At 39.2% G+C, this 72089-nt stretch overlaps 1 protein-coding gene and 1 long non-coding RNA gene across 2 annotated transcripts; one reads left to right on the top strand and one right to left on the bottom strand.

The window, feature by feature from the left end:
• Positions 1-18341: 18341 nt before the first annotated feature.
• On the bottom strand, positions 18342-20187 carry LOC125374847. Its single transcript, XM_048386520.1, has 3 exons — positions 19570-20187; positions 19014-19084; positions 18342-18662 (listed from the first exon to the last, which is right to left on the bottom strand). Exons 1-3 carry the CDS (start codon positions 20135-20137, stop codon positions 18342-18344), a joined length of 960 nt encoding a protein of 319 aa, XP_048242477.1. The 5' UTR covers positions 20138-20187.
• A 37427-nt stretch (positions 20188-57614) lies between these two features.
• On the top strand, positions 57615-70047 carry LOC125374799. Its single transcript, XR_007218776.1, has 3 exons — positions 57615-57707; positions 57792-57857; positions 69925-70047. It is a non-coding gene; the product is annotated as an uncharacterized LOC125374799 (long non-coding RNA).
• Positions 70048-72089: the final 2042 nt, after the last annotated feature.

Below are 72089 nucleotides of genomic sequence, written 5' to 3'. Positions count from 1 at the left end.
CCAGCTATGGTGGCAGACATAAACTTCTCCAAAGTCAAGAAGGTGCACTTGGCACCACCTCTGGCCCAGAGACAACCAGTTAAATTTGCAGATAGTTCTAGTCTTTTAGTAAAGTTGAGAAAAAGTGTACCCTCCGCAGCCATATTTACTATTACTAACCCTGTTATTACCGACTGGTCCCAAGAAGAACATGCCCAACTTCCTTCTCCACTATCACTTTTATTTGATGAGAAATATAAACATTTGACTGAGGCAGAGTTGAAATGTAAATGTGAGAATAATTTTTCTGATGAGTTAAAAATAACACAGCAGGAAGCTACAGTGTTGGAGAAAGAAACCATCTGTCAGAGTGGATCAGCTACCTGGTTTGAGTACAGAATAGGACGTTTAGGGAGTATTTATCATTGTCAGTGTAAACCCAGTCAGGTTTCGTTATAGAAAAAGATTATGCAATATGACCAAACTACTGACTCTGACAGTAATAAACATGACCAAGCTAGAGTGTATGCTCCCTGTGAGTGGGGTTTGGACCACGAAAATGACGCTCTTGATCAATATAAAACTATTATGATGTCTGGTCATACCAACCTTGTCTTACAGAAATCCGGTTTTGTCATCAACCCAGATTTCCCCCACTTAGGTGCTACACCTGACTCATATGTGACATGTGACTGTTGTGGTAAGGGTCTTGTTGAGGTTAAGTGTCTCTTTAAATACAGAGACCAGCATCCTTGTGAAATTTGTGATAATCAGTTCTATCTAAAACCTCATGTAAAATATGATCCTGTTTGTATAAACTCGCTTCAAACTAGCCACAATTATTATCATCAGGTGCAAGGCCAGTTACATGTCTGTGATATGAATTATTGTGACTTTGTTGTCTGGTCCAGAAAGGGTATCCATATTGAACGTGTCATAAAAGACACTACATTTTGGAACTCACTGAAAGTGAAATTAGATTTCTACTTTTTGAGAATTGTTTTACCTGAACTACTGACTAGAGCACATGACCATAAGATGAACCATGCTCACCCCGTATCCAGAGAAAGACATTGCTGCATACACAAGACCAAATAGCGTCCATTCCAATTTGGAATGAACGTTGGAATGCTTTGGAAAGATCGCTCATTCCAAACTTTCCAAAGCTTGGAAGGATCGATCTTTCCAGAGAACCCAAAATTGGAATGGCAACATTTCCAAACATATTTCCAACACAGGAAATGTTTGGAATGGCTTGGAATGGTTTGGAATGGTTTGGAATTGTTTGGAATTGTTTGGAAATATGGTTAGAAGGAACAAGTTTAGGGGTTGCTTATATAGTAATTTTGAAATTTTGAGATTTGGAAAGAATGCCAAGAGTGGGTGGGGGACGAACTAAGGGAGCTGTGTGTGTTGGGTGGTTGTTAGATAAGGTAGTTTTGGTTTTATTATTTTATTTGGGGTTTAAATGCGACTAATTAGTCCTGTTTTAATTAGGTATAAACCTAAGGCTTTAATTTTTCTCATTTATTTTGTGGATTTAGGATTGATTCTAGTGTAAGTCCGGTTTTAAGATTTAGGGTGGTCTGTAGTGTTGTTCGGTGTGTTTGGTAGTGTGTGCAGTGAATGAGTACGTGTTCTGGTGTTTTTTGTTGTTTGCAATGTGGGCAGTTGCCTGTTGTGTGTAGATTAGCTATTTTACGGTGATTATTTAGTTTGGTGTGGCCTGTTTGTAGTTTAGTAATTATTCTGTCGATTGTTTTGGATGGGTGTAGTATTTTTGGTTTATTTAGGTTTTTTTTTAGTACTTTCCTGATTTGGCTATTTAAGTTTTGGTATATATTTTGCCATTTTTTGTTTAGTGAGACTTTTGATTTCTGATTTGGAGCTGGGTAAGTTGAAGCTTATTTCTGGGAGTTTAAGGGATAATTTTGCTGCTTTATCTGCCTTTTCATTTCCAAAGATTCCTACGTGGGCGGGGGTCCAAATGAACTCTATCTGTTTACCTGCCCTAGTTAAGTTGTTTGAGCTATTGAGTATTTGATTTATTAGTTTGGGGTGGTTTTTAGTGTTTTTATTTTTGAGGGCTTGTAGTCCACTGAGGGAGTCGGTTAGGATGAGGATTTTTTGTTGTTTTTTAGATTGCTGATTGTGTAGTGCTGAGACAACTTGGTTCGTTCGTTCGTTCGGGGATTTAACGTGCGCTTTCCGCATGTAATAAATTACATTTAGCGTATCTCGCACACGGGGAAGCACTTATACTAAATAGGAAAAAAAAAGCGTAAATAAGAAGTGCGATCCAAAAAAATGTAAATTAAGTAAACCTAAAAATTTAATCTAGGGGGGTGGGTTTCGCTTGGTGGGGTGGGGGTTGTAGAAGAATAATAATAATGTGGAAAAGTTGGGCTTGGGTTGGTGGGGGGGAGGGGGTCAAGCGTGGGAAGGCACGGCGTCGGCTGGCGAGCTGGTGTGGCGAAGGAAGTTACTGCTTCTTCCCAGCCAGGAGTCTCCTGGCAAGGTCGAGCTCTGCTGGAGGAAGAGCTCGGAACAGTGCGGTGGTGAGGCGGCCGGCGGCGTTGGTGATGAAGAGCGGGCTGACTGGAACATCACAGTCGACCAGGAACTCCGAGAGATCCACAGCTACCCTGGGGAGAGTCAGGGGAGAAGATACTTTTCCGCTTTCTCTTTTTCCTACTGGCGTGCGAAAGGGCTCCTCCCCTCTGGATTCGAGAGGAGCGAGTTCCAGTGCAGCTGTCGGGGGGAAGGCTCTCCTGGATCTCCATGGGGGTGATTGGTGGAGCCTTCTTCACTGTAGGCGGCCTGGCCTTCTGTACCGGGCGTGGTGCAGCAGGGGTAGGGGCCGGAGTCTTCTTCTCCTTAGGCTTGGTCTTGGCCAGAGCCTTGACCAGAGGCCTTTTCCTTTGGCCTAGGTCAAAGGAGATGGAGAGGGTGGATGAGTTGGACTTGTACGAAGTCCGGAAGGAGTAGTCCCCAACCCTGTAAGCCAACAAGGGCTCCAGGATGGCAACTAGCTCCCTAGGTAGCGATAGAGCGATATGTCTCATGGTAGAGCGTGGGTTGCGAGCTAGGAAGGACACGTCTGCACGGGGCGAGTGTCCAAGCCTTACTTACTTACTTACTTACTTACTTACTTACTTACTTACTTACTTACTTAATTGCGTGGGTTGCGAGCTAGGAAGGACACGTCTGCACGGGGCGAGTGTCCAAGCCTTACTTACTTACTTACTTACTTACTTACTTACTTACTTACTTACTTACTTACTTACTTTTAATGTGTTTCCGAAAGGGGCGAAAGTGGTCTGTGCAAACCAAGAGGGGGGTTTTAGGGGTTGCTTATATAGAATTTGGGAATTTTGAGATTTGGAATAGATGCCGATGGGATTGGGGAGGAGAACTAAGGGAGCTGGGTATGGTGGATGTTTGTTAGTTTATGTGATTTTGATTTGGTAGGTTATTGTGTTTTTAGATGCGTTTTATTAGTTCCGTTTTTATTAAGAATACGCCTAAGGCCTTGAAGTTTACTAGTTTATTTTGTGGGTTTAGTATTGCTTCTAGAGTTAGAGCCTTGTTTAGATTGAGGGTGGTTTGTAATGCGGTTCGATGTGTTAGGTAGTGTGTGCAGTGGATGAATGCGTGTTCTGGGGTTTCTGGTTGTTTGCAGTGTGGGCAGTTACCTGTAGTGTGTTTTTAAAATTTTTTAGGTGGTTATTTAGGTTGGTGTGTCCTGTTTGGAGTTTAGTGATTACTCTGTCGATTTTTTTGGATGGATGGAGAATTTTTGGTTTGGTTAGTGGTTTGCTGAGCACTTTTTTGATTTGGCTATTTGAGTTTAGATATAGGTTATGCCATTTTTTGTGATTTTTTGCTTGTTTACACTTTTAATTTCTGATTTTGAGATGGGTAAGTTTAAGCTTATTTCTGGGATTTTGAGGGATAATTTAGCTGCTTTATCGGCGTTTTCATTACCGTATATTCCTACGTGGGCGGGTATCCACAAGAAGGTTATTTGTTTGCCTGCCTTTGTTAGGTCGTTGGAGCTTTTAAGTATTTGATTTATTAATTTAGGTCGGTTTTTGGTATTTTTGTTTTGGAGGGCTTGCAGTCCACTTAGGGAGTCGGTAAGTATTAGGATTTTTTTGGATTCTTGATTTATGGAGGGCTGAGGCCATGCCCATTAGTTCTGCCGTGAATATTGATTGGTTGTTTGGGAGTCGGACGGATTGTGTGGTTTTAGTCGGTTGTGTGGTATGGACTCCGAAACCTGTGTGTTTGGAGGTCGGATCTGAGGATCTGTCCGTGTAAATGTGACACCAGTTTGGCCAATTTTCGTGTATGTATGCTAGTGTGGTAGTTTTAGCTATGTTTGGGTCGGTTTGTTTATTTATTTGGCTAGCTAGTGTTGTGTCTATTTTGGGTATTTTAAGTTTAGGGGTGAAGATATTTGATTGTTTGCAGTTTTGTTTAAGATTTTTAATTTGGTGTTCATTTAGGTAGTTTGTTATTCTTTGTGATATTGGGGTAAGTAAGGGGTGTTTTACGAGCTAGAGCTTGGTTTTTGGGGCTGATGTTTTGGTTGAGACAACTAATAGGTCTCAAGATTAAATATTCGGCTGGATGGCAGCTGCCATTTAATTACAAAACAGACAGTCGTCTAGACGGCTCACATGTAAGTGCGCCGACATGTGCCTAAGATCATAAAATGGACAATCTTTGATAACATCTAATTTATTGTTGTCTCACGCCAGAGCTGTGAATAATTCTGTTCATTAAACAATTGGAATTCAGGAAGTTATCAATAATTGTTTTACTTAACATAAGATAAGATAAGTTGTTTACAACATAATATTATGATGTCAGGACGTACTACAGTCAAAACCATATATTTTAAAAGCAATTTAATGACAGACTATAATTTCCAAGTCCTGATTAGCAAATCAATGAGGTATCAGTTTCACCACATGTGCACAGACCGCCTATACTTATATATATATTTTTCATAACTATTCTCCAGTTAAAGTCCTATCCTCTTATCAAAAAATCTGTGAGAGTGATCATCATCAACGAAACTCATTTTCGTCAAAGAATACAGAACAAATGAAGAATCAGATGCATACATTTATTGCCATGCTTCATTCATCACGAAGTAGATTTACATACATTTGTGAATAGCACTTAAACTGTGATCATGAATTTTACCATTGTCCATATTATATTATAAATATTAACCATAATATGGATTTCCGAATATATAAACGACTCCAACGTTGATATTTCAGACAAAAACAAAGTCAGCTGTCTTTTAACGTTCAGGGGAAAAGGGTTTGCTTTCACAATTGAACATTTGTTTTCAACAAAGGACAATCAAATCAAGCCAAAAACACGAAAAATACATATATGGTTAGCGACCGTCATTATACAGCGAGGGGGGGGGGGGGGGGGGGGGGGGGGAATTCGTCTGCTCTAACTGCCTTCACAAAAACATTCCAGCCCTTAATTACCGAGGCAGCTGTGACGTAGTAGCATTACATTCGCTGCGTTTGCAGCATATAAGATGTGTAATCTGTGGAATGACTAAAGTAATATTACGGCTGAAATCTTACTTGCATGGTTGTTTTAATAGAAAACTTACGTTTTAAAAACACAATTGTTCTTATATAATGTTGTTAGGTTTGGTTTATAAATACAAGAGAAGATTTTTTATACATATAAAACTGGTCGAAAATACAGCTGAACAATAGAAAAATAAAAATAGGAGTTGTGAATAGTGACAAAGTTTAATTACATCACCGTGTCAATAATTATTGATTGATTCCGTCAAACAACTGTCAAACCATTTATTGCCATGTACGTACATGTACACAGGAAGTCGGCGCTGTCTGAGGCTCCAGGTAAATAAACATCGTGGTTTTATGACGGGAGATCAGACGAACCGTGAACCAGGGGCATGCGACGTAATAACACCTAAAGGTGGTAGAACCAGGGTATTGTCTCTTGGACTGGCTAATTGACCGTACGTATAATTCGTAAATATATTCGTTTTGACACCCGTGTTTCACGATATGATCTACGATATGACTATTCTCATTTGTTTTCTCCAATACATACTTGTCTAAGAAGTTTAACCCCAGAAGACCAATTTATATATGTTATGCAGAATGATAGTCTAGCTATTCCCCTAGCCGCAGTTACTACTGCTATGTATAAAAGAAGAAAATTTCAACTTGCATTGTAAGTAGTGCACTTCTGATCCACAAGTATCTCACTATACGATACTAGCATAATCTCTTTATATAAAACTGAGCTATTTTTGATCTCTCGTGTCTCAAAGGCCAACCAGCCGGGTGGTATATTATATATTTTGTCTTGTTCTTTGAATGTATGTATTTTTATACTGCGTGACACGCAAATAAAATATTATCTTATCTTATCTTCATGCGCATCCCGGCTCCTAAGCAGAATACAGACAAATGAGGCCCCGTGATCAGCGGAGCGTGAACAACATGGATGCCGCCTTTCGGCTGCGATCTCGGAACTAAATCCAATTGCAAGCGGAGACAAGATTACTTCCCTTACCCAAACATGATCGTTGCTCAGAAATGTTCAAATCTATCTTCAGTAAATCATGAAATTAATGCGAGCATAACATTTATGCGAAAAATGCGATCGTCAGTCCCACTGATTATTTTAATATGTTTCATTTCATCATGATAAAAAAGTTAGTCACTTATAAGGTTACCACGTTGAAAATGGAAACGATCGTTAACAAAAACAACAAAATGTATTCTCTCATCACTCAGCCTAACAGTGATATAACTGCAAATTAAACAATCAAGTACGCTAAAGTATTACACATGATGGGTGGAGGACCAGGGGCACTTTTAGTTTGACAGGTGTCATCAACTGGTCAAGTAACATCACGGTTTGTATATTTACGTTGATTGGACAGTCTAGACTGGCGCCAACTAATCATCACTGGACAAAATATCATCCATTCCAAACAATCCAAAACTTGGAAATACCACCATTCCAATTGGAAATATGACCATTCCAAAAGTTGTCAAGGTCATATTTCAAAGCTTGGATTTGTTTGGATATGTTTGGATATGTTTGGATACAACATGTCATAATCATATCTGTTAAACGTTGTACAACTTTTGACCTTATGTGAGATTAGTAATGACATGAAAGTAAATAATTAAGAGTATTTTGGCGCTATTTACCACGAAAAGACCAAATTATGAACAAATTTAACTAATAGAAATTCTGTCATTTAAAGTGGCTACTCTTTATATGTAATTTCTTATCTTCCTTGTCTATAATCATATGACATTGACTATGAACTTTGAACAATTAAAAAAATATTTTGTTTTCCCATACCGACTTACGGTTGTCGTAGAACAAAGACCGTTTCGAGAATAGAGGGAGTCATTATTATAATTTGAACTTATAAACATATGTACATAATAGTACTAGGTATAAATGAATTTTGATAAGTGTTCGTACAAGAATATGAACTTCGAATTATCTCGGAATTATGCGCAACACATAGGGCTGGAAATTTTATAATTGGTCTGGAACTATCTGACGGTAATTCAAAACAGGGAACAAGATTTCGTCAAATGAATCATTGAGCCAGGAATGCAACGATTTAAATGCTGACAAAATGAATAAACATATCTGGAACAGAGTAGACTGTTCATGCGGACAATTATATGCTACGTCTATTGCCAATGAGGTTTATCACCCCATGTTATAGAATTTGTTTCATATAAAAGATAGAAGCCAAATAAATTAGTTGTTATGAATTAGCTTTACCTCTGTGACATATCACGCAACTGAATATCAAATAACCAATAAACCAGTAATAAACCTATACATGGACCATGTATGCAGTGAGTTCTTTATACAGAGAAAAGTGAAATTCAACCGTTGGCAATAGTTGACCATTTCAAAGCGTAAACAACGACCATAAGAGCTTTATTGTGATTTGCACAGTATTTGTTATGGTTGATTAGTACAACTTTCGGTGAAATTATAATCCCTGAAGCCTAACATGACCCCAAAATGATTGATGTACACAAACAGTTAATGTACATATGAGGGAAATTCATTTCTCTTTAATTTTGTACTTGACCACTGAATAAGCAATTATTATACAGTCATTCATATCAGCAACGAAAGACTTTTACCAATGTTGAACGCAGAGGGTAATGTGTTTTTATTGCGTATTCCAATGGGACTATGATCAACATTCAAGGCCATTGTCTCTCGACAAATCATCAGTAGCTTGTAGCGCACACAATAACTTAGTCTTCACCTGTATGTACCTTGTTTGTGAGTGTGATTGAAATGTGTTGTGGGTGGTTCACCACTTAAAGTGAGATCAAGGCGATGTTAAAAACGTATGCTATCCCATGTTCTACGTTTGAAATATCAACAAAATAACAGAGATTATCCGTACTATATAGACCCGTGAAGATCAGGTGTGAAGATTAAGGTGTCTTGCAACATCGCGTTGACTCGATCCTGCTTCAAGAATTCCAATTGCTCGAAGACGCTCATTTTCGGACAGGCGTGGCATTTCGCAATGTTGTTGTTTTTCTGAGTGGTTGACAGCACGATGCTAAACAATGCATATGGAATCCCGTTCACGCACATGTTTTCATACCCATTCTTGGGTAGTGAAATGCATGGGGCTTGCATAAAAGTCAACTTTTGCATGGAATGCATACTTTTCTGTAGCAGTTGCGATTTTGTGACTTGATTCCATACATGTACTACAATATTGAAAACCAAACTTTACTTGTTTGAAAAATACAGTGATATATTGGTGTGACAGGAACTTTTGTTGTTGAGTATACTATTCACAACAATTATATTTTTTAATCGGGACCGCCTCCGTGGTCTAGTGGTAGAGCGTTCGCCCGGAGAGCGGACGGTTCGGGGATTCCCAGCCGCGTCAAATCAAACTACGTTAAAAGATGATCCTTGTTGTTACCCTGTCTGGCGCTCGGCATTATGGGTCTAAAACAAGGACTGGTCGGCTTGGAGTATATTGTGTCTGAGTGGGGTATTCATGTTAAACTGCGGCATGGTATCTCAGTGGGATAGCACTATAAAGCGACATCAGTCCGGACTAGTACAAGCAGCCACACACACACACGTGCAAGCACGTCGCAATATATGTGCAATAATATTGGACGTGCAAGCAAACCCTATTTCACCTCACCTTTTAAAGTGTCTACTTAATAGTCGTTTAACGTCCATAAAATTACCATCAAACAATTCACTTCATTGACAAGGATACGCAACTTGGTCGTTATGTGATGTCTGCAGCAAAACATTATTGAATTCCTTGTGAGGCTCCAAACGTTTCTAATCGCTGCCGTGGTCTTTTGGCAGAGCTTCCGCCCGGAGAGCGGATGGGACGGGGTTCGATCCCCGGACGCGTCATACCAAAATACGTTATTATAAGATAGTACTTGTTGCTACCCTGCCTTACTCTTTGGGGCTAAAACAAAGACAGGTCGTCTCAGAGTCAGTATACTGTGTCTGAGTTGCGTATTGATGTTCAACTGTGGCATGGTATATAGGTGGGTTAGCATTATAAAATATAAGGACTTGTACGAACAGCCACACACACAAACACGCGATAATTTAACGCGACATTTAACCCTATTTCACATCACCTCACCTCAAAAAAGTTCTGTCAACACTCATATGTCCTTCCAAACAGAATGCATCAGTTGTTTTACTAAGAGTCAGATTAGTCCATTTCCACATACAAGCTGATGTAACCGGAAACAAACCTTCAGCTACACAACCAAGTCTCGCAACAACCACCACCACCACCCTACCTCTCCCCCAACCCTCCCTCCGGCTACACAACCAAGTCTCGCAACAACCACCACCACCCTTCCTCTCCCCCTCTACCCACAACCCTCCCTCTAGCTACATAACCAAGTCTCGCAACAACCACCACCACCCTACCTCTCCCCTGTTGTTAAACATTGAATCTTCCGCACATAACTCTTGACACACACGAGGTTGATGACTAACAGATCCCGAATACATCCCCACCCCTCCTTGGGAGAAAGGGGAGGTGTGATCCCTGACCTCCAAGTTTCAATGTGCCATGTCCGGAGGTCGAGTGATTATTCACAACTCTTACTGCACAGTACTTCTCTCGACACAAGGAAGGAGATTTAACAGTGTTGAAATTAAATCAGCAGATCAGATGAAACATGTCACGAATGAATAGCCTTGCTTGTGGCTAAACAATTTGTAAGTTAAACATTTTCGGAAACTTTGATATGTAAACAGCAAATATAATTCAGTTTAATGTCATCTTAAGATGTTAGTTTAATCCTGCTTATCTTGTGGATACCATAAAAATAAATCAAAGTTTATTTTGAGCTGGCATGAATATCATAAAATACTTACTAGTAAGTCTATCCTCATAATTTTCTCTATTCCACCATGCGTCTGGTCCCATACAAAATATTTTTCATGAATACTGTAAATCGAGAAAATTAATGCAATGATGAGTCAATGATATACAACAACTATACTTACTTATACTAAATTTGATACCTTATTATTTAAAGAAAATACCTGTGAAGATCCGGGTTGGAATACGTTCCAAGCAACCCATGCTTGTCATAATCGGCGACTAACGGGATCGGGTGGTCAGACTCACTGACTTGATACATATCCCAATCGATGCTCATGGTGTCAATCACTGCATTGTGTGGTCCAGACTCGATTATTTACAGACCACCGTTATATAGCCGGAATATTGCTGAGTGTGGCGTTCAACAACAATCAAACAAAAAATATTATTCAACACCCTCCGACATTTAAACTACACATAGTATAATCAGAGAATAGAATAGACTATATTTTATGGTCTCTGGTGTAATATAATGATTCGAATGCCTGTAACGGGCATTGTTTAAGAAGGAAATATTAGCGGATTTGTCCTCTTGATCAGATATGCGCTTCAGTAGTGGTTTTGTATATCTCCAGGTTGGTGTTTACAGTGTAGCTCTAATTATTTGTTGATAATTCGACAAGCAAAATAAAACAAAACTATTCTACCATGGCGAAAGGTGAGGTGAGGGTTAACGTGGCCTTCAAGATTATTGCTCTTATATGGCGACCTGCATGCCGCACGTGCATGTGTGTGTGTGGCTGCTTGTATAGTCCGGAGATTTTAGAGTGCCAGTCCATGATACCATGCCACATCATGAATACCCCACTCAAAAACAGTGTACTCCGAGCGGACCAGTCTTTATTTTAGCCCCTTAATGCCGAGCGTCAGGCAGGGTAACAACAAGTACCAGCTTTTAACGTATTCTGGTATGAAGAGGCCGGGGATCGAACCACCGACCTTCCTCTATCCGGGCGGACCTTCTACCACTGGACGACGGAGGCTGTCGATCGCATTTTTCGCATAAATGTCATGCTCGCATTAATTTCATGATTTACTGAAGATAGATTTGAACATTTCTGAGCAACGATCATGTTTGGGTAAGGGAAGTAAATCTTGTCTCCGCTTGCAATTGGATTCAATCGGGCGAGCAGTTCCGAGATCGCAGCTTGACTGTTACGGCCGAAAGGCGGCATCCATGTTGTTCACGCTCCGTTGATCACGGGGCCTCATTTGTCTGTATTCTGCTTAGGAGCCGGGATACGCATGAAACACGGGTGTCAAAACGAATATATTTACGAATTATATGTACGGTCAATTAGCCAGTCCAAGAGACAATACCCTGGTTCTACCACCTTTAGGTGTTATTACGTCGCATGCCCCTGGTTCACGGTTCGTCTGATCTCCCGTCATAAAACCACGATGTTTATTTACCTGGAGCCTCAGACAGAGCCGACTTCCTGTGTACATGTACGTACATGGCAATAAATGGTTTGACAGTTGTTTGACGGAATCAATCAATAATTATTGACAGAGTGATGTAATTTAATTTTGTCACTATTCACACTCCTATTTTTATTTTTCTATTGTTCAGCTGTATTTTCGATCAGATTTATATGTATAAAATTCTTCTCTTGTATTTATAAACCAAACCTAAAACATTATATAAGAACAATTGTGTTTTTAAAACGTAAGTTTTCTTTTAAAACAACCATGCAAGTAAGATTTCAGCCGTAATATTACTTTAGTTACTCCGCAGATTACACATCTTATATGCTGCAAACGCAGCGAATGTAATGCTACTACGTCACAGCTGCCTCGGTAATTAAGGGCTGGAATGTTTTTGTGAAGGCAGTTAGAGCAGACGAATTTCCCCCCTCGCTGTATAATGACGGTCGCTAACCATATATATATATGTATTTTTCGTGTTTTTGGCTTGATTTGATTGTCCTTTGTTGAAAACAAATGTTCAATTGTGAAAGCAAACCCCTTTCCCCTGAACGTTAAAAGACAGCTGACTTTGTTTTTGTCTGAAATATCAACGTTGAAGTCGTTTATATGTTCGGAAATCCATATTATGGTAATTATTTATTAAATGCATTCCTGTTTTGTATATATGTATATATTATTATGTTAATATGGACAATGGTAAAATTCATGATCACAGTTTAAGTGCTATTCACAAATGTATGTAAATCTACTTCGTGATGAATGAAGCATGGCAATAAATGTATGCATCTGATTCTTCATTTGTTCTGTATTCTTTGAGGAGAATGAGTTTCGTTAATGATGATCACTCTCACAGATTTTTTGATAAGAGGATAGGACTTTAACTGGAGAATAGTTATGAAAAATATATATATAAGTATAGGCGGTCTGTGCACATGTGGTGAAACTGATACCTCATTGATTTGCTAATCAGGACTTGGAAATCATAGTCTGTCATTAAATTGCTTTTAAAATATATGGTTTTGACTGTAGTACGTCCTGACATCATAATATTATGTTGTAGACAACTTATCTTATCTTATGTTAAGTAAAACAATTATTGATAACTTCCTGAATTCCAATTGTTTAATGAACAGAATTATTCACAGCTCTGGCGTGAGACAACAATAAATTAGATGTTACTGACTGACTGACTGACTGATATAGAAGATTTAACGTGCGCTTTCTGACTGTAGCGTATTTCGCACACGAGCCTGGCCAGACCATTTAGTGTATTCCGAAAACGGTGAAAGTGGTGTGTGCAACCCAAGAGGGGCCTTTAAGGGGTTGCTTAATTATATTGAATTTTTGGAATTTTTAAATTTGGAATAAATGCCGAGGTGGGTGGGGGAGGGAACTAAGGGAGCCGGGTGAGGTGGTTGTTTGTATGTTTATTGGATTTTGGATTGGTAGATTAATTAGCTTTTAGATGCGCTTAATTAGGTCTGTTTTGATTAGGAATACGCCTAGGGCCTTGAAGTTTTCTAGTTTATTTTGAGGGTTTAGTATTTCATCTAGAGTAGGAACCTTATTTAGATTGAGGGTGGTTTGTAGTTTGGTTCTGTGTGTTTTGTAGTGGGTGCAGTGGATGAGTGCGTGTTCTGTGGTTTCGGGTTGTTTGCAGTGGGGGCAGTTGCCTGTGGTGTGCCTTTTAAGTTTTTTTAGGTGGTTATTTAGGTTAGTGTGTCCTGTTTGGAGTTTTGTAATTGATCTGTCAATTTTTTTTGAGAGGTGTAGGATTTTAGGTTTGGCTAGTGGTTTTCTGAGCACTTTTTTGATTTGGCTATTTGAGTTTTGATATTGATTATGCCATTTTTTGGTTATTTTTTGTTAGTTAACACTTTTAATTTCTGATTTTGAGATGGGTAGGTTTAGGCTTATTTCTGGTATTTTGAGAGATAATTTAGCTGCTTTATCGGCGCTTTCGTTGCCGTAAATTCCTACGTGGGCGGGGATCCACAAGAAGGTTATTTGTTTGCCTGCTTTTGTTAGGTCGTTGGAGCTTTTAAGTATTTGGTTTATTAATTTAGGTCGTTTTTTGGTATTTTTGTTTTGGAGGGCTTGTAGTCCACTAAGGAAGTCGGTGAGAATTAGGATTTTATTGTTGTTTTTAGATGTTACCAAAGATTGTCCATTTTATGATCTTAGGCACATGTCGGCGCACTTACATGTGAGCCGTCTAGACGACTGTCTGTTTTGTAATTAAATGGCAGCTGCCATCCAGCCGAATACTTAATCTTGAGACCTATTAGTGTCTTGTCGAGTCAAGTGCGGGTCTCTCTCTCACCTTAGGGAGAATGCGACCTTAGGGAAAGGCCCCTCGCTAGACAGACAAGCAGTGAATGTTTGAGATAAATTTAATATTTATTATATATAGTTTAAACTCAATAAATAATTCATAGTCTTTTTATTGTTCAGATTACTAATAAAACATATTTTAACTTGTTCCTTCTAACCATATTTCCAAACAATTACAAACCATTCCAAGTCATTCCAAACATTTCCTGTGTTGGAAATATGTTTGGAAATGTTGCCAATCCAATTTTGGATTTTCTGGAAAGATCGATCCTTCCAAGCTTTGGAAAGTTTGGAATGAGCGAACTTTCCAAAGCAATCCAACGTTCATTCCAAATTGGAATGGACGCTCCTTGGTCCTGTGCATGACGGCGTCTTCAGAACAGAACAGAACTTTATTTCTCCAAGGTTTAAGGCTTACGTGGGTAACGGAAAATTTTGTTTAAGTGATAGCGCATTTGTAATTCAATCTAATATACTTTCCTTGATTGATTATATGGCTGCGGTCGTAGATCCGGATGTATCTAAATATGCTCAGTATATACACAGGGTTTATTGTTATACTATTAGGATTAATAGATACAATTGAGTATTTATACCCTTGATCATAATGTTAGTCACTACTTTCACATTTTGATTTGTATGATTTGTGTTATGATTAAATTGACAAAATAAGATATCATTCCGTGTATATGTGTATTATATATTGTACCCCAATACGTAATTAAATTGTGTATAAATAAGGACACTAGGTTAATTACTGTAATTAATTATTTGATAAACATATTCACATTTAGTTGCGTGATATGTCACAGAGGTAAAGCTAATTCATAACAACTAATTGTCCCATTTATTTGGCTTCTATTTTTTATATGAAACAAATTCTATAACATGGGGTGATAAACTTCATTGGCAATAGACGTAGCATATAATTGTCCGCATGAACAGTCTACTCTGTTCCAGATATGTTTACTCATTTTGTCAGCATTTAAATCGTTGCATTCCTGGCTCAATGATTCATTTGACGAAATCTTGTTCCCTGTTTTGAATTACCGTCAGATAGTTCCAGACCAATTATAAAATTTCCAGCCCTATGTGTTGCGCATAATTCCGAGATAATTCGAAGTTCATATTCTTGTACGAACACTTATCAACATTCATTTATACCTAGTACTATTATGTACATATGTATATAAGTTCAAATTATAATAATGAGGCCCTCTATATTCTCGAAACGGTCTTTGTTCTACGACAACCGTAAGTCGGTATGGGAAAACAAAATATTTGTTTAATTGTTCAAAGTTCATAGTCAATGTCATATGATTATAGACAAGGAAGATAAGAAATTAAATATAAAGAGTAGCCACTTTAAATGACAGAATTTCTTTTAGTTAAATTTGCTCATGATTTGGACTTTTCATGGTACATAGTGCCAAATACCTCAAATTATTTACTTTCATGTCATTACTAATCTCACATAAGGTCAAAAGTTGTAAAACGTTTAACATATATGATTATGACATGTTGTATCCAAATATTTCCAAACATTTCCAAACAAATCCAAACAAATCCAAGCTTGGAAATATGACCTTGCCAAATATTGGAATGGTCATATTTCCAATTGGAATGGTGGTATTTCCAAGTTTTGGATTTTTTGGAATGGATGATATTTTGTCCAGTGATAAAGTATGAATAATACAATGCAATGTATGTACATCAATGCTTGTGGTAAGAGGCGACAAACGGGATCGGGTGGTCAGGCTCGCTGATTTGTTCGAACTGTGTCATCATATCCCAATTGTGTGGATCGATGCTTATGATGTCAATCACTGGATTGTCTGGTCCAGACTCAATTATTTACAGACAGCTGTCATATAGCTAAAATATTACTGATTGCAGAGTTAAACAACAAACAAACAAATGTACATAAATGCATTTTTAATGTTACTGTCCATTTATAGTACCCTACAAAGCCAAAGTACACTAAATTAAATCTCAAAGTTCATCAATTAATTTTGTTACCATTTGTCTACATCATGTTCAGTTGTTCATGAACTTATTGTTACACATTACACATCAATAATTATGTTTGGAAGCACTTAAGTTGTAGCACTTGTGTGGAAAGAGTGATATGCAGCAAATATAAACACCTCATATCTTAGTTTGTTTATATGTGATAAATAATTATAATAATAATATGCTATTTATATTGCACACGTTTCCACCACACTCAGGGGCATGCTCAAAGCGCTATTACCCTGGTCACTGGGTCAATGTGCACTCAAGATTCATTCTCAGCTACCTGGGGAGTACTGTAAGAGCTTTATTTCTTTGCCGTTAAAATATTCCGAATACCACACCAAAGACAATACTGCGACGAGATATTTTTGCGAGTTGATGTGTTGATAATTGATAATTGATTACTGTGAGGTAACAGTGACACTAATTGGTCTGTTAACACTGTCATTTGTGATGTATCGTGGGACCATTCTGCATTCATTTGTGTTTTTAACTTATTGAGTAACTTGTGGTTCTGGTTGAAGATTTCAACGTTTGATGACGTGTTGCAATGAATAAAGTATGTATGTATTATTTATACTTATTTTTGCGTTTTTAATTTTTGCGATTGAGTCTCGTTCGCAAAACTCTCAATAATAAAACGGTCGCAAAAAAATCCCTGTTTACAGTATACAACCCAAGCTGCCTTTTAGGCGATAGAAGGTTAACAAACACGTTGTCATCTCATCCTATCGGGTAACCATTCACTGCTAGGTGAAGAGAGGCACATTTCAAACAAAGTCACTTGCCCAAGGAGACGCCACACGTGTTACATGTGCTTCAATGCGTATATAATTCACCTGTAATGATAAATGAAATATTAAGACAAAAAGCTGAATATATCTGTACATTAATAAATGTTGATAACATCAACAGTTCCTTTATTTTGTATCAAAAAGTGTTTACCATGTACCGGTAATTTAACATCTACTTGTTCAAAATTAACTTAGCAGAACAAGGATATAGAACATAGCAGTAGTACTAGGATCAATTTAGTTTATCATGTCAACTGAAATTGATCTACTACTCAGCACAACTTCATAACCAATACTTAGGTTATATACATGTATACTATGTAGACCACTATTCTAGTATTGGAGGACACAGGTTCACAAGAGCTGCGCATACTTGAACCATCTTTCCAACAGTGGTCTCTGCTGAAGTGTTCGCTTTCTTGACAAGAGGACCTTTCATCACACCCCAGTCTTTCAAACGGTTAATCACTCGCTCTACATGTATCCGCACATTGGAATATACTCTGGATGTTTCAACTTCTTGTCTTGACAGCTGGTTCTTGCCTTTTGTGTATGCTGGTACCGGTGTCCTCCCATTAGTCATACGGCCCATTAGTCATACGGGTTAAAACAACATATGGTATGGTTGACTGCACCAACAACTTCCTTTGTAATACCCACAATTAAAGTGGAATGATCCAAGAAACACAAAATTACAACATGTAATAATCTTTTAATACTCCTCAGCATAGCATATATATTCATCATAGCACATATCATCATCAATGACCTATAATCTTATATGACATATATACATAAATAATCACATTAAGTAATCACTGTAAGTTAAATTATCATTAACGCGGGATCACATTAACATTTTGAGTTTTCAGTTTCACATTTAGTGGTCAGTTGGATACAGATAACCAGCAGCATCCAGAAACTGAACACAGTTTTTCTGGCCTACTTGGTGTTGGTCCCACAATCTGATGAGTCGGTTTTCCTTCTCACGATACACTCGCTTTCTGCCTTGGGGAGCAGCACCAAAGTCAATTTGACGCATCTTGGCAGATTCAGACTTCTCAAACTGCTTGATCAGTTCAACAAAACGATAAATGTTTTGATGATGATGCGGCAGAGACTTGTTCAGTCGGTAGTGGAAGCCTTCCAGATTATTGTTCGTGCGAGGTCCAATGTTTCGGTGGTGATTCCATAGAGGGATGGGGAATCTAGCATCATCACCAACCCAAGTTGTTACAATATAATCATTAAATCTCTGAGCGTTGTCTAGTGCTGGCGTATCGTCAATGGCGTCGACCAAGGCATCTTGGACGTCAGCTTCCGGTAACAGAGCCAGGGATGATGCTCTTCTCACCCAGCGTCTGACCCCAGGATCTTCTTGGTACTACTTCAGGATCTTGTTGGGCAACTGCTTCCTGGTACAGGGTTGGCATCGGGGTGATCTCTTCTCTTGCCCTCTTCCTCATGTTACTGACAAATCTAACAGTGTCAGGTTCTTGTGGGCCGTGGTTATCAGGAGTGGTGTAACTCTTACACGGCAAGTTTTCACGACACACTTCCAGTGGATACAGTGTTCCTTTGTAGAGTTCTTGTTGTGAAGGGGACCTTGAAACAGTACCTGCTGTGTACCTCGCCTAGAAGTAACATATTCCACTTCAATCAACCCTGCCATGATAACAAGAGTGATATGCTCGAGTCTAAAACATAGACCCTTTTATGTACTAGTTTGTGTTTTTTCACTAAATTGAGTAAACTCGATTTAACTCAGTAAAGAACAGTAAATTAGTTTGAGATGAATCCTGTACTTGTTCCTAAAACATCATAGGTATTTATTTAAACTAATCCCAAGCTTTCTAATTAGTGGACTAATCCATTTTGACCAAAGGGTATATGCCTATTGTTGTTTTAACTAATCCCTCTTTTGCTTTATATCTATTGGGAGTATGACAAATGGGCGTATGACTAATGGGACATGACCCTGGTACCATAAGCTGTGCCCCTCGAGTTGCTAATTCAGTGTCGATGAAAAAGCCCCTGTCAGCCAGAACAACATCACCTGTAGAAATGTATACCACTTTTAGTTATATAATAATTACTGCCTACATTTATACATGCACAGGGGCGGTCGGGTAGCCTAGTGGTTAAAAGCGTTCGCTCGTCACGCAGAAGACCCGGATTCGATTCCCGACATGGGTACAATGTGTGAAGCCCATTTCTGGTGTCCCCCGCCGTGATATTGCTGGAATATTGCAAAAAGCGGCGTAAAACCATACTCACTCACTATACATGCACAAATACACATCATATTTTCAAAATGTACTATGCCAAGAATGTAATCAAAATATATTTAAGATTCCTTGGAACATTTGCACTAATTATTTTATGAAATCTTAATAAAAATGTCTCTAGCTAAAACTATCTATATGCAGCCCTGATTCAACGCTTCATTGATAAAATACCAATTTCCTCGCGAATAAAACTATATCAGGAAATAAAGCATATATACAAATTATTTTACAAATACCATTGTTTCATGTGTACCTGGCACAAACTTGTCAATGATGCCACTTGTAAGAGTTATGGTCTTGTCACTGGCTCGTCCACCCCATACAGGGGACAGAAAGATGATGGCTCCTGATGGACTGATACCAATAAGGAACTTCACTGTGTTGTGCTGCTTGTACCTTGAGTAAGTCTGGGATCTGGCTTTGTTGTTACTGGCTCTCTCGATGAAGATTTCTGTACAGTCAATGATGCATCTTACTCTTCTGAAAATCTTGTTGCGGAAACACTTGGGTAGGTGCATTTCAATAGTATCAGGCCACATCACTAGTCTTCCAAGGTGGATGTACAGTACATCAAGCCATGCGTGAAAGATCCTCGTAGCCGATGACTTAGATATACCAAACCTGTATGCCAAGTCCTGCATGCATAAATTCTTCCTCAATTTCATCAGAGTTAGGAGGAGTTCATCCTCATCAGAAAGCTTGTTCTTCTTCCTATTGACATGATGAGAAGTCTCGCTGCAAATGTCCATAAATACACTAACATTCTGTAGACCTGTATAAAATGACAACTGTTTGTCATTAGTTTTTTTAATGTTCTTCATGCAGCATACTCTGGTATTTTCAATCAATCAACGTATTATCAGTTAACCCTTTGAACAAAGTATGTTCTTTTTACATCGGCAATTCGCGCCATGATATGAGTGTATTCCCTTTGTTTTAGTAAACCTAGACATGTAAACACTCACTCTTGACATATCCACTGTGCAAGATCACAGTGATTAATCAATCAACGTATTTTCTGTTAATCCTTTGATGACTAGGAACGATCCGTTGATTTACAAAAAAAAGTAAATCAACTGATCATTCATCTCTTGCTGGGCTGCCACGTGCATATTACATAACACACATTTCACCTCACTTCAAACCTGGATTTAGATTGAATAATTACCCCAGACACAATAAATGCCAAATGGGAACCTTTGTCAGGTAATATAAGTGGTGCTACCACTAATTGTACCTGTAATAAATTCATTAACTGAGCATCAAGTGAATGACGACAAATACACAAGTGTAGGGTTATACGAGAAAACGTGGATGACAACAAGGGAGTAGTAATCGTATTATCGACGCAAGCCGAAATCCGAAAATGCTTTCACTGCATGGATACTGTTTTTAGTATTAAAATATAACCATCTGGGGTATTTCCAAATGACGACATCCGATGAGCTCCCTTGTTCTTTTTGTCTGTTTGTTTAGGCTGAAGAAATGAATTAACATGCGCCCTTTGTCGAAATCTTTATAGATCACAGTTAACCAATCAGTGTTCAAAAATGCGTAAAACAAATATTGCCTCCAGCCTCCAAGTTTATTTAGCTGTCCTTGCAGACGGTACCCCAGTCTCTGGTCACGCTCAGTTGCGTTGCGTATCATCCGGGTACTCACGGGGGAAAAACAATAACAAAGGCAACAACCAGTCCGTTAGATCAGTGCCCCTTTAAGCTCTGATGCAGTTTTCTTCAATTAACATATGTCAACTTGTAAGGACTGAACTAGGGTCTTTGTGAGGTCAACTTGCTTTTCCAATGTGCTGATGTACTTCTCCTGGACACGGTTGGTCATCTCAAGATGCAAGGCATATTCTTTCCAGGAAAGCAGGTCTTCCATCTCGCGGTTCTGTATGTTAGTCTGCGATGATGCAGGATAGCAAGATCGAGCTGTCATCATTGGATCAGTCTGGACACTCACACTGACAGGGCTGTTATCATCATCAATCTGCAGAAACAATATAAGTCTTTACAACTTAGCACAGACATGCTTTGTAATTATGCACATTATCAAACTCTTTTGTGATACACATACTGTCTTTTACAATCAAATATTTGTTGACAAAAACAACATAATTTACAATTGTATTTTTTTAACATAATATGTGTATTTTTAATTTAAACATTACAAAATTATCTTCAACATGTTCAAGAAATGGGCCCTTATGTGAAAATTTCAAATAACCAGAGGTACAACCACACTGGCCCGTACAGCACAATGTTAAAATGTCCCATTATATTTGAAAATGTGTTGTTTTTTTCAAATTTAGGAGCTAAAAGCACAAGGCCCCTACCTGGAAGATTACTATAGTATGTAAAGTATAATTTTACTTACACTAAACTAAAAGGCATATGGTATTCCATGAAAGTAATACATCAGTGAGAACTTACACTAGCAATAGACAGAAGAGCTGATGCAGCTACACTGCGCTGAACGTTCTCTTGCCTCTCTTTCAAACGGTTCTGCCTGTTTATTCTCTGTTTTGTGGTAGCAGCATTCTCTGTTTTGAAGGAAAACAGACTTGGCACATAGTCCGCATCATTTGGATCCTTTGAGGGACGACCTTTGCAAGTAAAAGAAAATGCACAATTTATAAGAAAGTCTTAAGACAAACGTACATTTAATTCTAAAATACCAGGTAGATCAATATAAAAATCCATTTAGATATCTACCCGACCTTGATCTATTAGGCAACCAAAAACAGTAGGTCATTGTTGTTAGTGTTTATAAAAGAATTGATTAAATGTAATTAAAGCTGCGTCATAACAAACATAAGTTAACTACAATTATACATAATGTTCTTCAGTTCCTAACACTCTACCGTAGCCACGGGCCCAGCTAGCAAAGATGTTTATGAGATACCAACTTTGGAGTTACTTCCCTTCACGTCAGTTTGAACGCCAATGTGTCATATGATCTAGGTCATGACAAAATAAATTTTGTTACCAGACCTTCATTTTATGAAAATATCTACCTTTTAGATGACGAAAAGAATGTACCATCAAGTCAAAAGATAAAATATATATATATTGCCATACCTTTCTGAAAATGCTCGTTGCAAATGCGGGGAAAATTTGGTTGGTGTTGGCGAATGGCAAAAATCCATTTCTTACGAGCATCTTCCTCTTTCGGAATTCGAAAGAATTTATGGTGATTTTCCCCATCCCCACGATTACTGCAGCCGATAGCGCAGCAACTGGCAGGCATTTGGTACGGAGAAATGATACAATAGAATTGCTGGAGTGACGTTGATCTGTGGCGGAAAAAACGTAGGGCACTTCCGTGCGTTTTTGCCGCACAGCGAAGTACGCATGCTCGGAAGTTCCTGTTCTGCGCGTGGGTTACTATGGTTATTGCTGAGTCATTGCGGATCTGCAACTCATCTATAGATCTGTATAAAACGTTCTGCATTACACATTGTGAGTATATCACCGTCTAAACAGAATACATCTGTATAAGACATTCTGCATTAAACATTGTGAGGATACCACCGTTTGAAAGTATACATCTGTATAATACATTCTGCATTTCACATTGTGAGGATACCACCGTCTAAACAGAATACATCTGTATAAGACATTCTGCATTACAAAATGTGAGGATAACTCCGTGTAAATTTATACATCTGTTTAAGAAATTTAGAATTACACATTGTGAGGATACCACCGTCTAAACAATATACATCCGTATAAGATAATCTGCATTACACATTCTGACGGTACCTCTGTCTAAACAGTATACAACTGTAAAAGACATTCTACATTACACATTGTGAGGATACCATCGTCTGAAAGTATACATCTGTATAAGACATTCTGCATTATACATTATGAGGGTACCTATGTTTAAACAGTATACACCTGTATAAGACATTCAGCATTACACATTGTGAGGATAACACCGTCTAAACAGTATACATCTGTATAAGACATTCTGCATTACACATTGCGAGGATACCACCGTCTAAACAGTATACATCTGTATAAGACATTCTGCATTACACATTGCGAGGACACCACCGTCTAAACAGTATACATCTGTATAAGACATTCTGCATTACACATTATGAGGATACCACCGTCTAAACAGTATACATCTGTATAAGACATTCTGCATTACACATTATGAGGATACCACCGTCTAAACAGTATACATCTGTATAAGACATTCTGCATTACACATTGTGAGGATACCACCGTCTAAACAGTATACATCTGTATAAGACATTCTGCATTACACATTATGAGGGTACCTATGTTTAAACAGTATACATCTGTATAAGACATTCTGCATTACATATTGTGAGGATACCACCGTCTAAACAGTATACATCTGTATAAGACATTCTGCATTACACATTATGAGGGTACCTATGTTTAAACAGTATACATCTGTATAAGACATTCTGCATTACACATTGTGAGGGAACCTTTGTTTAAACAGTATACATCTGTATAAGACATTCTGCATTACACATTATGAGGATACCACCGTCTAAACAGTATACATCTGTATAAGACATTCTGCATTACACATTGCGAGGATACGACCGTCTAAACAGTATACATCTGTATAAGACATTCTGCATTACACATTATGAGGGTACCTATGTTTAAACAGTATACATCTGTATAAGACATTCTGCATTACACATTGTGAGGATACCACCGTCTAAACAGTATACATCTGTATAAGACATTCTGCATTACACATTATGAGGGTACCTATGTTTAAACAGTATACATCTGTATAAGACATTCTGCATTACACATTGTGAGGGAACCTTTGTTTAAACAGTATACATCTGTATAAGACATTCTGCATTATACATTATGAGGGTACCTATGTTTAAACAGTATACATCTGTATAAGACATTCTGCATTACACATTGTGAGGATACCACCGCCTAAACAGTATACATCTGTATAAGACATTCTGCATTACACATTGCGAGGATACCACCGTCTAAACAGTATACGTATGTATAAGATATTCTGCATTACACATTGCGAGGATACCACCGTCTACAAGTATACGTATGTATAAGATATTCTGCATTACACATTGCGAGGATACCACCGTCTAAACAGTATACGTATGTATAAGATATTCTGCATTACACATTGCGAGGATACCACCGTGTAAATTTATATACCTGTATAAGACATTCTGCATTACACATTGTGAGGGTACCTCTGTCTAATCAGTATACGTATGTATAAGATATTCTGCATTACACATTGCGAGGATACCACCGTCTAAAAGTATACATCTGTATAAGACAATCTGCATTACACATTGTGAGGATTCCACCGTCTAAACAGTATACATCTGTATAAGACATTTGCATTACACATTGTGAGGATTCAAGCGGGTAAATTTACACATCTGTATAAGACATTCTGCATTACACATTGTGAGGGTACCTCTGTCTAAAAGTATATATCTGTATAAGGCATTCTGCATTACACATTGTGAGGATACCACCGTGTAAAAGTATACATCTGTATAAGACATTCTGTATTACACATTGTGAGGGTACCTCTGTCTAAAAGTATACATCTGTATAAGGCATTCTGCATTACACATTGTGAGGATACCTCTGTCTAATCAGTATAGATCTGTATAAGACATTCTGTATTACACATTGTGAGGGTACCTCTGTCTAAAAGTATACATCTGTATAAGGCATTCTGTATTACACATTGTGAGGTTACCACTGTCTAAAAGTATACATCTGTATAAGGCATTCTGTATTACACATTGTGAGGTTACCACCGTGTAAAAGTATACATCTGTATAAGACATTCTGCATTACACATTATGAGGATACTTCTGTCTAAACAGTATTCATCTGTATAAGACATTCTGCATTACACATTGTGAGGATACCACCGTCTAAAAGTAAACATCTGTATAAGACATTCTGGATTACACATTCTGGTGGTACCACTGTCTAAAAGTATACATGTGTATAAAACAATCTGCATCAGACATTGTGAGGATACCACCTTCTAGAAAGTATACATCTGTATGAGACATTTGAATTACACATTCTGTGTATACCACCGCCTAAACAGTATACATCTGTATAAGACATTCTGCATCACACATTGTGAGGGTACCACCGTCTAAAAGTTTACATCTGTATAAAACTTTTCTGCATTACACATTGTGTAAATTTATACACCCGTATAAGACATTCTGCATTTCACATTGTGAGGGTACCACTGTCTAAAGGTACACATCTGTATTGGACATTCTGCATTACACATTGTGAGGATACAACCGTCTAAAAGTATACATCTGTATTAGTCAATTCTGCATAATACCTCTGTCTAAACAGTATACATCTGTATAAGACATTCTGCATTAGACATTGTTGGGGTACCACCGTCTAAAAGTATACATCTGTATAAGACATTCTGCATTACACATTGTGACGATACGACCGTTTAAACAGTATACATCTGTATAAGACATTCTGTCCCACATTGTGATGATGCCACTGTATAAACAGTCTACATCAATATCAAAACAGTCTGCATCAGACATTGTGAGGATACCACCGTCTAAAGGTATACATCTGTATAAGACATTCTGCATTTTCACATTGTGAGGGTACCCCCGTCTAAAAGTATACATCTGTATAAGACTTTCTGCATTACACATTGTGATGATACCACTGTCTATAGAGTATACATCTGTATAAGACATTCTGCATTACACATTGTGAGGAGACCACCGTCTAAAAGTATACACCTGTATAAGACATTCTGCAATACACATTGTGACGATACGACCGTCTAAACAGTATACATCTGTATAAGACATTCTGTCCCACATTGTGATGATGCCACTGTATAAACAGTCTACATCAATATCAAAACAGTCTGCATCAGACATTGTGAGGAGACCACCGTCTAAAAGTATACATCTGTACAAGACATTCTGCATTACACATTGTGAGGATACCACCGTCTAAAAGTATACATCTGTACAAGACATTCTGCATTACACATTGTGAGTATACCAATGTCTAAAAGTATACATCTATATGAGACATTCTGCATTACACATTGTGAGGGTACCACCGTCTGAAAGTATAGATCTGTATAAAACATTCTGCATTACACATTGTGAGCATACCATCGTCTAAACAGTATACGTTTGTATAAGATATTCTTCATTTTCACAATGTGAGGATACCACTGTGTAAATTTATACACATGAATAAGACATTCTGCATTACACATTGTGAGGATACAAGCGTGTAAAGTTAAACATCTGTATAAGACATTCTGCATTACATATTGTGAGGATACCACCGTCTAAACAGAATACATCTGTATAAGACATTCCGCATTACACATTATGAGGATACCTCTGTCTAAACAGTATACACTTGTATAAGACATTCTGCATTACATATTGTGAGGATACAAGCGTGTAAATTTAAACATCTGTATAAGACATTCTGCATTACACATTGTGAGGATACGACCGTTTAAACAGAATACATCCGTATAAGACATTCTGCATTACACATTATGAGGATACCTCTGTCTAAACAGTATACATCTGTATAAGACATTCTGCATTACACATGAGTATACTTCTGTCTGAAAAGCTTGTTTTTTAAGCAATATTTATGTCTACTTGGTACAGTAAAAGGGATTGATAAACAGCCGTAGCCTATATAAATAGACCTCCATCACAGTTCAAATAAGCAGCAGTAGTATACATGTTATACAGTAGTATAAACTTGATATTATGCTACATGAGGTACATCAAAGGTAAACAGTTGTTGGTGATATATATATAAGAGTGAATGTTTATACAAATCTTTTGCTCATAGAGAAGAAATGATGTACAGAATCAACGATATCAAAAAGTATTTCTTTCTCTAGGTTGACGTTGCCAAACAGCACGGTTCGGAGGTCATATCCATTAACGTCATGACAGCTTTCAGTGTAATTTGGACAAGTAATTATAAATAGGTAGTGTAAAGAACTTTAATTTAAAAACCCACATGTACATTAAGCATTATCGCTAACAAGTCTCTCAATTTGTGACTGTTCAAATCACTGCATCCTAGTCTTAACTTGCAGTGAATTGTCTGATTTACGAGTGAACTGAAGCGGCTTCTCTCAAAGTAGAATCTAGTACATTGCAGGCGGAGACTGTGGAAGTTAAAATGATTTTTTTGATATAATTCAGTTCGGCAATTACGTAGGCTCAGAGTATTGGTGTTACGTGTTTCAGAATGTGGACGATCTAAGTTTTTTTCAGTTACCATATCACATAAATAATTTCGCGTTGTGCCACTTTACTTTTCATTTCATAAAATATTCATATTTTGTGAAAGTGCGTCTTTATGCCAAGGAGGACAGGCCGGTTTCGTTATATAATCTTAAATGACTTGTGCTCCTCACTGCGCCACAATGTGACCTCAGTGCACCGAGATGTAACACAGGGACAATTCTTGACCCTTGGTACAATTATTCCATATATGGTCACAGCAATCAAACAAGGGTAATATGAATGAACAATAGATCGTATTTAGATTGCATCTGTTCAAACGAAAGTTCACACCACGAAATCAATTTATCAATGATCTAGCCTTGGCATTTAGATTTTCAATATGGCTATGCCAATGCATCACTTTGTAAAATTAGCCCAAGGTGTTTGTGGCTATTAACATTCTCTACTTTTACATTATTCATGAACAGCACAGTGATCAGGGAGGACAGAGATGTTCAGTTTTCTTGAAAATTGAATTGCTTCTGTTTTATCATGATTAACTTTTACTTTCCAAGTTTTAGCCCATTGAGAAATAGGTTCAGGTTTACCATTCGATGAGTGTCCATTAATAACTGTATATTGCTACCAGTTAAATAACTTTGAAATCATTTTAGGAGAACCCCCCTTATCCCACACTTATAGTCCGGCAGCTATGTGAACAATATCAAAGGATTGTGCATTTTGACATAAAAGAATGAAATTTGGTATAGTCATAGACCATGCCCTAAAGAACAATTCCAGAATTGGCGCCACCAGAAAAAGTCGCTGTGTCAGCATTGGCAGCCATTTTGAAAATGGCAACTCAAAATCACTCGCGATGTTGAAATGTTTGTATTTATTTATCAATAATGACTCTTTGCAGATCCCAAATAACTGGAATATTGCCCCCAATATTAATAATATTAAGCTGTGTTTGAATGTTGCAGAACATGGTCAATTGCAGCTCCAGTGTGTGCAGAGAATTAATGCAGAGTTAGCACAAAGTGTAATTTCGAGGTGGTGGTGGTAACAGTGACAATGTCTCAAGCCTACCAGCTTTGTAGTCCAGAGCAACTCGATCCATGCAAAAAGACAGCTATAACTGACTGGACCAAGTGTGTTCTTTGCCAAACAGTCACAAGTGAAGCTTTGCAATGCCCAGCAGAATCAAAGTGTCATGATGTTGGTGCTGGCCATGGTTACTCAACCTTTTCAGAGAACATTCCAGACTGCATGAATTACCCATGCCCATAGATGTGAGACGCCTAGATGAAGGAGGTGGCATAGCCAATACTCTGCAGGTGAACAAGGCCAAGTGGCACAAATACTGCCTTTCAAAGTTTAGTGCTGCAAGGCTACAAAGGGCAGACAAGACGAAGTCAACAGCAAAATATGATGACCCTGATTAAGCAAGCACTAAAAAGTATACCAATCAAAGTCATCAACAGGATGCCACATCAGAAAATGCCTGCATCTTCTGTGAGAAGGCATCTGTTACAGAGCAACTCCAAGACAACCATGATGATGAAGCCATTTGCCTGTCAAAGACTGCCAAGATTCTTCGAGGAGACATGTTTGAGATGCGAGCAGTATTCACGTGATCATTTGATTATGACTATCAAAAGAAAGCTGTTCCCCAGTCACTTATGGCACTGGTATTAATGATCCTTGATTGACCAATTATAAAGACCCAGACAGATGGTGCAGTACATCAGGCAACTCTCAGTTTGGCTCAGCTACTTCTGTTCAACAGTTCCATTTATTGACGAGTTCATCACAGCAAAGCAAGAGATACACCACTGCCCATACCTATAGGCCTCACAATCCATGCAAGAATTCGGAAGCGGGACCTGGTAGAAACGCTATTCGAACTGGGAATGTCCATATGATATGATCGAGTGTTGGAAATCTCCACTGAACTGGGTAACCGAGTGTGTGAGCAGTACCATGGTAATCAGGACGTGTGTCCTCCAAACCTGCGACAAGGGTTATTACTACTGCTGCCATTGACAGTATTGACCACAACCCCAGCTCAACAACAACTACTGACTCCTTCCATGGTACAGGCATGTCACTTTTCCAAAACCCTCATCCTCAGGGAACATTGACCGCAGGGAACATTGCATTCTGGATTAGACATCAACCACAAAGACACTACCGGAGCTGCTTGAATCATATACCAGTGTATGACCACTGCGATAGACAAAGAAGAATTTGACGATCCCCAAGGTTGATGGTCAAGTCAACGGGGATGGCCAGGTGGTCCATTAAGCATTGCAAGATGAGACGAGGTCAGTATCATTCATTGTGTAATTCCTCAAGGCACTGCCAAGGCACTGAAGCAACAAGACTTATCATTTTCGTATATGTTTCAGATGGCTGAAGAAGATGGAGAAGACTTATCTGTTGGATGTCCGCGGTGACTGTAATATATCCAAGGCCGCCTATCATGCCAGTCACCAGCCAGCACAGGAGTGCATCCCAGCTATCACTGCACTGCTACCTCTGTTTACTGATGACTCAAAGTCTGTTGCAATGATACGGCACTCAATGGATGTGATCAAGCAAGCCGTGCAGAAAATCTACCCAGGTCAAGTACCAGTGATCACTGTGGATCAACCACTCTACGCAATTGCGAAGCTGATCGGTGGCACTGGCCAGCGGACAATGGAGAGGATCATTTCATCATTATCCTGGGAGGCCTCCACATTGAGATGGCAGCACTCAAGGTGATTGGAGACTGGCTAGAAGACAGTGGGTGGGTAGAGGCCCTTGTCCAGGCAAAGGTGGCATCTGCAGGAACTGCAGATTCCTTACTGAAGGCATCCCATGTCACAAGAACCAGACACGTGCATCAAGTGACTGCCAGCAGCTTGCACATCCTACTGAGGAAGGCTTACACCCAGTACACAGATTCCCTGGAACCAGGAAGCCAAGCTGATCAATTTGATGACTGGTGCACACGGTAGTGTGCTGCAATCCCCCAATTCAAGTTCTGGTACACTGCTCTCCAGCTGGAGTTGCTGGTCCTGACATACATCAGATCACTGCCCACAGCAGACTTCTCTCTTTATGTGGACAACCTGACAAAGATTGCACCATGGTTCTACAGCATGGACCACATTAACTATGCATGGTGGGTGCCAGTCCACATTCGAGATATCGCAAGTCTGAAGAAAGCTCACCCACAAATCGAAGCAAAGTTCAACAATGGAAACTTCACTGTTCACAAGTCAAAACGGGTCTTCTCGTCAATGGCTATGGACCAGGCCCATGCTGCTGTGAAGAGTGATGGTGGGGCTGTTGGGCTTACCCAAACTCCTGCGGCACTAAAGCGTTGGATGCTTGCTGGACCAGAAGTGATGCGAATGACTGCTGAATTTGAAGCATTCCTAGAGACAGAACTCAAAGGACAAGAGACACACCACCATGAGCAGAAAAAGAGCTCCCAAGTGATCTATCTTTGCCCAACATGTGCAAAGTCTTGTTGAAGTCTTAGTGGAAATGGAGAAATGTGAAGAAAAGAGTGACCTTCTGAGACTGAACACAAGACACATTGTTGATCCTGCTGTGGCGTCTTCAGTTGGCCAGGCTGAAGAGATAGGCCAGCAGCAGTATCAGTCCTATGTAGATGACCGATTGCTGCAACGATCAGTATCTATTATGGAGCCATTCAAGGAGAACAAGTTGGCTCTATTCAGCCGACCCCCTACAAGGAAGATATCCAAGAGCCCTTTGCAAGTCGCTTCCTTGAAGAGTGACTGCTGTCTGTTCTCACGTCTCTACATTGCCTGCCAGTCCCGAGATGACAACCTGGAGGACTTCTTCCGTCACGAGAATCAAGTATGTCCCCCATCATTATCTCAGGATGGCAAGCTCAGGTCTGGTACACAGTCTGACCTGCTTGTGTGCCTGGAACGTTACTGTGCACAACCAAAACCCGTTGTGCCAGAAACCAATGTCACTATCCTTGACGGAGCTGTGCTTGGGAACATTCTCAAACCACTGGCTGCCAAAACATTCAGAGATTATGCTCTGTCCATACATACAGTGCCAGCTTAAACAAGCTGATCGGGTTGATGTAGTTTGGGATCAGTATCAGGAGAACAGTCTCAAGGCTCAGACCAGAGGTAAGCAGGGAAAAGGCATCAGAAGGAGAGTAGAACTGGCAGCAGTTTCTACCTGTTGATGCAAACAAAGAAGAGCTGTTTGCATTCTTGGCAGAGTACATTTCACACTGGAAACTGACAAGCAGGTTATTACCACATACGGCTTACAGGTTTTGTGTCATCCTTCACAAGAAACTAGCCTACTGGCCCCTTGCAGTCACGAGGTGGCGGATACACGGATGATCTTGCATCTAGCAGATGCAGTGCACCATGGCTACCAAAAGATCATCCTCAGGACAGTCGATACATACATTGTTGTCTTAGCAAAGGACGCAGTAGTCAGGGTAGAAGTGCAGGAGGTATGGGTTGCCTTTGGAACTGGTCAGCACTTTCGCTATATACCAGCACACGAGATCTCTGCTTCGATTGGACCTGAGAAATCTAAGGCTCTCCCACTCTTTCACGCCTACACTGGCTGTGATACTGTTTCATCTTTCAGAACGAAGGGAAAGAAGACTGGGTGGGATACATGGCAGGCTTTTGAGGAGGTGACCCCAACATTCCTAGCTTTGTCAGAACAACCATGAAACAATGATGAAACTGAAGCTCAAGTGTCTGTGCTGGAGCAGTTTGTTATCCTGCTCTATAACCGCACGAGCAGTAGGCAGAACATCAATGATGCTCTCGACAAGAGTTATTTGCTAAGAAAGGACGTGCTATGGATGCCATCCCTCAAACTCGGTTCTCAGCTACAAACTTCACTAATGCTCCGAACTGATTCAGAAAAAAGTTCAGCCATGTTTATGATGTGTTCTTAAAGGCCTCTAGGGTAGCCATAAACATGGCTGAACTTTTTTCTGAATCAGTTCGGAGCATAAGTGAAGTTTGTAGCTGAGAACCGATTATTTTGACATTTTTGCTGACTCAGCAATAATTCTGACTCTCCAGTTTTCAATGTTACCATCCTCTGACATCCTGTGTATCATATTCTGTTAAATTGGCATGTGAAATATATCTTTCTTACAAGTAAAACCATAATATCTTCTGGTGATAATATTTTCCGAGCGGCCATTTTTAAAATGGCTGCCACGGCATTCACGGACATTATTTTAGATGGCGCCAAATCTAGAATTATTTGTTTGACCATGATCCATAACTCTCTAAAGTTTCATGCTTTTATGATGAAATGCACAATTGTTTCACACATCTGCTGGACTATTACTTAATATATGTACCAAACATTTGTGCCAAACACGATCGAAGCTTTACTAATGTCCCAGAATATTGCCTTAACTTCCTTTCCATCATCTTAGGCCTCATAAAGATAGGTTAGTTGGTAAGCAGTTGGGTCACCGGTGGTAAACCCTGTTTGCAAACTAGAAATAACTAGAATATCCAAGAAATAATTGTGCACAAGTTTTAGGACCATTTTTCAAATACTTTCGATAGCGAACTTGTGAGCGCGATCGATCGAAAGTTACAAGAAGTATGGATGTCATTTTCCTTATAAACTGGGATTACTGGCGACTGTTTCCTTGGTACAGGAGAGATATGTTGGAACATAGAAAAATTAATTAACTTTTCAACTGATTTCGATAAAATAATAGCCGAAGTCTTTAATATACGATTACTTATGTATCAAGGCCAGTAGCTTTCAATACGTCAAGTGACAATAGTACACTCTCTAATTCTCTCTGAGATAAATATATTTGCTGTAGAGGATAAACATGAACCGAAAATGCGCTTTCATTAATGACGTCATCTCATTAAGAACATTGACGTCATCAATATCGCCCTGCTGTAGCACTCCGTCCTGTTCTATGGGAGGAAAACGGTCACGACCTTTTCTTGACGTTTGAAGATAACTTTTAACTCGTCGCCATGTGTTGTTACCTTGTGTGGTATTGATAATGTCGCCAATTTTGGAATTAAATTCAACTTTGCATTTTCGAATTTCTGAGATAACTAAATTACGCATATTTCTGAACTGCTCCCAGTGAGCTGCTTACTTTGTACGTTTTGCCTTCTTGTGAACCCTATTCCGCTTCCTCATCAATGGTCGAATATGTCCGTTCATCCAGGGTGCATCTGTTTGGCGTATTAGTACACACTTGTTTTGTATACACTGTTTACATGTTGTAACTTTTATATCATCATCAGTAAACGGGAAACCCCAATCTATAGTATTAACAAATTATATCAGTTGTTTATGGATGCTATTATAATCAAAGACAGTTCTAATTAAGCGGGTGGGGGTGGGTGGACATGAGACAAATATAAGGTCAATAAGTGTAGAAGACGTACTCGTTGTCCGTGTTGGACCCGTAATGTTCCCGTCCGTAGAGTCGTTTTATATTATCGATATGTATGTTAGTATCACTGAGCACGTTGACATTAAAGTCTCCCAAAGCAACTACTTTCATACTATTATCATCAACAGTGTTAAGTGTTAGGTCATTATGAAGCAGTAGATCGCCTCCGTGGTCTGGTAGTATAGAGCGTCCGCATGGAGAGCGGAGGGTCCAGAGTTCGATCCCCGACCACGTCATACCAAAAGACGTTAAAAAGATGGTACTTGTTATTACCCTGTCTGGCGCTCGGCAATAAGGGGCTTAAAAAAGGACTGGTCGGCTCGGAGTCAGTATACTGTGTCTGAAGCATGGTATCCCAGTGGACGAGCAGTATAAAATCGTCTTCAGTCCGGACTGGTACAAGCAGCAGCACCCCTCCCCCCCCCCCCCCCCCCCCCACACACACACACACGTGCATGCACGTCGCTATATAGAGAGGTTTTTGCAAATGACAATGTTTTTTCTCCTCACTTAGATGATGAAAATGAACTCAGTTCTAATCAGTTTACAGATATTGATGCATTCATACTAAATTCTACGATAACTGAACATGAAATTACATCATTAATAAATAAGTTAAAAAAAGGTAAATCTGCCGGGCCCGATCAAGTGCTGATAGAAATGCTTAAATGTTCCCAATTGGATATAATGCCATTTCTTCATAAATGTTTCAACAAACTCTTTGATAATCAAATATTTCCAAGCAGTTGGTCTTGTTCAGAAATAGTCCCTCTACATAAAAAAGGCGATCCGAGAAACCCTGACAACTACAGGGGGATCTCATTAATGCCGATGATGTTATTTTACTATCTGACACTGTTATTGGTCTACAGAATCAGTTGAATGTGTTAGATAAATATACTAAGGAATGGAATTTATCTGTAAATTTAGATAAGACAGAAATTATAGTATTCAGAAAAGGTGGTCCTTCAAATTTTAGGGAAAGATGGTACTTAAATGGACAACAAATTAATGTAGTTAATGGTTATAAGTATCTCGGCATAATGTTTAAATCAACATTAAATATGGACAAATGTGTATCTGACTTATCACTGCGAGGGAAACGAGCTTTACTTAATATAATGTCTGTTTCACATAAACTTGGAGTTATTACACCAAAAGTATTTTTCAAATTATTTGATACTCAAATAAAGCCAATTTTATTGTATGGATCTGAAGTGTTGGGTTACCGAAGATATGAATGTTTAGAAAGAATTCACCTACTGGTATGTAAAAAGTTTCTTCGCGTTGGAATAGCAACACCAAATAATATGATATATGGAGAATGTGGAAGATACCCACTTTACATTAATTCGCAAATAAAGTGTTTAAAATATTGGTTTAATATCATCCGTATGCCAGAACATCGGCTTCCGAAAAAAGCTTATAAGATGCTCTTTCATTTAGATAGTATCGGTAAGGTTACATGGGTATCGCATATTAGGACACTATTATTCTCACATGGATATGGGTATATATGGCTTAACCAATCTGTTGGTGATCAACATTTATTTCTAAATGATTTTCGTAAAATAGCAATAAATATGTTCTATCAAGGGTGGCAATGCAACTTGGAAAACAGTTCACGTTATGATTTGTCCAGAACATTTAAGACTCTATTAGAGCAAGAAAAATATCTATCAGTTGTAACAAATAGTCACCTAAGAAATGTATATATCAAATACAGACTTGGCTTGTAAAAACTTATGATTAACTTTGGACGGAATATATCACTTGAAAGAATACAAAGAATGTGTCCATTCTGTAACTCTGCAATAGAAGACGAAATACATTTTACCTTTGAATGTCCTTATTATGCAGAATTACGTACTAAATATATACCAGTATGTTTCTTATCTAAGACGAGTAGAATAGCGTTTGTTTCTATTTTGTCATCGAATGATGCCGATGTAATGTTTAAACTGTCTTTATTTGTAAAACATGGGATGGAACTACGAAATAACATGTTGAGTGGAAATTCAGAATTTTAATTACCTTACCCTAGAAAGTCCCCATGATTATCACCGATTGTTAAATGAAGGTTATATTTTTATAATTTTTGTTGTATCTCCCAATCTGTAAATTCTCACCCACTGTATTTATCTGAACTTGTATATGGGCCGATGGCCTTTGATTGAATAAACGTCTTTGACTTGACTATATAACTGCAATAATCTTGGACGCGACGTTTAACCCCATTTCACCTCACCATGAAGCAGTAAGTTCATAGTCAAAAGTTAGCCATAGTAATAACGTTATACTATTATATAAGGACATGACCCCATCAGGCCGGGGTCCGCTATCCTGTATGATAAAGACAATAGATTTTATTTGGATGAAATGGTCAGCTTCGGAACTTGAATTAAAAGAGAACACGGAATGTTCTGAGGTGGATGTATTCCGGATTCTTTTAAGTGCTTATGGGTCACTATTAGAAGATAAGTTCGCAACACAGGACGAATGTCTTTGTCTTTTAGTGTTTGGCAGTGAGAAGTTCGATATTTACCCGAATTTTCACAAGGGAGTATACCCGTCACCACAATAAAGTCTTACCTCCTTCAGAAATATCACAGCACATAATCAAATGCCATCCGTGTCATTTCAGTATGGAATGTGCATAATTGTTATTTATGCGAATTGATTAGTATATTTAGTACTCTTATGTATCAATTGTATCCCCAGGGAAAGATTAAACGGAGCGAGACAAAACACGTCCGTTCTCCATGGCCGACCATGTATACTTGTAAAATACATATCAATGAGTGATTGAGCACATTAATAATCATTTAGTATGATTTTCGGTTACCAAAGGAATTACAGACAAGAAACAGTATTCCAGTATGGTTGATTTACAGTTTATTCCCCATTGTAGGAGGGGTCGACACTTGATTTCAAATGTTCCCAAAGGGCATGCCGAACCACCACCGCCGATGATTGGGTGGGCGCTAACAAATCGTCTCGAGGGGTGGCATCCAAATCTGTAAAAATTCAGGTTGCGCAGGTTAATACTGCGATTACAATCCAGGTAGTTTGACGCCGCCCAAGAAGAAGAAGGCGGCGAGGAAGAAGAAGAAACCGAGCCCATGCCCTTGAGAGGGAGAAGAGACATCTTATCGCCAAGCAGAAACTAGTGAACGGTTATCGCAATGCAGTTTCACTTTTTGATGGACTCTGAAGGAAAAGCATTTGATAGAGTTTGGCATAAAATAATTTTACATAAGTTATTTTCAAATGGAATACGTCAATCAACCGTTGTTCTTAATTTATATTGATGATTTAGATGAAGACATACAATGTAATGTCAAATTATTTGCTGATTTTTCTTCTTTATACGTTGTTATTGATGACCCAGTGTCATCAAGTATAACTTAAGATAAGATATAGAAATGATATCACAATGGGCTAAAGTTTGGAAAGTAAAGTTTAATCCTAAAAAAGACTTTACTAAATGATCAAGGCAAAACCAGAAAATGGGTGTATTGCACAAAATGTTGCCTGAATACTTAAATATACTCACACGCAAAAGAAACGCAAGTCGAGTATGCAGTATACATGTTATTTATTTTCAACAGTAAAGACAAGAAATATTAATAGGGCAAGATTGACAAAAATTTGACCGAAGACAGTTTAATGGATTTAAAGGCAGATGACACAATTGTTATTTTTCAAATGTTAAGTGCTTACACAGTTTTGGGTCAATACCCAAAATGTCAGTCAATACCTGGTGTGACCACCATTAGCATTGATCACTGCCACACATCTCCTGTACATTGAGTGGATCAGACCGGATTAACCTCCGATAGCCTGGTTTCTCTGAATTTGAGTTAGGCGTGGCATTGTTGACCAAGGAGTGGTAGGTCCAAGAATCGGCCACAGTTTTTTACCCACTACAGTTCGTGACAGTTCGTGCATTTTCGATTTCGCGAGAAATGGGTGCATGATACCCACGTATTCATTGAAATGGTGCGTTTTGGCGATTCGTTTTTTATGTTGCGTTTTTACTAGGGGCTTCCAAAATGCAACAAAAAATTTTGATAACACCATCAGGCTTCACTACATGCTAAAACGCGTATCAATTTATGGTTCCGTGTTTGTTACCTATTTGCTTAAAACCACTTGCTTTTCTTTTGCGTGTGAGTATACTATAATTCCTTGTAACATTTCTGCCACTTCCATGTAAAATTTATGTAACCAGCTCAACCAGCCCCCATGTCGCGCGGAAACATAGAACATTTTTTTTGCCATCATCAGTACATGATTGGAATATTTTGGATGACACTTTAAGGTGTACCGAATCTTTAATTCAATTAAAACAGAATTACGAAAAATATAGTAGCAATGTACATCCTTTATTTTAATGTAATGGTATTAGAAAAAAAGTTATTCACTGTTGAGTGAGACTCGCTTGCTTTGACCTAAATGGACATAAGTGTGATAATTTTGTTGTTACTGATCCAAAGTGTAGTTGTGGTCATTATTACAAGATAATCTTCATTATTTCTTTCACTGTAAAAAATATACGGATGTAAGATCAAACAGTTTCTTTTATGTAACAGGTTACGATATTAAAACCATGTTGTTTGGAAATATAACGCTGTCATTCTGAAACAAATATAAGACAAATAGAATCCGTTCATGCATATTTTACCCTAACAAAGCGCTTTGAAAGCCTTTAAAGTATGTTAGACAGTGTTAAAGAAACACGATGCGGAAGTTACCCTTTATTGCACCCAAATAGGATGTTAGTAATGAAAAACTAGTTAATCGTTGTTTTAATTATTTACAATATCAAGATCAAAGGTGACGTTTCAGACATTCAATAGTGTATGCAATGTTGTTAGTTTTTGTAGGATTAACAGAAGTAGCAGAAAGAGTATATGTCTTGCTGCTAATATCACAGATAATCCAATGAAAACTTTTATCATGCAGCGCTTCAACCGAGGCATCTTTAGGCCACGCCCCCAGATATGTTTGTTTTGGGAGCCAATTACGGAGCGTGTGAATCGAATATATTGAATTTTTCGCACTCGAAAAAAATTATTAAATTTATCTAGGAAAATTGTTATTTACAACGAAATTGCAATAATTTCTTTTCAGTTGCCGTTTAATATGATATAGCTGAATAATGAGGAAGCATGGGGTGTTAGCATGATATAGCTGAATAACGAGGAAGGATGGGGTGTTAACATGATATAGTTAAATAACGAGGAAGCATGGGGTGTTAACATGATATATTTGAATAACGAGGAAGCATGGGGTGTTAACATGAAGTAGTATAGGTAATGATGGTTCTGGCTCACTTCCACTGGAGCTGGATTCATATACCTATACCATCACTACAGATGGAATTTTTTATGCCAAAATGACTATGCAATTCAATGATAGTCATAAGATTCAGCTAAATTGGCTCCAGCTCACCACCACCTGGAGCCAATGATATAAATTTTTATAGGTAATGATGGTTCTGGCTCACTTCCACTGGAGCAGGATTCGTATACCTATACTGCTACTACAGGGGGGATTTTTAATGCCAAAATGATTATGCGATTTAACGATAGTCATGAGATTAAGTTAAATTGACTCTAGCTCACCAATACCTGGGGCCAATCATTGCTTCTATTAGTATAAAAATGATGATGTGATTCAACGAAAGTCGTTTTAAAAGAAATATCAATATTAATTAATAATGGATAAAATTTACTATAGCCCAAGAGGATATTGGAAAGGTGTAGGAGCAATAAAAAAATTAGCCACCGCGGCTAAGGTATCTCAAGATGTGGCCAAGGATTGGTTAAAGAAACAAGCGATGTGGCAGATATATTTACCGGCACTGCGTTATATACCGAGGAAGAAGTTTGATATTTTTACGACGAATGAAGTTCATCAGGCTGACCTCTTGTTTCTTCCCCACGATAAGGTAAAACGCAAAACGTAAAAATACGCTTTAACGGTAGTGGATGTGGCTAGTCGATACAAAGAGGCTGAGCCATTAACATCGAAAGAATCAACAGAGGTAGCTAATGCACTGAGTCACATATATAAACGTGGACCGCTAAAATGGCCTAAGCTATTTCAAGTAGATCCCGGTCGCGAGTTTATGGGATCGGTAACTAAACTGTTAACAAAGAACGATGTCAAAATCGTCCGTGGTGAAAGAGAGGCCCACCGCAGTCAAGCTATCGTCGAAAGATTTAACAGGACATTAGCGGAACGTTTGTTTGGCTATCAGTATGGGATCGAAATGAAATCGGAGCGATTGAGATCAACCGAATGGGTGACACGATTATCAGCCGTTGTATCAGCGCTGAATAATGAAGTAACGAGATTAATAGGGAAGAAACCATCCGATGCTATTAAAATGAAATCCGTGACTTCCGAATCTTCAGCACCGAGGAGAGGCAAAGAACGAAAACTTCCGGATAGAGTAAGGGTAAGATATTTATACCAGGCCGGTGAACTCGAAGGAGGCCTACGTCGCGCAACCGATCCCATATGGTCCCTTAAGACGTATAACATTAGTAGATTGGTTTCGAAAGAAGGAGAGCCTATTCTTTATTATCTTCAAGATGGACCGGGTAGGGCATTTGTACGAGAAGAGTTGTTCATAGTTCCCGACGGTACGGTATTACCACCATAACCATAAGCATAGGTATTTACACCATCATTATCAATCCATCTCTTTGTATCTAAGGGGGATAATGATGTCTTGTTCATTCTTAATCCATATATCCTATGATCGTAACTTCTTAAAGAGTTCATCTCGTGTTTGAACGTTCTACCGTTGAATAATGATTCTTTATACTGTTCGTGCTTGATATGCTTTTTTACAACGTACTTCTTAACGCCCTTAGCTTTTCTTATCTCTCCATTATCGGACTTCTTTATAGAATACATCTTAGGTCTTAATCCCACATACTCCGCTATAGGGGTCCCAGCACATTCATCCTTCAACTTACCTAACACCTTTTTATTTACAACTCTGTGCAGTGGATTATCTTTTGGATAATCGCTCGTGTCGTACATATCTAATTTTTCTGCCATATCTTTATACACATCCTCGGTTTGTATTTCCATCAACAAAGAATCTGTGTCGGTATATAAAACCTCACATCTATCACCGTATTGATTCTTAAGTTCGTTGTAATAAAAGTCATACATTAAGTGTTTTGACAAGTCGAGAATACTCATACCGACGTACACCGGTCTGTTGAATTTTATATTACTCTTCTGCATATGCAACGCGGCTAAGTCGTTATCAAATATCTTGCTTCTGTTAAAAGCCGGACTGGCTATAAGTTTCCTGAGTCTTTCTTCCTCATTAGATCTGACTAATTTAACATCAACACGCTTCCTTAGATTCTCCATAGTTTTACCAAATACCGAGTTATTCATGAGCTTATACAGATTCTTTTCGAAATCGCTGGTAGCTATCTTTCTTAAATCTGTGTTCAACCTTATATAGGGCTCCATCCAAGGGCTTTGATCGAACTTTAGAACTCTGTGTATTTTCTTAAGTTTCATACCTAACGATAGATACAACTGGAGATTTCTGTAGTGAACTATATATTTTGTCTTATCCATCAAATTTGGTACGAGTTTTTCTACGTTAGCTAACCTACTATTTCCCATCAATGAGCGTTGATATTCCGACATCCAATCTTTATTAACCATTAATCTTTCGGGAGCTAGTGGATAACTGTTATGATCTTTATGTAACGAACTTGGATATTCCAAGTCAACTTCTAGTATGTACCCTTTATTCGCATCATTATTATGAATATTAATAACATTGATATTATCGATATCATCGACCCATTCAAAACCACCCGTGGGTAAAGGTTGACTCATAGCCCATCCGTACAAATTGTTAGCGTCGAGATATAATATATGCGTGTCGGGTTTACTGGGATCGTATCCTTCCACTAATTTATTATTAGCCTTAGAATACCTTTTAGCTGCCATCGATATACCACCTCTTAATCCTTTCTCAATAAACAAGTGCACATCGTAATCTGTGAGTAGTTTTAGTTCTACGCCGGTCTTCTTCAACAATGCATCCCACGATAGTCCGGGACTGGAATAGTACCATGCCGGGTCCAAGCCATATTGTTTGAAACACGTCTTTCTAAATATCTCGAATATATCGGCGAGTAACAGTACATCTGTTTTTAAGTACAGATCGTGATAATCGCCTAAATTCTTACAACCTAATTTATCCCACACCGTCAGAGCGTGTTCATAATCGGCATCTGTTATTCTAGATTCTGTTAAGTTACTATAGAATGATTCGAGGGGTGGTAATTCAGTTTCTTCGAATCTAGACCAATCATCCATATATTCGTAAGGATATACACCTTTTCTCAGCAACAAATGACGAGTAATCTTATCGGTATATTTATTTGTTATCGCGAAGTCATCGGGATTGTTCGCATTAGCTAAATTGTCCAGGGAAGATAACAGAAACTGTACGGAGTCTATGAATCTAAGCCCATTACTTTGCTTTGTTCTAGATTTCCCATCCTTGTCCCTATAATGTATAGGTTTAGTCAACGAGAACGATATGTATTTTTCCATATTATTAGGAATGCACGTTAAACCGCCGTCGGTCTTCGAGATAGCTTGCATAATGAGATGTGAATCGTATCCCCTAAGGTTATGAAACACAACGGGGATGGGTATTGTTTGAGAATTCATTTTTAGTTTCAAGTTACACTCGTTATGCGCGGCTCCCCGATAATTACCCGTGACGTGACAATGATCTCTTACGGAATCCCCATCCAGGGGTTTATTACAAACGTGACAACTCGTTGACTTCTTATGAGCACTCCAATCATCCCTCGTCATACGCATGGGTATCTTACACGATAATTTTTCCCTGATTATTCTCTCTTCATTTTGTAGATATTCTAGGAACTTTCCCGCTGCATCGGGACCTCTGTAAATCACGGGCGGGTTTGTTTTCCCATCATACCTTACAACTATATATCCAAACCCACAAGGAATATGTTCTTGAGTTTTGTACGTAAAACTATTATCAGTATTATCGCGTTCGGTATTTTCTATGGGTTTGATAAGCGCTTCGAAGTCGGCGTAAATTATGTACGGTACTGGCATTTGATTACAATAATGTTCAAATTTTAATATATTTTTTCCTTCTTTAGGCATATCGATCCTGATAGCATTCTGTCCAACACCTCTACAGTCTTCTTTATGCGCTTCTAATAGATCTTGTCTGCTGTACCCATGCAGGCATCTTTCGCAGAAATATTTCTTTCTAGCATGTTTTGTTTGATCGTATAATAGCCTGTTTAAACTCTTTATCCACGTATAATGATATTTACCATCTTTTTCGATCAGAAATGAATTGATTCTGGGGATATTTTCCGGAGCGGGGCTTATCCTGTGTACAACAATTCCTTTAGAATGTCCGAAAACATTTATAGCTAAATTATTTTGCTTTTCCACCTTATCAATTTGTGATATTGGTGTAGGTTCGTCTATACCATCGAAGTTGAGTCCATCGTTTTGGGGATAGCTAGAAGGTCTATCCGGATTTTTGTCTACGGGGAACAATGCAGATCTTATCATCATTCTTAAACAGTCATCGGATTTATTTTTTACGTTAATTATGGCTTTTTTCTTCTTATAATACGGGGGTAAATCTATATAAGATCCACCTTTGAAGGGCATATAATTTGCTATATCTAAATATAAACTATCGATTTTATCCACACCCCAACCAGAACCTCTATTAGTCCAGCGTTCTAAAGTTTCCTGTATCCTCTGAATTGATGTATCTAATGATGAGTTTATAGTATCGGATTCGGTTATAACTTCTTGATTGCTACGGAAATATGGTTCGGTATATTCGGTGCTATCGTCTGTGTTACTTTTACTCAATGTCATTTTAATCGTCAGCTGGTATTTTATACTATGTAAATCATCTAATTCCTCGTTAATTTTACTCGATATGATGGGCTTAATATCCATGTTGGAATTAATAACCATCTTCCAACCTCTTAGATATTTACCAAAACCGGCGGATGTGGGTACAAATATTAATTCTTGATGTTGATTATCAACATCATTATCATTATCAACATTTTCAATAGGTTGATTATTATCTAGTAAAGCGATCAATTCAGCTCTTCTCATTCGAGAATAACCTCTCAGCCCACTGTTTCTCGCTCGAACTTTGAGTTCTCTAACTGTCTGGGGTCTGTTGTATTCCAAACCGAGTAAATCCATCAATTCAGCTTTTCTCATACGAGAATATCCATGCAGTCCACTTTGCTTTGCCATAGCTTTTAATTCTCTGACAAAAACCATTGTGGTTGAATGGTATATGCAAAATGAGACAAATGTCTAATTGGTTGTTTTCATATATCTAAATACATATTCTCCCCAACCTATTCCTCTCATTGATGTAATCTCTCTTCCTAGCATAAATAATCTGGTTCCTGACCCTATCAGCACCGTGTTCCTTGCATAAACAATAACGACCTTTGACCCCTATCCCGCATACAGAACACGTAAAGTTGATGTTTCCGCACCTGATGTAATAGTTGTGTATCCCGCAGTAAAAAAAAACAACACAGCGTCGGTTACATAGAGTTTTTTTACCCATGAGTGTAAACTTGCAGTTATTCATGGTATATACATCTATCATATCATTTGTCTAAATGCAAATCACAGCTACACTGTGAGATATTGATTATGCTATTTATAGATCGCTCATAGCCACAGCTGTCACTCCGACTTATGCATGGTATAGCTGAAAATCAATAGAGAACTCAAACCCAACATGATAAATGTGATCTCTCGATTCTTTTGTTCCTCTGACGGTGTATAAAACTGACTCATTGTTGGTCTTGGTATTGGGTCTAGTTTTTTCCCATAAACGAGGAAGTATTCGTGCATGGCAGATTCAACATCCTTAAACGTTTGAATTGAATGTCCTTCCTTAATCAGTTGTTCATGAATAAAGTCTAATCTCTTCATTCTCTGCTGTGTATATTGTAACTGGGCTGCTTGGTATTGTTCTAAAGCTTCGTTATGTCGTTTACGCTCCTCTTCAACTTCTTTAGCGTTTGATTCCCTCATACTGGAAAATAAATAATTACTCCCCGAAAAAGCTAGAGCATTAACAACAGCTCCACCGACCATCATCGCAATTGTTGCCATGTTTATATGAATATAAATATTCAAATGTTTAATTACTTCATTATGTCTTCCGGGATAAGCCCTTGTTTGATGAGCATATCCTTCGTTGCCATAGCTAATCCAATATCCAGAATGGCCATTCCGATGTCATATCCATTAAAATCTAGCTTGGGAGGTGTGGCTTTAGTAATCATTTTAGCCATACGGGCATAGCCAATGGCCAAGCCGGTGACCACCGCTGAATGATACGTCGCGTTTACCAACATTTTACCGTCTGTAGCTGGAGTAGTCATGCTTCTTATAGCATTATATGAGGACTAACCTCTAATTGAACTTGTTGTTGTGGTGGGGGTGACATTTTCTCTTCTCCGGACTTATAAAAGAACCATACAGCCGCTATACCAGCAACTCCTACTAGTGCCCATGTTTTAATCGGATTAATATTTGAATTATTTATTAATTTCGCTTTGCGCGCCAGCCCACCCTTTCTTCCTGCGGCTATTTTTTTGGGGTTCTTAGTAACTCTGGGTTGTTTTTTTGTTTTCTCATTCACATCCTCATTCACTTGTTGTTCCGCAATCTGTTGTTGCGTTTCCACAATCTGTGGTTCCTCGTTCACAATCTGTGGTGTCACCTGTGTCTCCATTTATATTATTAAGTGGGCACGTATGTTTAAATTGACAATACCTAGCCGTTATTAAAGCTGTGGTGAACGGAGCTAAGAACATTCCGTATCTATGATAAAACTCACAGCTCACTGCGCTTATAGCATGTGAGAATGGGTCTTTCTCGAGAGATTCGCATAAATACAGGCGATGTTCTGCCGGGATGGGGAGAAACGTACTAGCTACGGCTGTGTATAGTTGTAATATAGAAGACCCTATCGTTTTAGTCATGGTAGCTCCCAGTCTAGACTCGTAACGAGCGTACAGTTTTTTATTTTCTTCGTCGGTCATGTTATCAATTTTTTCGATGGTATAATTTTCTCCCAAATATTGGGAACATTTTCCACCGGCTACCAAATTGGCGAGTCTTTCTCTATGTTTATCTAAAGATTTATCAGCATGTTGATCTGCATCAGATTCTTTGAGCATTTGTTCGATGAGTTCGTCGCATTCCATAATGTAATACCTAAGGAGATATTTAAGTCTAACATAATATAATATGACATATCCAATACATCCCGTAATAATCAACTGTTGTGAAAGAATGAGGATTTCGAACCACATTTTATGTAATATTAACCGCTAATGTTCAATTTGCTACATTTTGCTACATTTTGCTATAATTTTGCTACAATTTTGCTATAATTTTGCTACAATTTGCTATAATTTGCTAAGCAATTGCATAAGCAGCTGGTTGATCGGTTTTTAATACGAGTTTACAGTGCTTCGTTGCCGCTAACACTTTTCTGACTTTATCTCGTTCCCCCTTGGTATAAATGACATCATTTTCTCGTAAACATTCCTCGAATGAATCTCGGTCTTTGCAATGAAACAGCGCTACCCATTTGGTCTGCTCTCTGAGATCTTTCAGGACAGAGTTGTATTTTTGTGTAAGTACCCAAACGCTATGTTGAGTATGCCGACCGGAGAATGCTAAATACGAAAGCATATCTTTCTTTTTTGTGAGTTCTTTACTCGCGCTGCAGTCGTCTATTACGAAAAGGGTCGATTCTCCTTTGTATATTTCGTGACATACTCGGAGGCAGTCTTGTAATCGATCGCCCGGATCGACTCTGTTTACCCCATTGTCATTCATTACCCAATCTCTCGATAGGTAGGTTTTATTAACGCTTATAGTCGGGCACAGAATAATGATATGATCGAAAACGTCCCGATAATGACTTTCTAAAATATCTAGAATAAAGGCTGTTTTTCCGCAGCCCGTTTGCCCGCATATGATAGCGCAGTGCGGATCTTTAGGTAAAAGATTATCAATAGATTGCTTGCACGAATCTCCCATTCTGTATATTAAGTTGCGCATCCATAATCACGTACAAATATATGTTTAATTTACCAGCCGCTTCCTGAAGCTTCGTTATCTGTATGGTGGCACCCTCGCTAGCATTTTCTATTCTCCTCCCACTGCCGTGTAATTGGTCATCGTCCGTTGTTCGCATGTCGAGCCATAGCGCGTACTTCGTGGTGAGGTATTCACCCATCGATACACTCCCGAGAGACAGATCTTTCACGACCGCGTTAACTTCCGGGGAACGTTTTATAGAAGGAAGTTTTTTAATCTCATCCCACTGGTGATACGCTAGCATTCCTTGGCTATATAGTTGATTAGGAACGCCCTCGATAGTCAATTCTACTTTTGTAATCTTGGGATTGTAGAACTTCTCGGTATTTCTTTTAAACGCATCGGAGGGGTCCTCGAACAACATTAAAATACCCTTCAGCGACCTCGTGGGGACGTTTAGATTGATATTCCACATCGTATCTTTTTTGTCCCTCGTGATCTTTCGGTGCCGCAGCACGCGATCGTACAAAATGGCTAAACTTCCCGTATACTGGTTACGAATTTGTCTGGCTAATTCGGGATCCGTTATCATATCGTACTCCAGCGAGATATTGTCAATGGAATAGCTAGCATCATCATTAGCAGATCTGATTACTCTACCGTAGTCATTAAAAGTGAGTTCGTATTCTAACCTATCGCCTAGGGATGCTTGATAAAAGGGCATGTGGGAATCTAGTAATTCAAAGTCTAGGGGAACATAGAATCTGTTACCTAATGCGTCGGCAACGGCCTTATCTTTTTCGTTGGTATCAACACCATTTTCAGCACCCACGCGCAGTCTCAATGTGTTCTTATTACAAATACCTTGGTACTGTAAGTTTTCCCGCTCTTTATCCGTTCTCCAGAGATCCATGTAACAATAGTATACATCGCTATCGTCGATACTCCGCTAATTACCGCTAATTTTAATCGCAATTTTCTTAACGATAGCACGACCTATGTTCTGAACGGGCTCTCTGTTAACGTCTGTAGAAGTCAAACTAATCGTAAATGCTAGTCGGACAGTTCCCGGAACTAACACATCGTGTGCGCCGAGATTAGGAAAGCGAACCAGAAGCGTTTGATTCTGATCTATGGTACTAGGGTTATTAGTTATAGTTACAGACTGACGAATTGCTTTGACCCCTAATGGATCTCGAAGTCTACGTTGTGGGTTTAACTTGCGTCCGTATTGCGAAGACATTGTTTATATTGAAATTATGTACCCTATGTTTAATATAAAAATGGCTAATTTTGAACATAATAACTTAGATCTAAGTACATTTGATGACTTTGATAACCAAAACGAAGAGGGTACTGATGAAACCAACTTTGGTGGCACGAATCTTAACGATGAAATTTTACAATCAACCGTCAATGATTATTACGATGCCTTAAAAGATGATAAAAATTATGTTATCCCAATAGGTCGTGAGTATTCAAAGTTTATGCTAGATAGTAAAGGAATATTACGACTGCGTGACTCTCCGCATATTGATCTTATGCATTATAGTACTCGTAAGCCCCTAGCCTTGTCTACTATAGCTGGTAAACATAGTCGCGAGTTTGTTCGTGATAAATTAGGTTTTGTAGAATACGGACGAGCAAAACTTCCCGCGAAGACTACTAAAGTTCTTCGAACCGTGCGTACTGAACTCGGTAATACAGATGATTTGGAAGAAGCCTCTAATGTGGCCACGAATGGACTCGGAGAAATCTTAGATACCTATTACGATAATTCCACGGTCAGTGTATCACCATATTCGGAGTTTAGTATTAGGGAATTACGAGGTCTTGACAAGGCAATGCAAACAATGCGGGGAGAACTCATCAATAATACAGCCAAGATATCCGAAATCGACAAGCATATAGCTCAAGAGAAAACAAAACTCGAACAGGCGGGCGATGAGTTCAGTAGACGCCGCGTAGCAGAAAGATTACGTAACTTAGAAGACGAAAGATCGGCCCGCCTCGAAGCTGCTTCCAGTAATAGAAAGGCACTTCGTTCGCAAATCAGTCGTATTCGAGAAACTATCGATCAAGTCCTCAACGATGACACTACACTGGCCGATAAAATTAAAACATTGTTCAGAGAACAGGGAATAACCATTGCCAGTATTTTAACCGCGTTGGGTTTTATTATATCGACTTTGACTCTCTCGTTAACAGGTGGTAGTACAGGTAGAGGTACACCGCCTAGCGATAAAAACGGTATAAAAGAGTGGATAAAAAAGCATTTAAAAGCATTAGGTTCAGCACTGGGAAAGCTCGCTGAGAAAGCCGCGGCTGCACTTCCCGGTATAATAGGGAGTGTAGTTTCCTGGCTGTTGAATTTATTAGCTAAGACCACCACTTGGCTTAGTCAAAACTTGTGGGGGTTGATCGTAGCAATTGCAGGGCTGTTGTACGTGTTCGCTAAGAACTATTTAACCACCAAATCATGAGTAAACCAACCGAGACTCCACCCACTACGAGCGCTGTTTTTTCATCGATATGTTGTTGATTTTTAGCCTCAATATGCGGTGGTACTTGTGCATTAGTAGATGGTTGATCGATAGTTGGTGTTTGCGGCTTGACTATTCCCTTTTCGCCCGTGATCGTTTGCGTTATTAATTCAACGTTAATATCTGAATTTATACCTGGTTTTTGTTGATCGGTAGCGATAACAATTTTATTATTATAGCCTATCACTTGACCGATCTTAAGTTCCATATTACTCGGAGACATGTATAGTCCCGGCGCATAAACGAAGTCCACTTTTGATTGAGCGTACTGTAATGCATCTTGAAAACGCTTTATAGACGATGGTATGTCAACTGGTGAATTAATGGCGTCCTCCACGTTTGAGACAAACTGTTTTTGCGCATCAAACGCCGTCCCAGTACCGATAATGGACGTTCGTGTTTGCGATTGTGCTCCGAGAATTGCCCATACATAAGTTCTTATCGATTCATTAACTCTTTCAAATCCTGGGTTAGTAAAATTATTTTCCGTTTTATCATTAAGAAATTCATTCCAAGCATCTGTTGTATCGTTTGGATGCACAAACTTTGTTATAAGATAAGGAATGCCACTCTCAAAGTTCATACGATCTGCTCTAAACTGTTTATCTGAGAGAGCAAAGCCTGAAGGGATCACACCCGCTTTAATTAAATAATCGCTTTTATCTTTAATAGTTCTTTGTCCATTGTACGGAATACCTAGACCATGACTAGGTCCACTAATGCGCCAATCTTTACTGGTAGAAACATTAAATTCATTACAAATACGTTCGAAGGCCCTCTTATTATAATGATTATTTGCATGATTCCATGCTGGATCCATCGGTAATGGAGCACTAATTTCTTTAAGTATACGTCTAATCTGATAGTACACGTGAAATAATATAACAGACTTATATAGTTTAAATCCTGGGGCATTAACAGATACGCCACATCCCGTTGTGGCACACCATACGGCAAAGTTTAACTGATTCTGCCAAAATTGCATCGGACGGTTAAACCAATCGTCCACCATTGTATCGTTAGTTGCCGTGAAACTGTATTTTTCAAAGATATCGTGGAATTTAACGGTAAACTCAGCACCGGAGGCAGTTACTATAATCGATTGATTAGTAATGTGAGTCGATTTCATATTTAAGTTATGATATAGTATCATTGTATATTTAATATGTATGTTACACTCCCGGGAATAACAAATGGTCAGTCTATTGAACTGCTTCATACTATCGATAACTCGGATGGACAACTCGAAGTAGCTCTATGCGATGTAACGTATTACCCGCTGTGGACCAATATAAGTGCTGCGAGAAGAAATAATAGTATAGATATAATAGGTGAAAACAATGGTATTGAAAAATTCATTACTATACCTGATGGGTATTACATGTATGCTCACTCAATGATGAAATTTTTAAGCCTAATGGAGCTAGTCTAACACAAAATGAGTCGAATGGGATAGTGAAAGTCGACTCTGGAGAAAACGTTGTAGTTCTTAGACCATACTTAGAAGTTACACTTGGATTTCATCATAGAATAGGAATTATAAATTCTAACAAACCATGACAGGGAATTAAATTACCCGATTTAGTTCCCTATAAAGAGTTGTTCATCCATCTTGATCAAATAAGCACGACGGATAATATTCAACTAGAAAGTCCTTCAACTCTACTCAGAAGTGTTCCAGTGAAAAATGAAAAATATAATAGCGGTAGAACGGAATCATTCTCGTTATTACAATATAAAAAATTGAAGCGTGGTATTATTTCAGACCTGTATTTCTGTATTAGATGTAAAACATCAACCTGTACATATAGGATACTTAAGCGTAACACTCCATATTAAAAATAATGGTTGATGCATCAGGCCCTGGAACAGTAAGACAATGTAATACAATTGCGCTTTCCGATCTCGGAGACGCAGAAGGATTTGATAAACCCGGTTACAATGGTAAGTTATACGCTTTACACTTACACGATAATGTATACAAGCGGAAAGAAGTCACATTCACGGGTAATCTAGGAGATTTAAGCGATGTCGATGTTAGTAGACTCATTAAAAACACTTCGTACAATATTACTCGCAACGACGATAATAAATGGACTATGGTTGAAGCAAACATCGAGTGGCTACTGAATATCGTCATTATCCCACCTTATGTGATGATGGGTAAGGGACATAATTTAACTAAGATAATAAATAGTGGCATCGTACTCGCGGCTTATATCCCGTCAAAACGAAAAAGTGTGTTAGTTACCCCCCTGCCAGATGACCCAGGTCATATGATATATAGTCGTCCGGCCTTAAAAAATGTTACTTTAAATTTGGTACTGAATTCGAAGATATTAAAGTTAACCTGAGTGCAATACCTAATCTTTCTACGCTTATTATTGAAGTCTTGTTCGGAGATGCACCGGTAGATGCCTTCGACATATTACCAGGTCTATCGATTAAATGGCTCAAGAAACACGAGCGTCAACGTTGCAGTATTATTCATATCGGAGCATCGCCCGTTGCAACCCTCGAGGGTTGACACCGCTCTTGTAGTATCTGGCATGGGACTCGGTGTAGCGGGTATCGGTTTACTATCAACTATAATCGCCGTGCCTATCGTGCTCAGCATGGAAATAACAGCTGGAGTCTCGGGACTGGCAGGAATAGCGATAAAATTCATTTCTCGTAGGTTACAAAAGAAAGCATTAAAACACGATAGTATTCGGATACTCGCCGAAGCAAAGTTGAACAGCATTGAGGATCATATTTCGACAGCAATGGCCGATTGTAAGATATCCGAGGATGAGTTTCGTTTAGTGCTGTTGGAACTCACCAAATACAATAAAATGAAGCAGGAGATTCGATCAAAATCTCGTAAGACCAGTGGTATTAGCGAAGACGAGAAAAAAAAGTTCATAGAAGAGGGGAGGCAACAAGCGCGTCAATTATTCCGTGCCAAAACCAAAGAACTGGTTGGAGATTAAAAATAGATTGTTTACTATCGTGTGATTACATTTAGACAAATGCTAACATAAATATATAATAATGGAGAAAGCTATTCAATGGAAAGAATTACCACAAGGTTTTTATTATATCAGTGATGTCAAACCAACCAAATACGGTTATCAATTGTTTCTTATCAATTTACAAAAAGAGTGTAGTTATATAGTCTGGTCTCCTAGTAAAATGAACGAAGAACTTAATAAAAATGTTGAATATCGCTTTATCGATAAAAATAATGAAGAATATTTTTATTACCATTTAGGCTCATCTAAAGCAATGATTGGCCCCAGGTATTGGTGAGCTAGAGTCAATTTAACTTAATCTCATGACTATCGTTAAATCGCATAATCATTTTGGCATTAAAAATCCCCCCTGTAGTAGCAGTATAGGTATACGAATCCTGCTCCAGTGGAAGTGAGCCAGAACCATCATTACCTATAAAAATTTATATCATTGGCTCCAGGTGGTGGTGAGCTGGAGCCAATTTAGCTGAATCTTATGACTATCATTGAATTGCATAGTCATTTTGGCATAAAAAATTCCATCTGTAGTGATGGTATAGGTATATGAATCCAGCTCCAGTGGAAGTGAGCCAGAACCATCATTACCTATACTACTCATGATATAGTTGCATTTTGAGGAAGCATTGGGTGTTAACATGATATAGTTGAATAATGAGGAAGCATGGGGTGTTAACATGATATAGTTGCATTATGAGGAAGCATTGGGTGTTAACATGAAAAAGTTGCATAATGAGGAAGCATTGGGTGTTAACATGATATAGTTGCATAATGAGGTGAGGTGAGGTGAAATCGCGTCCAAGATTACTGCACTTATATAGCGACGTGCATGCACGTGTGTCTGTGTGGCTGCTTGTACTAGTCCTGACTGATGCCGATTTATAGTGCTAGCTCACTGAGATACCATGCTGCAGTTTAACATGAATACCCCACTCAGACACAGTATACTGATTCCGAGCCGACCAGTCCTTGTTTTAGCCCCTTGATGCCGAGCGCCAGACAGGGTAACAACAAGTACCATCTTTTAACGTCTTTTGGTATGACACGGTCGGGGATCGAACCCCTGACCTTCCGCTTTCCGGGCGGACGCTCTGCCACTAGACCACGGAGGCGGTCAGTTGAATAACGAGACAGCATGGGGTGTTAACATGATATAGTTGCATTATGAGGAAGCATTGGGTGTTAAAATGATATAGTTGCATTATGAGGAAGCATTTGGTGTTAACATGAAAAAGTTGCATAATGAGGAAGCATTGGGTGTTAACATGATATAGTTGCATAATGAGGAAGCATGGGATGTTAACATGATATAGTTGAATAATGGGAAAGCATGGGGTGTTAACATGATATAGTTGAATAATGAGGAAGCATGGGGTGTTAACATGATATAGTTGCATAATGAGGAAGCATGGGATGTTAACATGATATAGTTGAATAATGAGGAAGCATGGGGTGTTAACATGATATAGTTGAATAATGAGGAAGCATGGGATGTTAACATGATATAGTTGCATAATGGGGAAGCATTTGGTGTTAACATGATATAGTTGCATAATGAGGAAGCATGGGATGTTAACATGATATAGTTGAATAATGAGGAAGCATTGGGTGTTAACATGATATAGTTGAATAATGAGGAAGCATGGGGTATTAACGTGATATATCGGATCTGTTATATCAGGAAAGATGAAGTGTTAACATGACGTACATGTATAATCAGGATGGCTGGGGTGTTAATATTGCATCTGTAGAATCAGAAAGGATGGGGTGTTAACATTACATATGAAGAGCTTAGAGCTAAAAGGGGCCAAAAGGCACTTTGGCCCTTTTCGCTTATTATTGAATAAATAACATCTATGAGTTCTTGTCTACCTGTAGAAAAAATAGAGTATTTTTTCATTGATGCGTTTTTTAAATAAAGCCACTTAAAATTCTATAAAAGGGCCAAAGTCATGTTCCAAAAGGGCCAAAGTCACTTTGCTAGATTTTGGCCCTTTTGGTTCGCATTTTCGTGTGTGGTTGAAACTGGTTGTCTGAGAGAGATTTTGAAAGTTTGGACACCTTATTATTATATTTGAACTATTACAACAATGTTAGTTTAGTTTAAATCAATCAAAAGTACTTCAATAGTATGTGTTTGTACTTTCAGTAGTAGTTATCAATCTCACATGTTAAATCCCATGCAAATACCTGAGGGTCAAAAAGGGGCAAAATATAGACACTGTCCCTTTCCACCCTTACACAAGTTAAAACGTAGGTTTATTTCCTTTTTAATTATTTTTTTATAACAACATTTCTATCTCTGCTGTCGGAATGCTTTAATGTTTAGGAATTTATCATAAAAAAAGAAAGTTCAATAACATGCATTATATTATGTGTTTTCATCACTTTCCTCAAAACAAACTCCACATGACATTGGCCCTTATGGCTCTAAGCTCTTCATATGTGTCGTCACATCTGTGGCTGTGCAGTCAGACCCTGTGACTTGTTTGATTGTGTTTTATGGCGTGGATCGTTACTCATGCTTTCGGTGATCTGTTCAGAATATTGCCGCCTGTGGCGTCAAACAAAATTCATTCACACGCTCGTATAGTCAAGAAGGCCAGAAAGTTGACCCTTCAAACGATATAATCAAGAAGGCTAGATTGTTAACATGGGATGCCTGTATAATCAAGGAGGCTACGTTGTTAACATGGTGTGCCTGTATAATCAAGAAGGCTAGGTTGTTAACATGGGGTGCCTGTATAATCAAGGAAGCTAGGTTGTTAACATGGGGTGCCTGTATAATCAAGGAGGCTAGATTGTTAACATGGGATGCCTGTATAATCAAGGAGGCTAGGTTGTTAACATGGGGTGCCTGTATAATCAAGGAAGCTAGATTGTTAACATGGGATGCCTGTATAATCAAGGAGGCTAGGTTGTTAACATGGTGTGCCTGTATAATCAAGGAGGCTAGGTTGTTAACAAGGTGTGCCTGTATAATCAAGGAGGCTTAGTTGTTAACATGGGGTGCCTGTATAATCAAGGAAGCTAGGTTGTTAACATGGGGTGCCTGTATAATCAAGGAAGCTAGGTTGTTAACATGAGGTGCCTGTATAATCAAGGAGGCTTGGTTGTTAACATGGGTGCCTGTAAAATCAAGGAGGCTGAGTTGTTAACAAGGTGTACCTGCATAATCAAGAAGGCTAGTTTGTTAACAAGGTGTACCTGTATAATCAAGAAGGCAAGGTTGTTAAGAAGGTGTACCTGCATAATCAAGAAGGCTAGGTTGTTAACAAGGTGTACCTGTATAATCAAGAAGGCTACGATGTTAACAAGGTGTACTTGTATAATCAAGAAGGCAATGTTGTTAACAAGATGTACTTGTATAATCAAGAAGGCTGCCATGTTTACAAGGTGTACCTGTATAATCAAGAAGGCAAGGTTGTTAACAAGGTGTACCTGTATAATCAAGAAGGCTACGATATTAACAAGGTGTACCTGCATAATCAAGAAGGCTAGTTTGTTTACAAGGTGTACCTGTACAATCAAGAAGGCAAGGTTGTTAACAAGGTGAACCTGCATAATAAAGAAGGCTAGGTTGCTAACAAGGTGTACCTGCATAATGAAGAAGGCTAGGTTGTTAACAAGGTGTACCTGTATAATCAAGGAGGCTAGGTTGTTAACAAGGTGTACCTGTATAATCAAGGAGGCTAGGTTGTTAACAAGGTGTACCTGTATAATCAAGAAGGCTAGTTTGTTAACAAGGTGTACCTGTATAATCAAGGAGGCTAGGTTGTTAACAAGGTGTACTTGTATAATCAAGGAGGCTAGGTTGTTAACAAGGTGTACCTGTATAATCAAGGAGGCTATGTTGTTAACAAGGTGTACCTGTATAATCAAGGAGGCTAGGTTGTTAACAAGGTGTACCTGTATAATCAAGGAGGCTAGGTTGTTAACAAGGTGTACTTGTATAATCAAGGAGGCTAGGTTGTTAACAAGGTGTACTTGTATAATCAAGGAGGCTAGGTTGTTAACAAGGTGTACCTGTATAATCAAGGAGGCTAGGTTGTTAACAAGGTGTACCTGTATAATCAAGGAAGCTAGGTTGTTAACAAGGTGTACCTGTATAATCAAGGAGGCTAGGTTGTTAACAAGGTGTACTTGTATAATCAAGGAAGCTAGGTTGTTAACAAGGTGTACTTGTATAATCAAGGAAGCTAGGTTGTAAACAAGATATACGTGTATAATCAAGAAGACAAGGTTGCTAACATGCCTGTACACTCCAGGAGGCTACGGTGTTATCAAGGTGGGTGTACCTTTGTGATCAAGAAGGCTAGGTTGTTAACAAGTTGTACCTGTATAATATTACCAATTCGTTGTTAATATTACCCATTCATTTGGGAACATTATCAAATAGGTGAATTAGAAATACAACTAAATTGAGTTGGCAATATTACTATACAACGATATTAAAGACCACTATCCCATTCCAGAGGGTCCTTGGAAGGACGTTGAAGGGGACCTGCGTTCCATAATCAGTTGTTAGTGTATTTTGCAAGTGTCGTGTTCTGTGGTGATATTTGCACTCCAGCAATGCCCCTCTTTGTGTAGCTAGACCACTGGCAGGAGGGAATTATTTACAAGCATTAATCCACAGCACAACACAGTCATAAATTATGTAATATGACCTATTTTCGATTTCAAAAAGATGTTTTTCCATTCTTCTGGCAATAAAAAATGATTTATTTGAAGTTCATAAAAAATAGCATTGTGTTTTGACTTTTTATTAACAATATGCAACACACAGACCACTCTTGATAAGTTATTTTACCCATCCAACAAGATGTCAAGACAGATGAAAGGACGGACATCTTCTCTGTATCTCGACCTCCACCATCTATGCTGTCACCGTGCCAACCTACGTTATGAACACACCAGGTATTTATTCGTTCTGTGATGTAGCGAGTTATCACATCTATCTTGATCATGATGCCACGACTGCAATGTTCTTTACTGTGATAGGCAAATCCAGGAGAGCATGGGTCAGAGGGAGTGCTGGTGCGGCCTTCGCGGGATTGTAACCACAAGGTAAACCCTCAGAGAATAAGCAGACTCAATTATCTGCCGAAATAGATTAGGCTTAAAATGGTGAAAATTATATGAATGGATCACTGAAAAACGGTGTTGACACCGCGTGTTCGCGAAAAGAGTGAGCATGCCCTTCTCTACTAGTAGCACCCGTTACTCACACAACTTGTATAAAAGTCTACCGTCGTACATCAGTACTCCTGCCATACGACGGCAATCGCGTCTTGACCAGACAATCCAGTGACACGATAGCGCGTTTACTGGTTTGGTAAAAACTAAAAACTAAATGTTAATCTGGAATTTTGTGTACAAGTGCAGACGCTCTACTGCTTAAAAACAAAGAGAAACACACAAGAAACAAGTTTTTTCAACAGGTAAAAACTTGTGGTACAGTTGGGTATTTCTTGCCTCTTTCTAATACACAGGGGAACACATTGCACCCCAAATCCCACGTACATAGAGTACAGTGGATTGTATGTAAGACACTGGACCCCATATCCCACGTACATAGGGTACAGTAGTTTGTATGTAAGACACTGGACCCCATATCCCACGTACATAGGGTACAGTAGTTTGTATGTAAGACACTGGACCCCATATCCCACGTACATAGGGTACAGTAGTTTGTATGTAAGACACTGGACCCCATATCCCACGTACATAGGGTACAGTAGTTTGTATGTACGACACTGGACCCCATATCCCACGTACATAGGGTACAGTAGTTTGTATGTAAGACACTGGACCCCATATCCCACGTACATAGGGTACAGTAGTTTGTATGTAAGACACTGGACCCCATATCCCACGTACATAGGGTACAGTAGTTTGTATGTAAGACCCTGGACCCCATATCCTACCTACATAGGGTACAGTAGTTTGTATGTAAGACACTGGACCCCAAATCCTACGTACATAGGGTACAGTAGTTTGTATGTAAGACACTGGACCCCAAATCCAACGTACATAGGGTACAGTAGTTTGTATGTAAGACACTGGACCCCATATCCCACGTACATAGGGTACAGTAGTTTGTATGTAAGACACTGGACCCCATATCCCACGTACATAGGGTACAGTGAGTTGTATGTAAGACACTGGACCCCATATCCCACGTACATAGGGAACAGTGAGTTGTATGTAATACATTGTACACCAGTACCCCACGTGTATAGGGAACAGTGGGTTGTATGTAAAACACTGGACCCCATATCCCACGTACAAAGGGAACAGTGGGTTGTATGTAATACATTGGACACAAGCACCCCACGTACATAGGTAACAGTGGGTAGTATGTAATGCATTGTACACCAGTATCCCGAGTACACAGGGAACAGTGGGTTGTATGTAATACATTGTACACCAGTACCCCACGTACATAGGGAACAGTGAGTTGTATGTAATACATTGTACACAAGCACCCCATATGCATAGGGAACAGTGGGTTGTGTGTAATACATTTTACAACAGTATCCCACGTACACAGGGAACAGTGGTTTGTATGTAATGCATTTTACACCAGTATCCCGAGTACACAGGGAACAGTGGGTTGTATGTAATACATTGTACACCAGTATCCCACGTACACAGGGAACAGTGGGTTGCATGTAATACATTTTACACCAGTATCCCACGTACATAGGGAACAGTGGGTTGTATGTAATACATTGTACACCAGTACCCCACGTGCATAGGGAACAGTGGGTTGCATGTAATACATTTTACACCAGTATCCCACGTACATAGGGAACAGTGGGTTGTATGTAATACATTGTTACCAGTATCCCATGTGCATAGGGAACAGTGGGTTGTGTGTAATACATTTTACAACAGTATCCCACGTACATAGGGAACAATGGGTTGTATGTAATACATTGTTACCAGTATCCAACGTACATAGGGAACAGTGGGTTGTATGTAATACATTGTTCACCAGTATCACACGTACATAGGGAACAGTGGGTTGTATGTAATACATTGTACACCAGTATCACACGTACATAGGGATCAGTGGGTTGTATGTAACTGGACCCCATATCCAGCGTACATAGGGAACAGAGGGTAGTGGGACACATTGTCCACCAGTATCCCACGCACAGGGGGAAGAGAGGATTATGGGGAACACATTGTAGACCAGTATCCCACGTACATAGGGAACAGAGGATTTAGGGTAACACATTGTACACCGGTATCCCACGTACATAGGGAACAGGGGATTGTGGGGAACACATTGTACACCAGTATCCTATGTATATAGGGAACAGAGGATTTAGGGGAACCACACTGACTGTATGAATTCATGTCATGTATCTCAGTACCACACCGACTGTATGAATTCATGTCATGTATCTGAGTACCACACCGACTGTATGAATTCATGTCATGTATCTCAGTACCACACCGACTGTATGAATTCATGTCATGTATCTGAGTACCACATTGACTGTATGACTTCATGTCATGTATCTCAGTACCACACTGACTGTGTGACTTCATGTCATGTATCTGAGTACCACACTGACTGTATGAATTCATGTCATGTATCTCAGTACCACACTGACTGTATTAATTCATGTCATGTATGTCAGTACCACACTGACTATGAATTCGTGTTGTGTATCTGAGTACCACACCGACTGTATGACTTCATGTCATGTATATCAGTACCACACTGACTGTATGAATTCATGTCATGTATCTGAGTACCACACTGACTGTATGAATTCATGTCATGTATCTGAGTACCACACTGACTATGAATTCATGTCATGTATCTCAGTACCACACTGACTGTATGAATTCATGTCATGTATCTGAGTACCACACTGACTGTATGAATTCGTGTTGTGTATCTGAGTACCACACTGACTGTATGACTTCATGTCATGTATATCAGTACCACACCGACTGTATGAATTCATGTCATGTATCTCAGTACCTCATTGACTGTATGACTTCATGTCATGTATCTGAGTACCATACCGACTGTATGACTTCATGTCTTGTATCTGAGTACCACACTGACTGTATGACTTCATGTCATGTATCTGAGTACCACACTGACTGTATGAATTCATGTCATGTATCTCAGTACCTCATTGACTGTATGACTTCATGTCATGTATCTGAGTACCACATTGACTGTATGGATTCATGTCATGTATCTCAGTACCACATTGACTGTATGAATTCATGTCATGTATCTCAGTACCACACTGACTGTATGAATTCATGTCATGTATCTGAGTACCTCATTGACTGTATGAATTCATGTCATGTATCTGAGTACCACACTGACTGTATGAATTCATGCCATGTATATCAGTACCACACTGACTGTATGAATTCGTGTTGTGTATCTGAGTACCACACCGACTGTATGAATTCATGTCATGTATCTGAGTACCACACTGACTGTATGAATTCATGTCATGTATCTCAGTACCACACCGACTGTATGACTTCATGTCATGTATCTGAGTACCACACCGACTGTATGAATTCATGTCATGTATCTGAGTACCACACTGACTGTATGAATTCATGTCATGTATGTCAGTACCACACTGACTGTATGAATTCGTGTTGTGTATCTGAGTACCACACTGACTGTATGAATTCATTTTATGTATCTGAGTACCACACTGACTGTATGAATTCATGTTGTGTATCTGGGTACCACACCGACTGTATGACTTCATGTTGTGTATATCAGTACCACACGGACTGTATGACTTCATGTTGTGTATCTGGGTACCACACCGACTGTATGACTTCATGTTGTATATCTGGGTACCTCACTGCGTACTTCACTGATAGTATGGAGGTTTACGACGCAGAAAAAAAATATTTGGAGGAAAAATGCCGTTGCGGGGACTTGTTGTGTATTGATTTGTGTAAATAATCCGCTAATTAGTATCGGGTCTTATGCCATTCATCAGATCCGACGTCGTGTGTACGCTGGACGTGAAAAAAGATCTACAGCGTTTTAAAACAATGTTACAACAGGTTTTATTGGGTGTCAGACCGATATGCAGATAAACCTTCTGATGTAATCCACCATTGCATTGTTGTATACACTCCAACTCATGTCAATTGATGGAAGCCCTTGACCAGGACATGAGATCAACTGGCCAATGATGACCACACGCATGCGCTGCTATATTTCGTGTTTGTGCGTGAACACAACTACTCATGTGATCGTATATATTCACTATTCTCATTCACTTAGTGACACACATAAACATGGTGGTTGGCAATATAATAGGACATTTTTATTTATAACATGCCTTATCTCATATATATCCTTTTGAATGATGATAACCCACTCTGCAGAAGTGACATCATTTCACGTTGCAGGAATATGGGATATATATGACGATGTGGCTATGTTTTTCTCACTTCCAAGTTTGTGTGTGGCGAGGAGTGACATCACATACAGCCTATGTGCAGAAACAATGGCATCGCTCTGTTGTGATGTGGTAATTTAATTTAAATGTAGCCAGTCCCCTGAATATTTTTAAATCAAAGATATGCTAATCGAAAGACTCAAACTGTCTCGGCAGATAACATGGTTGTGTCGTAGAGTGACAAAATATAAATTGTCAATGCCAGAGAAAATCCCGTCTAGATTATCCGCCGATTCCATTTGGCCTAAAGGACAAACTAGCTGAGAACATTATATCAATAGCCACTGAAAATCAGTGATGGCACCAGGTGTTTATGTGTCTGTGACGAGGTGGTCATAGCCTGCCAAGCCGTTTTCTAGTTAATCGTGGTACATACTAAAAGCAGCGTAAAGCTGTCTCGTCGGCCGTCCCACCGCCCGAAGGCATCCTTAGTACATGGCATGGACCGCGGTTCAACGTCTGCTCATGACCTGCTTTGTTAACACCCTCTATGTGAAAAAAGGAAAAAGACATTGAACAGGTGAATCTGAAAGTTGACATTTTTGTTGCCATCCTTTGAGTCATGATATAACAATACCTTAGGACAGAACACTGGAAAGAAATACACGACGCGTATCTCAAGACCACTTTTATTACATCACATTTTATGAAACATTACATTACAATCTGTACATGTACTCGACCTTGTTTATAACACTAAGAATATTCTTATTACAGCGTTAGAAATATGTTTTTTGACATTTGCTTGCAAATATTGTAAGATATCAAAGAGAATCCCAAGGTCGTGTTTACTCCTAGATGATCCTACTTCAATGTGTACATTTGCTAGCTTGAGGTATGATGATGTCTGACACCATGTTCCTGATATAACCTTTAATTTCACGGCCGCGATACCTGCTCTGTGGGCCCTGTAGGCAAACTAAAAAAAAGATGCAGTCGCTGTTTGAGATGTTCTCAAGATATCTGCACAACTTACAAGTACACAGACGAGAAACAATCCTCAGATTTAGGTAAGTCTTAAATATATAAGAGTTGTCCAAGATAGATTGTAAGGAAACATCTTAAGATGGGTTCTGTCATGGGTTGTACGTAACAACCCACTGTCCTAGGTTAGAGGACACCACAGTCGTGTGTCAAATGTTCAATCAACCGTATAGGACATGACCCAATTCAACATCGTATCTCATACTCCAGTAACTCTTGTCGCGAGGAGGCTAGAGAGCACGACTCACATTTCAGAACGTACCATCTATTGTGTTGACATTACTACGGGTCAAGACCTACACGTATGGATAACGAGGCTTACGGACTGGACATGTCAGGTGTTGCGCATCATTACACAGGTGACTCGACCCATGGGTTACCTTTCCCCACCAAGATGCTCACAGTTGAAACCTAGGACATGACGTTATATACTGGCTACCGGCGTAACGACCATACCTCCACTGACCCCGAGATGGAAAGGGCAAGTTGGTATTGCGTTTCACCATCAGACACAAATATAGAATCAAAGGACGGCATATTTGTGTGTGATTGATCTTGCTTATATTTCTCTTATTCATAAAAAGTTTTTGTTACACATAGGTAGAAAACTATATTCATGGTTGAGATAAAATTGTCCCGGGAAGCTGCGGGTTAGGTTTGGTCTTCAGCAGCCGCTGTTAGTCGTAAGAGGCGACTAACGAGGTCGGGTGGTCAGGTCGGTGACTTCGTTGATGCATGTTGTATCCCATATGAGTAGATCGATGCTCATGATGTCAATCACTGGATTGTCTCCTCCTGACACTATGTTTTACAGACCGCCGTCATATAGCTGTATAGCTGAGTGCGGCGTTAAACAACAAACAAACATGAGATAAAGTTTACAAATTTGCAGGATCTTTATGGTCTTATCAGTTGATTTTATCTACTAGAGTGTATCTCCATTTTGGAATGACAATATCCATATAAACACTGCCAGCCGTGACATGACTGAAACACTTGTATTGGGAAAGGTGCGCACGCACGACAACAGTCAGATATGACATAAACACTGGTATTGCAAAAGTGCTAGCGTACGACGACAGTCAGATATGTAAAAAAAACACTTGTATTGTGAAAGTGCTAGCGCACAGCGAAAGTCAGATATGACAAAAACACTTATATTGTGAAAGGTACGGGCGTACGGCGACAGTCAGATATGACAGAAATACTTATATTGTGAAAGTTACGGGCGGCCGGCGATAGTCAGATATGACAGAAATACTTGTATTGTGAAAGGTACAGGCGTACGACGACAGGCAGATATGACAGAAATACTTGTATTGTGAAAGGTACAGGCGGCGATAGTCAGAAATGACAAAAACACTTGTATTGTGAAAGGTACGGGCGTACGGCGACAGTCAGATATGACAAAAAACACTTGTAATGTGAAGGTGCGGGCGCACGGCGACAATCAGATATGACAGAAGCACTTGTATTGTGAAAGGTGCGCGCGCACAGCGTTGACAGCATTCAGTCACAAACTAACATTTATATGTCAATGTGTTTTTGTTTATACAAAATCCTGAAACACAAAATGTTCAACTTGAGTTCAACTGTGAGTGTTTCTCCTTCAACCGTCCTACACATGGAGGGCTGTGTTACATAGTTTGAGTGGCTTTTTATATTTCATGACGATGTATTTACCTCGGATTTCTTACCAACTATTTTATCACTGCCTCGTTACCCTCATTGAGTCTGCCCTGCACCAGTCCACCCATATGCCAAATATGTATCAATTATCAGATTAAATGTCTTGCTGCAGGTCTTCCTGTCAATGGAACCCCACAACGTCTTTGTCTTTCAGTGTAGCAGGAATAATTTGCTGTTTAATTTGAGTTAACGTTCTGAAACCATAACGTCGACACATGACCACACCCTCCTTCGTTTTAACAGTTCCCAACACATTACTCTGTATATCAGTACCTTCATATGTAAAACAACAATAGATATATGTGCGATAGGTGCCTGTGCTTAACGTCATGTGATAACAGGGCAAAACTCTCGCTGTGCAGTCCGTGTGTATGTAGTTTTGCTAGAGACGGATACTGAATAAATACCCATGCGAATTCTTTGGTACACATGTATATTTACGAATCAATTTTGTACTGCAGCATTATAGCTTAGCAAGTGAAAAAGTGTCATGACTAGATTTATAGCGTAATAGAGTTTTCGTGCTATTTTAGCCTCTGACTCCATTACACAATGTTTTTTGGCCCAGAGTGGTACACATGTAGGTTAGAGAACGCTGACCCAGTTAGGTGTGTGACTGTTTCACGTACTAGAGATAAGGATCTGTTTGCCCTGGGGAGTATTCATGGAATCTGTGGGACTTTCAGGAGCGAGGGTGGGGGCCGGGTTTTATGGTGGCCGAGAGGGGACATCGCTTTCTCGCTTTCTCGCTCGATCGCATTCTCGCTTTCCCGCTCGATCGCATTCTCGCTTTTCTCGCGGTTATGCAATATCCCCTCTTGACAACTATAGGGGCCGCATGTGATATCTGCTGCAATTGGGAGGGAATGTTGAACTTTTCTCACTATTTACTTAAAACATAATTTAATTACAGACGTAGGTGCGTTTAAAACAATCCACAATTGTGAGTTTTGCGTAAAATGTAATAATTATTGATTGATTTTCGGCCCTTTTCAGTTGTATGTGACTATCACGCCGAAAACGTGTGGCAGATCCTGGCAATACGCTCTAAATAAATCAGGTTAAAATCTGAATACATACTTTTCAAAAGAAGTTAAGAAGACTATGGTTAATTAGTCATGGCTGATTGTTTTTTCAAAAATACAATCATATAATTGTGGGTGTTCTATAACTTGTTTTCGGCAGTTTATCATATTACAGTGTGTCATACTATTGTCCGCAAATATTCTTTTTGACATTTGATGTATGTTTAATTTGAATTATGTTTCTTGTCTTGTGCAAATCTACAAGTATATGTACTTGCATATAGTAATTTGATAAAAACCGCTGTAAGTGAGTGAGAATGGTTTCACGTCGCTTTTAACAATAATCCATTAATATCACGGCGGGGAACACCAGAAATGGGCTTCACACATTGTACCAATGTGGGGATTCGAACTGGGTCTTCGGCTTGACGAGCGAACCCTTTAACCACTAGGCTACCCGACTGCCCCCATCGCTGTGGCGTTACAACAGTTGATATGTGTACTTGTGTAAACTACACATATGGAGAGACAAAATAATTAGTGTGGCCACACAGTTAACGTTGATAACAATATGAAATGCATTACAATGGTTATCTATAACATATGTCAAATCAGCTATTATTGGAATATATTATGTATATCTTAAGTTTAGTTTTGTCAAAATTATGTATGTGTGTGTTTGTGTGTGTGTCTGACTCATTGTTTGTGTAAAATGTAGTAGATAACTACATAACTCACATCAGAACGCATAATTGTTAACCATACAGTTTAAATGGATAGAAAATTGCTACATAAATATGTATATTCCTGCCTGAGCCTATACTATAATTGGATATCTAGTCTCCCCTGGCAGGAAAGTTAAACTTTATTTTACAAGCACCTTAGCGTTAAATTTATTTCCTGAAGACAGTTTGATCGAAGGTAATTATCAGATACGAGTTCTTTTTAAATAATATTTACTACTAAGGCAAAGACACGTATCTTATCTATCTGTGTTTTGTTAGGGAAACATAACTGTGTACATGTATAACTTTTGTCTGCATAATGTACATGCATCTTAATCAATATAAATGTTATCCCGAAATCGTACGAGCACATATTCGGCTTCAACTGCAAATCTAACGACCGACAAAACAATAAAACAATTTCTTTGGACGTTGCAAACAATTATTTCTTCCAGTTCAATTTATCCTTAAAAGTTTTAAGATTGATGGAGGAATATGATTATATGGGGAAGGGGCGGGGACCGGGGGGGGGGGGGGGGGGGGGGGGGGGGGTTGTGTGTGTGTGTGTGTGTGTGTGTGTGTGTGTGTGTGTGTGTGTGTGTGTGTGTGTGTGTGTGTTATGAACAGAATGAAAATATGAACAGTGACTATTCTGTTGTAGTCTGTGAATTTTGCTTGTTTGGTACACTACAAGTAAAAATAGACACGTGTGTATATACAAGCTAAACGAGAAGAAGTTCTGTTTGTATACTGAACAACAAAGGTTCCTGTGACATTGAATGAGATTTAATGCAAAGTTATGTTTTTTACCAAATCTGAAACAATTTCGGTTTGCAACAGATAAAAGACTCCTGTTCAAATGGTTTAATTTGCCATACTGACCAAAAAAACATGTCAATTTACAAATCTATAGCGTGTGTGTCCACCTCTGGTTGCGATGCAAGCAACACATCTTCGTCTCATGGAATGGACTCGGCGTCGCGCAAAGTCCTGTGGGATATCTGTCGTTATCTGCTGGAGCATGTTTCGAAGTTCCTGGAGTGTCTGTGGAACAAGTGGTTGACGTCGAAGGCGCCGATCCATCTCATCCCACATGTGCTCGATTGGTGAGAGATCAGGGGAGCGAGCCGGCCAGTGGTGGACATGCACGTTGTTTTGTTGAAGGGACTCCTGAACCAGTCGAGCAATATGAGGCCGGGCGTTGTCATGTTGAAAGGTAATGCCTGGGCCATGACGTCGCAAAAACGGTTGAACAACAGGGCCGAGGATCTCGACGCGGTAGCGCTGTCCATTGAGATTTCCCTCTACCACTATCAAACAGGTCCTCTGTCTTGCTGTAATCCCACCCCATACCATAACGCTGCCGTCCGCGAACCGATCTTCTTCCACGACACAATGATTGACGTAACGTTCACCTCGACGTCGGTACACTCGAATCCGTCCATCGCTGTGGCTGAGATGAAAACGAGACACGTCAGTGAGTAGAAATTGTCCCCACTGCATGGCCGTCCAGCGTAGACGCTGTCTGCACCACTGAAAACGTGCTTGGCCGTGGTTTCCTGTCAAAATGGGACGTCTTCTGGCGGGTCTCCTGCCGACAATCCCTGGACATCTGAGGCGACGACGTACGGTTTGTGAAGATATTCGTCGAAGGCCAGGGATGCTTCTTGCAGTCACTGTTGCTGGCTGGAATCGATTTCGTTGGTGTGTTGTTCGAATCCAGTTGTCTTGTCGATTATTGGTATACGCGTGGCCTGCCACTCCGAGAATGGTCTCTGACTGCATTCGTCTGTTGCAAACGCTGCCTTAAACACCAAAATGTTGTTTCTGTTGACGTTAAATTGTCTTGCAACATCACGTTGACTCGATGTTTCAAGCATACCGATGGCTCGCAGACGCTCATTTCCGGACAGTCGTGGCATTTCGTAATATTGAATAATTTCGTAATTTTGTTGTTTTTCTGACTGGTTGTTGTCAGCACGATGCTAAACAATGCATATGGAATTCCGTTAACGCACATGCTTTTATATCCATTCATGGGCAGAGAAATGCATGGGGCTTGCATAAAAGTGAACTTTTGCATGGAATGCATGCTTTTCTGTAGCAGTTGCGTTTTTGTGACTTGATTCCTGAATGTACTACAATATTGAAAACCAAACTTTACTTGTTTGAAAAATACACTAAAATATTGGTGTCACAGGAACTTTTGTTGTTGAGTATATTTGTAACATATTTATCTACTACAAGATGTTAGGGAAATCTAATTATAAGAGGCAAATTAGCGGTGAGGAATGGGTCACTGAACATCAGCAATAACTGTTTTAATGTGCGGGATTATGGGAAATATCGCTATCTCGCTCTATCGCTTTCTCGCTTTCTCGCTCTATCGCTTTCTCGCTATATCGCTTTCTCGCTCTATCGCTCTATCGCTTTCTCGCTTTCTCACTCTATCGCTTTCTCTAATGACTAACCATAGTCATATGAAAGAATGGGTGTTCTTAAATTTCTTTTGAATAGTATGTACTGTAAATCTTGAAATTAACGTTAGAGTTAATTATAAATACAAAAAATGAGAGTTGACTTAATTAATTAAACTTTGCATTTACATGTATGTCACGGAAATGACTGTTGACAAAACGGCCTCACTGCACACTTTGCATAGCGGAAATACCAACTTGAATATAAAACCAATCAACTATATATTTCCACATTACGGTTACTGAGAACAATATGTCATCCAAAAACTAGAAATTACATAATGGACATCCGGTAGTATTACTATTTCTTGGGTGAGGACTTCCACTTTGATGGCATCTACTCCGCAAACAAAATAAACATTGATATAATCTAAGTGTTGTTTTTAGGAAAACACTATTGTTTTTTAGGAAGTACTCTACTCAGAGCTAATGAGCGGTGTTATTTGCTTTTGTTTTGATAACTTGGCCTGGGGGCGGGGGATCCAATAACACTCCTAAATAGGGCCATAAATCAATCAAATTCTTTTTTACGCAGAAATCCGTGGATTGTTATAAAAGCACCTACGTCTGTACCGTTAATATATGTTCAAGTAGATAGTGAGAAAATTTCAACATTCCATCCATATGTATAATTTGAAATGTGACTGGAAAAATCTCAGCTCTCTTTTCTGATTAAAACCCACATCAGCCTCCGCTCCCTGAGGTCAAGTTTAACAATTCATTAATGTTGTTTTACGTATATACTTTTTATCGTATAGAAACACATCACACCAGCAAACACACCAGCATTGGTGCCACCAGCAGTTTAGAAGAGCCGTTACTGTATCTCAACAGCAGATAGCAGAGAGAGAGAGAGAGAGAGAGAGAGAGAGTCTGGCGACGCCCTGGGGAACGTTATTCGGATGCTTGTGTTGTTGAGAGAGACTCGTGGGGTGGTCCGAGCATCATGGTGCATTGTGGAATTGGTCTTGCACAGAGGGTCGGCCCTGTGGTCTTCCAGAACATCGGTCCAGGGAGAGGCAATGGTGTCACAGCAGCTCGGTACATTGATCAAGTCTTGAGACCACACGCCGTACCTCATTTGGCACGTCGCCGCAACCACGAGTTTTAGCATGATAACGCCCGTGCCCACACTGCGAGAGCAACAAGAGACTTCCTCCAGCAGAATGGCATCAGAACCATGCAGTGGCCTGCCCTCAGTCCCGATTTAAATCCCACTGAGCACTTGTGGGACGAGATTCAAAGACGGGTGAATGACGTTCGACCAAGGCCGACAACTGCAGCTGAACTGCGTCAGGCGTTCCTCAGAGTGCGGGCTCAAGTGCCTATGGCCTTCATCAACCGCCTCATTCGTTCCATGTATCGACGTTGCACGGCAGTCACCAATGCAAATGGCGGACACATGAGATACTGACTTGTGATGCCATTTTCTCAGAGACTAGTTTTGCAAAGTTTCATCTTTTTAATACCTCTTAAAGTATGTTTACAGTGTTTGGACAAGTAAGGTTTCTCATATATCTATCCATGGTGACGTTTCTTTTGCGGTTCAGTATTTGTTAAGACACACACACATACACACACACACACACACACACACACACACACACACCCCTCCCCCCCTCCTCCTCCCTGAAAACGGCATTGTTCCGATAATTACATTTCTATGGTGTTCAGAAGGGTGGCCTGGCTGTGATGGCAGGTGGCTGTAGCCAGTGTTTCAAATAGTATTTATTTGCATCTTCATTGATATGCTGAAGTGTCTAATTGATATCTGATGAATGTTATCAGTATACTAGCGGGAAAAAGCTCTTGTACATCACTGACTATCTTGGGAAATACTACATGTCCTCTGTAGACGTCACGCCAGGCATGGGGTCAATTGTCAGAACACATGTCAGTGTCTAGCCTAGTAACAATCATACATAATTCTGAAAAATCCATTGCACTAATATTTGTATGTGTTTTGTTATGTGCACAGGAATTTGCTTCCGTATATAAACATTAAGGCATTGATAAAAAATTTAAATCTATAAATTGTTTTGGCTGAAATATTGTCGATGGGACGTTACGCCAATCCACCCACTGATTACCCCATGCAATAAGACTATAGACTCCAACTGTGTGAGTCACCCCTGCGTGATTCAAGTGTAACATGTATCCCGGGCCATTTTAAATTTGCAAGTGCGATTCGGCCTATACAGTGCATTTCCCGGGGCAAAGACACTACTATAGGACGAAGGCATGTTGAACGTGCACCTAAACATTATCTGTCCACGTTAAAGGGCCTGTCAGCTCCGATCAAGAACCAAATATTTTGCTGTTTGTTCGTTCTTTCCCGACTTCCACACACACATGGATGTACATTCTATGTGTGTTTGTTTGTTTGTTTGTTTGTATCCCAGCTATATGACGGCTGTTTGTAAATAATCGAGTCTGGACCAGACAATACAGTGATTGACATCACGAGAATCAATCTACGTAATATGGGATACGGAGCATCAGCGAGCCTGACAACCCGATCCCGTTAGTCGCCTCTTACGACAAGATCTGAAGATCTATTCTCAACCCTGAGTAATTTCAACGTTTAGAATATTAAACGTTCTCCAATTAACAATTACATAAGAAGGGTCCAGGTCTCTATGAACGGGAACAGTCTCCTGCCTTGTTGTTTTACATGTGTTTCTTTCATAATTTTCCTTGAAGTGGTCAATACCCGTGTTAACAAATTATTATAAGTTGAAAGTTGAAATTTAGGGTATTATAAATTGAAATTTCAAGTTACATAAGTTGAAATTTCAAGATAATGCGAACCCGGAATACATTTCTATATTGTACATGTGTTGTTGGTTCTTTACACTGGTGAAGTTGTGAACACGCAGTACTGGTGACAAAATGTCAACTAAACAGTATCTTGAAATTTCAA

The sequence above is a fragment of the Haliotis rufescens genome, unplaced genomic scaffold, assembly GCF_023055435.1.
Source record: "Haliotis rufescens isolate VD_foot unplaced genomic scaffold, xgHalRufe1.0.p SCAF_6, whole genome shotgun sequence".
In the NCBI taxonomy this organism is placed as follows: domain Eukaryota; kingdom Metazoa; phylum Mollusca; class Gastropoda; order Lepetellida; family Haliotidae; genus Haliotis; species Haliotis rufescens.
The sequence above is the reverse complement of the archived record's forward strand: the minus strand, read 5'-3'. Positions and strand labels throughout refer to the sequence as shown.

Bases quoted from the DNA above. Each gene is read 5' to 3' on its own strand.
- LOC125374847 (XM_048386520.1), bottom strand. From the start codon at position 20,137: ATGAAGAACATTAAAAAAACTAATGACAAACAGTTGTCATTTTATACA. The intron at 19,085-19,569 runs GTACACATGAAA...ACATTTCTACAG, and splicing joins CATTGACAAGTTTGTGCCAG to GTGATGTTGTTCTGGCTGAC. The intron at 18,663-19,013 runs GTACCAGGGTCA...TGTTACTTCTAG, and splicing joins CTCGAGGGGCACAGCTTATG to GCGAGGTACACAGCAGGTAC.